Source organism: Nelumbo nucifera, chromosome 8, assembly GCF_055504915.1.
Source record: "Nelumbo nucifera cultivar China Antique chromosome 8, China Antique-T2T, whole genome shotgun sequence".
Lineage (NCBI taxonomy): Eukaryota > Viridiplantae > Streptophyta > Magnoliopsida > Proteales > Nelumbonaceae > Nelumbo > Nelumbo nucifera.
Window position 1 is genome coordinate 8096052 of NC_142656.1, and position 72089 is coordinate 8168140.

Below are 72089 nucleotides of genomic sequence, written 5' to 3' on the forward strand. Positions count from 1 at the left end.
AAGAGAAAGTAGAAATGAAAGTGATTCAGTGGAAATTAATCACGATATCCAAACCAGGATGAAATTAGAGAGGGAAATAAGTTTATGGAGCTAGCCAACCTCAAATATAATAATAATTGGTGATTATATATATATATATGTAGTGGAAAAAGAGAAATAGAGTTAGTTAAGCTGAAATCTGTTTTATATCCATAAATACATGGAACACATAATCTGTTCTAGTGGTAGTACTACTATTCAACCTTTGATGCTAACCCAAGCTTCAGTCCAGCATGTGACTTTGTCTGAACTCAGTAGTCTCCTCGTTGCCAGCCTTATCAGCCTGAATGTGACAATTAATCTATTTGTAAACCTGGGTCAATTAATTGATAATTCTCGATCCCCATCTTCCTTATCTAAACGCCAAACGGGGCCTAAAGTCAACAACGGTTGGTGTGGTAGTGCATTATGCCAACGCTCGACTGTGTTTGCTACCTTTCTTTTCTTTAAGTAGCACGAGCACCAGGTCAACAATGTTCGATAATTGAAAGTTTGAAACGTCTCAACTCAAGCTAGCTTGGCAAAAGCTTTCTCGTACCTTCAACCTGTATATATCTAACCTCTGAATCTGATGCCCATTAGAATGTTTCCTATCGTGATAGCACTACGGCCACCGTCTGATGTAATATTGTAGATCAGGCGACACATAGCCAATCATGTTTCACTTGCAAATTAAAGTTGTTCCACTGAATTAAATCTGAATGAGATATATAGTTCAAAGTCAATACAAGAAAAAAAAAATGAAGAATACGTCCGAGTCCAGATCACCTGTTAATAGAATACGTCCCAACACCCTCCCAACATTATCCGACATTGCACATCTCATGCATGGTGGGTCCGAGTCTCGTTATGTGTCAGATCATGTTGGGAGGATGTCACAACATGTTTTGTTGGCAGATGATCTGAATTCGGGTATAGTTTCTTTTCGCAGCTCTTCATTGTGAGTGGATGTTTGGATGAACTTCACATTGGGAGGGTGTTGGAACGTGTTTCGTTAGCAGGTAAGTCCAATTTGGGTCCGAGCTTCTTTTCACAGCTCTCCATTGTGAATGGCTGAGCTTCTTGCCTTGCAATCTCTCTCCTTTTTTTTTTTCTCTGTTAATAAATTTTGTCTTACCTTTCAAAAAAAAATTGGCAAAGAAAGCAATAGATATTAGGATATATAGGGTTCATCACTGCTTGCAGGATTAGAATGAAAAGAAAAAAAAATGATGTAGTTGTTAGGTTTTTGAAAGAAATTATGACAAGATACATTTGGCGTTTCAAAATTCACAGAGATGCAAGGATAAACTAGGGTGAAATAAGAGTTTCTTTTTATGTGAACTTCTGTGCTTTTGCTACCAAGGCACAATGACAGAACAAAACAGAAGTGCCTTTTAGATAAGTAGATTACTTTCTAGAAAAACAAGAATAACAAAGTAGTATGGAATTGCTTTTCTCAGAAGCAACCGCTGTTTGTTTTGCTCCTGGAAAAAAAAAAGAAATAAAAGATTTTATGTTGTGCTAAAGTATTTAAATGATGCCTACCTAGTCACCACAGCCGATGAAATTGTTTGTGTCTTTTGCTACATGCAATCCAAAGCACTTTCAAAGGCTTTTCAAACAAACAGAAGGAAACATGGAGTCACTGACTTGGGGTTATTATAATTCACCAGGGCACTGGTGTATACAAAAGAATCCTTGGATTGGATAAACCAACCTTGAAAAAAAGACATTAGTATATTTATGCTAACTGATAACTGATTTCTATTAGGAGCAAAGAGATTCAATTTGGATTAATGTGACCCGGAACCTATCTCCAACAATTAGAATCAACTTTGGAACCTAAGTAAACAGAATATTTAGACCATTTTGAATTCAAACAACTAGAAACAACAAAAAATTATAGGAGGTTTCCTATAATTTGAAACCATGGCGTACTCCCAGCCTTCCCAACCAGCCCCTACTATTGGGCACAAAAGGGCATGCTATTGGGTTAGTGGGGGCAATCAGGTTCGGATAGCACCAGAATAATCCTGATTTTTCTTGGTGCTTTTCTCTCTGATCCTCTAGAATCTGCAGTCCAGTTCCAAACCTGTTCACCTCTGCCCTGTATTCTGAAATCCAGTTCTTATCATATATCTACCTTTCTTCTGGGTCATTTTTGCATGTTTTATTAAAGCGTACTTGATCCATCAGATGGGTGATACCATGATATTGATTTAAACCATTTTTTAACTTCACATCTGATCTATAGGTCATAATTTGGGAAGAGTCTCCTGCCCTTGAGATTTCAGTGAAACATTTCTAGGAACATCTTTTTTATGCAGTGTTGCAGATGTTTGCTGCCTTGTTAAGAAATTCCTCAAGTTGGTTCAACTGACTAGTTTGGACAATTTTCAGTGTTCTAGTGTAAGGTCACTCAATCTCCAATTTGCAAAAGCTTGGTTTAGGTTGGTTTTGGACCCACCCGAGGTTCACTAGACATCGACATCTTTGGTGATGGTGAAGATTCAACTTCCCTTGGTTGGAACTGAACGAGCAACTACAAGTCTGCATCTTTACAAAGTGAGAAAACAGAATAACATTGATCCTTATTTCATGGAAGTTTATAGTTTACAACAATGTTCAAGCTGCAACCAGAGTCACAATACTACATCATGACCTTACCTTAACAAAGGGAAAGGTAGGGAAAAAAGAAGAAAAGATAACTCAGACACGCGAGAAAAGGAATTAGAAACGATCTGAGAACTCAAGTTTTAGAAACAAACTGTAAACTGACAAAATTTATAGGGGCATCCAACGATTCAGACTCGTGCTACTGTATAACTCAACGGTAGCTTCGGTACACAGGGCTGTACATGCAACTTTCTGCATACTTAACCAGGTTAGCCGGACGAGGTAGACGGGTAGCCAAACCTACAATAAGCAAATGATTGTACATAAATAAACCAGTAAGCATGTAAATAGATCTTTTAGTTTAAACACAGCAAACACTGTATGAAGTATATGAACTGGGCATTATAAAGGGACTCACCTAAGTCATATGCTTTGGCAGCTACATTAGCAGCAATTTCAGCCGATATCTTCCTGATATTAGAGAATGGTGGGTAAATGAGCCCCTTCTCAAAGTTCTCCTCTGCTACCTGACCAGCCAAAGCTTCCGCTGTTGCAAGAGAAAAGAACAAGAAAGATTAGGTGAGTGGTTATTTAAGTTTTCAGATGTATATGCAGAGATAACAAGTGCCTCTTTTTGATTGGTAAGCAACTGATCATTCCTCTTAGCATGGATTATAGGTACCAGAAGTAAATATAAAATCATATTGAATACTAGAATATCAAATTCAGGGTGTCAAACATGGACATTGGGTCCAATGCGACCCATCTGGCAGAAACGACTTCGGAACCTGTGCCATAGTTTTGCATGTCCACGTTTAATCCCAAAATCAAAAGTTTTATTCATAAGACGTGAGCAAAGCAGGTCTCTAAAATAGCTAGTTGTATCTTTTTGTGGACCTCCAACTTCTCTTCAATATTATGTGCACTTACAGGATGCCAGAAGCATATCGTCATGCACACGGATTGCACCGGATATTACCAAACCAAGACCAAATCCAGGGAAAATGTAAGCATTGTTTGACTGCATCAATACAAAGATGGGATGCAAGTCAGAAGGTTCATTTATCAGTTATCACTACTACATAAATCTCTGTCAAATGGATAATGGCCAAAAGAGAAAAGCATATAGATGACCTGGCCAGGCACAAAAACTTTTCCGTTGCATTCAACAGGGTCAAAAGGGCTCCCACTAGCAAAAATTGCACGACCCTGCAAATTTTAAAGGTAGAGAGTGAAAAACCATTTTTTATTTGTCTTCATAGATCATTCAAACATCACCACCATGACATGAATCATATTTTTTATGCCATGTTAAGTTGTTAACAATATCAATTATTCATGTAACATAGAAATGTATCATTTCAGACTAGAAGTCTAAATACACCTGTTGAGTCCCCAATCCTATTTTTCTCAGGCTGCTGGTGTCAGATCGTGATTCTCATACCAACATCAAGGCAACATGGGTTAAATGTATTAAAGCAGTGAGGGATTTCAAGAGCATTTTTGTGTCTTCCTACCTTGGTCCACGAGTAAGCTTCCTCAGCCGTACACTCAGACTGTGAAGTTGGGTTTGAAAGAGCAAAAATAACAGGTCTCTGCATGCATTCATTTGTAACAAATGTCAGCTTCTTCCATTTGAAACAGCGTTCTGCTTATGGAGACGTGCATTAGAGAGACAAAGGAGGTTAATGATACCTCGTTAAAGGAGGCCATAGCTTCAACTACCTCCTTTGTGAATGTTTGTCCTACCCCGGATGATCCAATCAACATTGTTGGCTTGATTGCCTAAGAGAAGCATTAATAGATTATTAAAATAAGCCACTTATCAATTTTTCCTATAACACAAAACCAACCATTCACATACATAAACAAGGACACAAGCTTCCAAATGTGCAAGTGTGAACATACACACGCGCACACACACACCCACTCACACACACACACACACACACACAGATCAACCTTGACAGCATCTAGCAGTGTCTTCACGGGTTCATGCTCATGAGCCCAATGCTTCTTGAAGTGTTGAAGTGACTCCTTGCGGGAGGAAACAATCAATCCCTGAAACAGAATTGCCATTAACATATTAGTAAGCCAAAGGAAAATTTGAGGTGCAAAGAACAGTTGGCTTGATAAGCAAGGAAAATAAGTGCTCAGGTTTCTACTACCTTTGAGTCAACGAGCCAAATCTTCTTGCGGGTCTCTTCAAGTGGAGCTTTTGTCTGTAAGGATAGAAAAACAGATATATGTATTAGGACTTGCATAAAATCAAAATATTACCTTAAAATGAGAGGAGAAGGCCAACATGCCTGTGGAAAGTATATACCTGTTTTGACATCTCAAGAGCTATAAGTTCTGCTATACCAGTTCCAGCCTACAATTATCAGAGAAGAGAAGTTAGATACCCATAGAGACATGGACCTGGATGTTTATGAAGACACCATTAGATCAAGAAACTCAATCTACTGTGTGGTGTATAATTAGTCAGTAATGTGACAATAAAGCAAGCACATATTTCTATAAAAGGATTACAAATTAAGTATAAAGAAGGTTGAAAATTTAATAAACACCAATGTACATTCATGCATTTATGTATGTATGGATACATGTAGAAAAGATTCCAACTTGTTGGCAAAAAGAAAGAGCATTCTTCACAGAATATTATCCATTTTACAAACAAGGCAGGTAAGCAGCAGACTCTGGTGGAACTGTTCTCAGACTTTCCTATTGCTGACCTGTTAAGAAACTGGAAAGAGATAGCAATCTCTACTCTGTGTAAGAGGACTCTTAGTCCCTTGTGGTCCCCTCCTCCCTCCGGATTTATAAAAGTGAATTTTGATGGCAGTAGCATAAGGAATCCAGGGCCCTCTAGGATTGGGGGAGTTTTCAGGAATGAGGAAGGGATTGTTATTGCTCTGTTCTCTGGCCCTATTGCAGAAGGAGACTCTATTAGGGCTGAGATCCTTGCAGCTTTGGAAGGGGTTCAAAGAGAAAGGGAACTAAATATCAGTCGGCTGATTTTGGAAGGTGATTCAAAGGTGGTGATTAGCTGGTTGAAGAAAGAGGACAGTGGCTTGTGGAGTTACAATAATGAAAAGAAAAAACTCTTATGGCTATGTAGAGGCATTGAGATACAGTACAGCTGGGTGAAAAGGACTGTTAATTCTTTTGCAGATGGGTTGGCCAAGCAAGGGGTGAATAGGGAGGCTATTTTTTGGGCTAATTTTTAATCTTCTTTCATTGTAATTTTCTGATGGGGAGATAATACTCTTTATCTCCCCCTTTTTTGTACCTAAAGCTTCATAATTCTTAATAAAGTTTCTGTTATTGATCAAAAAAATAAAAAAACCCAACATCAAGAAAAATGCTTCAAGATATACTAGCATATAAAAAATTCATCTATATTCATATCAGTTACAATTTCTCCATTCATTATTATATCTTTTAGTTTCCAATATGCAAATAGAGGGACAAGAGAGAAAAGAAGGGATAAGACTCACCTCTCCAGCACCAAGAAACAAGAATGTCTGCTCAGCTAAGGTTCCACCAACTAATTTCAGTGCTGCGACAACCCCTGCAAGAACCACAGATGCTGTCCCCTGCAATGAGAGAACAGAATCCACACATTAGGGACTTGTTTCCCAAAGAAACAATATCCTCCCAGAATGACAAAGGCTTTCTTTTTCAGGTTACCTGAATATCATCATTGAAGACGAGATGGGTTGTGCCATATTTTGCAAGCAGCTCAAAGGCATTGTGGTTTGCAAAATCTTCGAACTGCAGTTGTGGTTAAGAAATTCAGAGGGTATAAGAGTCATGAAGAAGTTGTGAATCAAGATTAGGTGAAATCACTTAAATTTTCAACCCAATAAGAAGCACCAATGGCGGTACCTGTATAAGGACTTTCTCTCCATAATTCTGCTTAACAGCACACATGAATTCATGTAGAAGTTCAGAATATTCCTAGAACCACAAAGTACAAAACCATCTTTTCTTTTAGATGTTGATAACTGCTGCGATAAATTAAGTATTATACAGGATTTTCAGTAGTGGAACCTGGCCAGTTGCCCTCCTTTGTCTAAGCCCAATGTAGAACTCATCCTTTAACAATTGCTCATTATTTGTCCCAACATCAATGGTTACAGGCAAGCACTGCAGATGATAAGAGAAAAATCTAATTACATTTCTGTAATTTATAGATAAAAGAAATACCATCATGATCAGTTCTTAGAATTTCATAGGAGCTTGTTGCTGATGATCCTGACATCTTAGTTTCAATGGGCTAATAATTTGCCAAAGCCATTGTGAACCCCATTAAAAAGCCATGTCAACTCAGTCAAGGCAGGACTAGTCATAAGGCCATTATCCAATATTGGTCCCAGCTATTTGGGGTCATGGGAGGGGTGGACTGGATACAGATATGACCTTTGAAATTTTTCTTTTTTTGGCACAAAGTGGCTGCTCTCAGACTCAAACCCGCATTTTTCACACTTGTCAGGCAAAGAGATTATACCATTATACCAAGAAATGGCCCCTAAGGCAGAACTAGTAATATGACATATAAAACACACACACACGCACACACACACACAAAGTTTCATTCATTAATCAAATTTCTTCATTCTGAGAAGTCAATCTATTTCCAATAATGATCCATGCTTGAGAAGACAATCAATTGAAAAGAACAAGAGTTGATGAAGGATATGCTTACAACAGAAGGACGAATACCCCCAAGCGCCGTATATAGAGCAAGTTTTCCTACAGGAATACCCATCCCCTGAGAACATACAAGACATTTTTCAATTCCCATATACCAATTAAAATATAAAGAATGAGACACCAAACTAATCCTATAAGTAAATGTTGACACTGATTTATATATGTTTATAGACATCATTGGAAGATGAACCACTCCAATCATTATACCTGGCAGCCAAGGTCTCCAAGTCCCAAGATCCGTTCACCATCAGTAACTACAATAACTTGGATACTCTTCTTGGGCCAGTTCTTCAGTACTTCAAGAATCTTTCCCCTGTGAAATCCAAATATTTATGAGTTCTACTTGGGTAACATTGCAAAATACATTAGATATCCAAGCACACACTATGGCAAGAAGCTGAAAAGAGAATGGGTTAAACAGCCATACTTCTCCTTCAAGCTGATGTAAAGACCCTGAGGACGCCTTAAGATGCTACCATATTTTTGGCAAGCTTCCCCCACAGTTGGAGTATATACAACTGGGAGCAATTCCTCAACATTATCAATGAGAAGCTTGTAGAACAGTCTCTCATTCCTCTCCTGTAAATCAAGACAAAGTAACCAAATGTAACTACAACCAGAATATTTCTATAACCCACAAATAGAATTGACCTGAGTCAACTACCTGAAGATCCATCATTGCCATGTATCTCTGCAATGGAACTTGATATTTACGGAGATTGTGCATCACTTTCTTCTCCTGATAAGACAGAATTGTAGAAAGGAAGGGTCAGCACCCAAGGATTGATTCTGCTAAAACATTAGGAAAAGGGTCTCAACTAGGAGGAATCATTATCAAGTATTTACCTGAAGAGCTTGACTGACAATTGCTGGGGGCAGAAGACCTCGCAAGTAGTGGGCATCTCTCTCTTTCTCGGTGAAGGAAAGTCCTTTATTATGGTGTGGATCCCTCAACAGAGTATACCCACTACACAAGAGAAAAAAAAAAAAAGTTCAGATAATTAACATGCATTAACATAATAAATAAACATTTTATTATGAAACTATAGCTTTGACATGCAATGAATTAGAAGTTGGAAGTTGGAAGTGTGAACATTTTGTTCCCTTTAGTGGCTTCTGTTACACAAAAGAAGTAGATGATCTTTTAACAGATTAAAATGCTACATAGGTTTGTTTTGAATAACCTGCCCATCCAGCAGCCTTGTAAAGCAAGGAAATGGCTTTAGAATTCATACTCTTTCTGTCAGATGTTCTTCAAATGCTGTGCAAGTTTGGAAGAAAATTCATAGGACCTCCAATTATGGGCTTCGCCTGTAACTCACATACTGATGTTACTTAAACTAAATCAAGAACCACTCACTCATTTCTCCCATCTTCTCATCAAGGACTCTAAGGTTATACTGCAGCAATTTTTTATAGTAATAAATAACCCATCGATAACCAAAAAAAAAAAAAAAAGGAAGGGAAGCAAACAGAAAATTAACATTCTCGGACTGCTGAAACAATTTAGAAAGGTGAAACTCCAGAAAGGGTTAAAAAGGAAGAAAAGAACCAGCTCTCTTCTAGATGAAAATAGAAAAATATTTGATTTGACGAAATCCATAACCTTTTCCGAATTCCATGGAAGCTTTGATGGTGTCATCATAATAAGCCCAAATCTTGTGAGACCAGAGAAAGAAAACCAAAAGTTCTAAGGTTATACACTTCTCTTAAATTGCGCCACTTTGTTTATTCAGCCTTGAGTTCAACAGCATATTAAATTAAGAAGAAAAACCAAACTCCTGAATAAGATTTCCATGAATCATTTAGATCCATATATAATTCAACAAGATAAAAGAACAAGAAAAGAGAAAGAATGTGAACAGAAACAAAGGGCGAAAAAATTCATTAAAAAAAAAAAAAAAACAGAGTTTCCTTCGGAAACACTTAATTAAAGATATACAGAACAAAAAGAAAACTTAACAAACAGGCAGTAGGAAAAGAACATCAAGTAAAACAGAAGGCATCATATTCAAAAGGATATATTAAACAAAATAAAAAATGAACACCAAAACAAAACAGCCATCAAAAAGCGAGAGAAAAATAGCAACAAAAGTAACTAAAAGAGGAAGAAAAACATTGTTTAATAGCATGCACTAATAACAGCAAAAATAGAGATCCCTCACTAGAACCATGGACTCACAAACTCAAAATGAGGACAGAATTAAGGGAAAAAATAAAATAAATACAAGAGGAGAAGCTCGATCATCATTGATCAGCTCACCTAGCAACTGAGAAAGTCCAGGGAGTAACGAGAATATCCTCCGTGGCGCGATCCTCACCGTACACGTCCTCAACGCCACCGCCAACAGTGGATTTGGGATCCATGTCCAGCACAGAAGCACCGTCTCTCATCTCTTTCAGGGTGCTCTCCATTGAAGCCTTGACCCTTCTCTCTCCTCCTCGACCGTTGGGGCTTAGAGTAACCACAACAACTGGAGTTGAAGCTTTTCTCTGCGAATGAGAGAAGCTAGAGATTCCAGAAAAACCGGTGGAGTTGTTGTTCTGCTTACGACCATGAAACCAAGAACACCGAAGAGCTCCTTTTATACCCAACGAAAAACTTTAATCACTCTGTTTTCCGTAAGTCTAAAAATGCATCAGATAAAAATCTCGCCTTTCGATGTCAAAAAAGCAAAACAACGACGACCCACGGAAATAAACAAATCATTCAACGAATAGTGAAGAACATTTTTTTTTATTTTCTTTATCTGATTTTTTGGGTTATAAACTTATAATTAAGAAAAGTTAAGATTTTTCAACGCGCGCTCAATAATCAATATTACCAGAATAGTGCCCCACTTCAATGAAATCATGGCGACAGAAATGTGGGTGGGAGACTGGAGAGTGGAGAGAGGGTCCTTTCGTTTTGTCTCTGTCCGGCGACTGAAATGTGTATATATATGAAGAGATGAGAAGGAACACGGAGTCGAGGTAAAGCTATTAAAAACTTGAAATGTTTGATCCAATCTGTTGCCAAACAAGAAGTGGAACGGATAAGCTTTACATGGATTCTGTTCCAACTTTTTACCATCTCTTGTTGGCTGTTTCTCCTAAATTTGAGGTTTGACTGCTGGAGGGCTTGACCCCTGCTTTACAGTATTGCTAATAATAACCCAAACCCGAGCTGACCTCCTTCCTGGTTCACACTTTCACACAGTCCACATTCATTCAAAGATCAATGGGAGGTGTACCTGAATGTCTTGGTCCAAAATTCCATATACCCCACATTTGCATTTTGTTGAATATGGATATGCTCTTTTATGACTGCGGAAGACCCAAATGCTTTGAGCACTTTTCTAATTTTCTTGAGTGAATCATGATAATAGAAGAAAAGGCCATAAATTCTGACGTTTAGATGAGAGAGATGTTTGGTGTACAAAGTTGGAGGCAGTCGATCAATATTTCTTTTTGTTAATATAGAACAACTGTAAAACCTGCCTTCCAAATCTCTAGTTAGTTGCTTCGGAAAGAAAATGCAGTTTTATAATTAGACGAGGGAGTCCGAGAAAGAAGTTGAATATAATTTGATATTGTAGTACACCCTTTTGAATTTTGATTAAAAAAATAAAAAATGATGGAACCCATCTACTCAAATTTCAAATTTCTCTCTCAGACCAGGTAGGTTGACATTTTTGCTTATTTAATGATGTTCATCCCATTACACCAGAAAAGAAAATAAAAATAATGTCGTTCTAGATCCAAGTATCCAACCCCGTTCTTTGATGGAAATGAAGACTTGGATATAAAAAACAAAAGGTAAATTCAACTTCAATACTCAAAAGGGGGTTGATTTGAATTGTTAGAGTTGGTGATGAAAGAAAGAATTCGACTTTGATACTAGAAACATTAAAACCTACCTCTTTTTGTATATAGATATACTTCGGCTACATGAATTATTCGTGTTCTCACTTCTCAAGATTTTAGGGTTTGTTTTAGGGGTTTGGAATCAAAATGAGAATCCATTCCACCTTGTTTAAATTCCTATTTTGATTTGCATTTGAACTAAACATACAGATAGAATAGATAATTCCAACTACAAAACAAACAAACCCTCAAAAATATTTACATTACATACTAGTGGCTTGAATTTACATATGTAATTCCTGATTTCCTCTCTTACACTATTATGCTAATTACTTTGAGCTTATGAAAAGAATGAAGAGTGCCTAAAAGAAAAGGGAACGCCCGCCACGACGCGTCTTCGATCGTTGGATGTCAAAAAGTCATAAAAAACGTTTTCTCAGTTCTACCGCACAAGAGTTTTGTCAAATCGCTGGGTCCACATGGGTCCCGCCATCCACAGCCATTTCTTTACACGTCACTATTCTCCGTGACTGATGTCACTTCATTGTTACCGTATGCCTGACACGTTTCCAGTCGGTTGAAAGTTAGTCGTAACTCGTAAATTGGTTCGAGAACCGCCGGATTGGAATTTATTTCTTTCTTGAAGATTTTAAGAATTTGACAAATGTGGAAGGGTAGTGCCGCTAATACGTATAGTTTTGATTCCTGCATTAAATAGTAGCCATTAGATATTTAGGCTCTAAATGGTCTACGTGGAAAATTTGACAAAATGTAACGGAAATAGCACCACCACCCTTTCCAGTTTCCACCTGGAGATGAAGGTAAGGTTAAAGTTGTCCTCCTCCAGGCTTCCAACTCTATGTGCTTACCTAGAAAAAGTTTATGATAGATGAATTTGAAACCCTAAAAAGGTTCAAAATCGGAATTCAGATAATGTTAGGTGGTGTTTTATTGTATTTTTTAGATGTCTAAATTTGAAAATATTGTTTTTCAGATGCCACCTTTGTTTGGTATTGCATCTGAAATAAGATTTAAAAAGTTTTTTTTCAGATCTGAAATTTTAAGACTCTAACCCATCTTTTAACGTGTTCAGATGTAGCTTAAAATCAAAACTTCCCTTACCCCATTCTAGATGTGGCTTAAAATTTCGTACATGTCAATGTATTTGATGTAACCGTTTTTGGTCACGTACCATTTTTTGGGATGTATAAATTTTTTTGGCTAAATACCTCGCGTTTGACCTGGCGGTGACGTGCCTTGGTGATGAGCTACTTGGTGGCGAACTTCCTGGGGGAGAACTGCCTGGTGGCGAACTGCCTGGTGATGCTCCCTGGTGGCGAACTGCCTAGGGGCGAATTGCCTGGTGGCGAACTGCCTAGGGGCGAACTGCCTGGTGGCGAACTACCCGGTGGCGAACTGTCTGGTAGTGCTCCCTAGTGGCGAACTGCCTGATGGCGAACTGCCTGGTGGCGAACTGCCCAGTAGTGCTCCCTGGTGGCGAACTGCCTGATGGCGAACTGCCTGGTAGTGCTCCCTGATGGCAAACTGCCAGGTGGCGAGCTACCTGGTGGCGAACTGCTAGGTGGCGAGCTACCTGGTGGCAAACTGCCTGGGGGCGAACTACCTGATGGCGAACTGCCCGACAGTGCTGCCTGGTGGCGAACTGCCTGATGGCGAACTGCCTGGTGGCGAACTGCCTGGTAGTGCTCCCTGATGGCGAACTGCCAGGTGGCGAGCTACCTGGTGGCGAACTGCCTGGGGGCGAAATGCCTGGGGGCGAACTTCCTGGCGGTGAACTTCCTGGCGGCGAACTGCCTGGTAGTGCTCCCTGGTGGCGAACTGCCTGGGGGCGAACTGCCTGGTAGTGCTCCCTGGTGGCGAACTCGTCACTTGACTTCCTCCTAGGCGGTCTGCAACTCAGAGGATGGTGGAGCTCCCTGGTGCAGCGCTACCTGACTACCCCCCGCGTGAGGTGATTTTCTCTCCTTTGTAGACGGCGGGAGCTGAGGGACCTGCGGGAACTGAATCAGAGGACCCAGGGGTATTTTCCCGGCGGGGACTCTCCGATGCCTAAGTTAGCATTCTGATTACAGAGAGCTTGGAGAGAAATGAGAGAGCTAGAGAGCGGGGGTTACCATACCCTTTCTCCCCCTGGCTTTGGGGGTCGGAGTCCTTATATAGTGGTGCCCTCGCGGGTTAGGTGGGTGAAAAGCCTTCAAATGGTAAGACGTCATATCTCGTCAGAACCGGGGTACGGTGATGAACTCCTCGAGGTTGTCAGGCTGGCGCTTGTGCCAGGCGGCCAGGTCGGCGCCTGGGCCAGGTTGTCAGGTCGGCGCCTGTCAGTCGATGGGTCGGTGTCCGGGCCAGGTTGCCAGGCCGGCGCCTGTGTCTGTCGGTGGGTCGGTGTCCGGGCCAGGTTGCCAGGTAGGCGCCTGTGTCAGTCGGCAGGTCGGTGTTCGGGCCAGGTTGCCAGGTCAGCGCCTGTGTCAGTCGGCGGGTCGGTGTCCGGGCCAGGTTGCCAGGCCGGCGCCTGTCAGTCGGTGGGTCGGTGTCCGGGCCAGGTTGCCAGATTGGCGCCTGTGTCCGGGCCAGGTTGCCAGGTCGGCGCCTGTGTCCGGGTGAGGTCGTCAGGTCGGCGCTTGTGGCAGGCTGATCCGGCCAGGTCGCGCAGGTCGCGCCAGGCCAGCCAGACCGGTGCCCGGGGGGGGACCAACTTGGTAAGTTGTTGCCTGGGAGCTTGCCTAGTTGTCACGAGGTGCCACGTGTCACAATTTCACTAGAGGGTCAAATCTGCCCTCATCAATTGCCCCCCACTCCCGAGCTAAGAGTAACTCAGCGAAGGGAGTAGATTTCTTTTGGCCTGTAAGTCGACGAGCTAGTAAGTTTTGATTCAATTCCTTAGGCTTTGGGAGCTGCCTGTATGTGGCGAGCTGCCAGTAAGACGAGGGGGTCTCCGCCGGTTTCAGTAGTGTAGCCCTTAGGCTCTGGGGCAACTTATAGTTCACTTTTGCTGATTTTGTTCCTGCTGAGAAAGCGATTGGATATTTAGCAATAGTGTGGCCCGCAGGCTTTGGGAGTGACTCATAGTCTACTCTTTTTTGGTTTTTGCCCGTGCCGGAGAGGCGACCGGGTCTTAAGCAGTAATGTGGCCCGTAGGCTTTTGGGAGTGACTCGTAGTCTACTCTTTTTTGACTTTTGCCCGTGCCGGAGAGGCGACCGGGTCTTAAGCAGTAATGTGGCCCGTAGGCTTTTGGGAGTGACTCGTGGTCTACTCTGTTCTGACTTTGCCCATGCCGGAGAGGCGACCGGGTCTTAAGCAGTAATGTGGCCCGTAGGCTTTTGGGAGTGACTCGTGGTCTACTCTTTTTTGACTTTGCCCGTGCCGGAGAGGCGACCGGGTCTTAAGCAGTAATGTGGCCCGTAGGCTTTTGGGAGTGACTCGTGGTCTACTCTTTTTTGACTTTGCCCGTGCCGGAGAGGCGACCGGGTCTTAAGCAGTAATGTGGCCCGTAGGCTTTTGGGAGTGACTCGTGGTCTACTCTTTTTTGACTTTGCCTGTGCCGGAGAGGCGACCGGGTCTTAAGCAGTAATGTGGCCCGTAGGCTTTGCCTATGAGGTGTCGAGCTATGATTGTGCTGCATCAGCTTCGTAATGCCGGTCACCCACTCCTACAAGAAGCTACTAGGGGCTCGACCTTCGGGGGCAGCACTACTAACTTTAGGTTGCCAGCTCACACGGGAGCCTTGGAAGGCTCGACCGGTAAAGGCGCCTATGTAGTCTGTTGGCCGTCAACTCCTGCGGAAGCCACGAAGAGCTCATCTTTGTAGGGGGACCTTGCGGAGAGGACTGATGAGGCATCATCTGAATCGAAAGTAAGGTTGGTAGAGCTACTTAGTCTGTTAGCCCCCTACATAGTTTTTGAGTTCATAAAAAATGTAAACTATAAAGTGATATCTTCAAAAAAGTGAGGACTTAGCTTTGGTAGGATGAGACTTAGCTTTTGTAGGATGAGAACTTAGCTTTTGTAGGATGAGAACTTAGCTTTTCGTAGCGTATTCCCACAGACGGCGCCAATTGATGTAACCGTTTTTGGTCACGTACCATTTTTTGGGATGTATAAATTTTTTTGGCTAAGTACTCGCGTTTGACCTGGCGGTGACGTGCCTTGGTGATGAGCTACTTGGTAGTGAACTTCCTGGGGGAGAACTGCCTGGTGGCGAATTGCCTGGTGATGCTCCCTGGTGGCGAACTGCCTAGGGGCGAACTGCTTGGTGGCGAACTGCCCGGTGGTGAACTGTCTGGTAGTGCTCCCCGGTGGCGAACTGCCTGATGGCGAACTGCCTGGTCGCGAACTACTTGATGGCGAACTGCCTGGTGGCGCTGCCTGATGGCGAACTGCCTGGTGACGAACTGCCTGATGGCGAACTGCCTGGTGACGAACTGCCTGATGGCGAACTGCTTGGTGGCGAACTGCCCGGCAGTGCTCCCTGGTGGCGAACTGCCTGGTGGCGAACTGCCTAGTAGTGCTCCCTGATGGCGAACTGCCAGGTGGCGAGCTACCTGGTGGCGAACTGCTAGGTGGCGAGCTACTTGGTGGCGAATTGCCTGATGGCGAACTGCCTGGTGGCGAACTGCCCGGCAGTGCTCCCTGGTGGCGAACTGGCTGATGGCGAACTGCCTAGTGGCGAACTGCCCGGTAGTGCTCCCTGATGGCGAACTGCCAGGTGGCGAGCTACCTGGTGGCGAACTGCCGGGTGGCGAGCTACCTGGGGGCGAACTGCCTGGGGGCGAACTTCCTGGCGGCGAACTGCTTGGTAGTGCTCCCTGGTGGCGAACTCGTCACTTGACTTGCTCCTAGGCGGTCTGCAACTCAGAGGATGGTGGAGCTCCCTGGTGCAGCGCTACCCGACTACCCCCGCGTGAGGTGATTTTCTCTCCTTTGTAGACGGCGGGAGCTGAGGGACCTGCGGGAACTGAATCAGAGGACCCGGGGGTATTTTCCCGGCGGGGACTCTCCGATGCCTAAGTTAGCATTCTGATTACAGAGAGCTTGGAGAGAAATGAGAGAGCTAGAGAGCGGGGGTTACCATACCCTTTCTCCCCCTGGCTTTGGGGGTCGGAGTCCTTATATAGTGGTGCCCTCGCGGGTTAGGTGGGTGAAAAGCCTTCAAATGGTAAGACGTCATATCCCGTCAGAACCGGGGTACGGTGATGAACTCCTCGAGGTTGTCAGGCTGGCGCTTGTGCCAGGCGGCCAGGTCGGCGCCTGGGCCAAGTTGTCAGGTCGGCGCCTGTCAGTCGACGGGTCGATGTCCGGGCCAGGTTGCCAGGTCGGTGCCTGTGTCTGTCGGCGGGTCGGTGTCCGGGCCAGGTTGCCAGGTTGGCGCCTGTGTCAGTCGGCGGGTCGGTCTTCGGGCCAGGTTGCCTGGTCGGCGCCTGTCAGTCGGCGGGTCGGTGTCCGGGCCAGGTTGCCAGGCCGGCGCCTGTCAGTCGGCGGGTCGGTGTCCGGGCCAGGTTGCCAGGTCGGTGCCTGTGTCTGGGTGAGGTCGTCAGGTCGGCGCCTGTGGCAGGCTGATTCGGCCAGGTCGCGCAGGTCGCGCTAGGTCGCGCCAGGCCAGCCAGACCGGTGCCCGGGGGGGGACCAACTTGGTAAGTTGTTGCCTGAGGGCTTGCCTAGTTGTCACGAGGTGCCACGTGTCGCAATTTCACTGGAGGGCCAAATCTGCCCTCATCAATATTCATATTAGGAATATTTTTCATAAATAATAATATATAGATAGATATAGGAGATGTTTTCTACACGGTGAGATATATTTGTGAGATCCGTGTGAGGTGCTATGCGTGTGGAGTAGATCTGGTGTCCTCACAATCCTAAAGACCATAAAGAGAAGAGAAAAAATGGAACAGGATTTGCTCCTCACATGGGCGCCTCACAGAAACATCCACCATGCATGGAGAACATCTCTCGTGAATAATAATTATATGTACGGGAATGTTCTCATGGTAAAATGTGCATATAAAGTCGGTATAAAACGCCTGAGTGAGAAACAGATCTGGTCTCAGAGAAAAGGGGCAGAAGGAGAGAATTGATTGGTTAGAAGGTGTGCCATAAATTAAAAGGTGTTGGGGTGGAAGGTGACAAATATGACTAAAACAACAAAATTCTCCCATCCGATCAGTCAGTGTCAGAAATGTCCAACGCACACTAGTCAAAGGGGCGCCTCAGAACGTCCCACAATACATCTCTGCCGTGTATTAAAGATATCTCTCGATGATAATACCAAAATTGATGATATCACCATCGAGAGATGTTTCCAATAGACGGCGCGAATGTGCTAAGGACATTGTAAGGCACCTCCTTGTGGGGCAAAGATGTGAATTCAAAACGACAACCTTGATGTTGTCGTCCTTCCTGGCGGCTACAAAGTACAAACTGTTTTGCATTTTTTTTTGTTCTAATCACTGAAAACTACCCTAAAACCACACCAAATCACTAATTTGCTACTGCAATTACCGCAATGCAAAATAGTATTCTTCTTTTATTTTCATCTTTTTCATTACTCTTCAGATTTTTATTTTTATTTTTTGTTTTCGTTGGATATTCTAGGATTCAGATTTTCTTACATTTTCTTTTTACCCTAACTTAAATCAGCCACAAATTTATAGTTTATTTCTCCTTATAAAAGAATTTATTGATTTTGTGAATATATTATCTCAAACCCTTATTTTTATATTAATTTTAGGTCTGTGATAGATTCCCTTGTCTATATTTAAACATTTTCATAAAAGATACTTGTTCTGGACTTAATAAAGTGCAGAAAAAAAATTAATTGCAAAGAAATCCAAGATATGGTTCGTGAAGGTTTTATAGCAGAAAAACGTAATGTTCAGTTTGGAAAGAGTACAAATACAAATATACATATAAAATAATACAAAATATAAGATTTTGCACTCTATATATTTGTATTTGCACTCCTTCTAAAGTGAGCCTACGTAATATTCGTATATAGCATTGTTTTATTTATTACGTATATCTCATTCTAAAATGCAGGCATGGCTTCCGCCAGTCCTCACCCATTTATTCATTTAGAAGTAGACATGTTTATGGGCCGGGTTGGGCCAGGCTTTTATTCTTCATAAACATGATTTTGTTAGGCCCAAGCTCGAGCCTGGCCCGACCAATGGGTCTACAACATGGGCCCGAATCTAGCCCTAATAAAAAGTCCGAAGCTCGACCTAACAGAAGAAAGAACTCATTGCCGGTGATTGTGTTCGTCGGTGCTGAATTCGTGGTGAGATGCAATTTTGACAGTGAAAAGTGGAGTCAGTTCGTATATGGGAGAGAGAGAGAGAGAGAGAGAGAGAGAGAGAGGACTCACCACCGCCGTTGGTGCCTTGTTTGCCACCTCGACGGTGTCTGAGATTTGAAAGAGAAGAAGTGAGAAGAGGAACAAGAGAGAGAAAGAAAAAGAGAGAGAGAGAGAAGACTCACCACCGCCGCTGGTGCCTGTGTTTGCCACCTCGACGGTGTCTTAAATTTGAAAGAGACGAAGTGAGAAGAGAAACAAGAGAGAGAAAGAAAGAGAGAGAGAGAGAGAGAGAGAGAGAGAGAGAAGACTCACAACCGGTCTATCGGAGTTATTGCGTTAGTTCTACGACTGCTTGAGAGTGTGAGGAAGATGTGAAGAGAAGAGAGGTTTGGCACTGGGCAGTTCGGCTAATTAGAAAAGTGGAAAGAGATGAATGAAAAAGATTACTTAGGATATTAGGGTTTTTAGGTTTAGTCTATAGGTTGGGCCAGGCCGGGCTCGGGTTGGATTATTTTGACAAATCACAAGTCTGGCTCGAATTTATTGCAGGTCAGGTTTTTTGACCTTGGACTCATTTACATGTTCAAGCTCGTCCGGGAACCGGGCCGGGCCGGCCCGTCAGACCACCCGGCCTATGAGCAGGCCTATTTAGAAGTAGAGGACTCCACATGATTGACCCGACGTTGAACCAACTGGGTCCATATATTCGCGTATGGCCCACCATTAAATCATATGAAGTTCCGCCCATGATCATTGATCAACCACACTAGGGCCGCCATCCATGAAAATCAACTCTGGTTCACACCCATGAGGCCATGACCACCGCGGTGTATTGTCAGTGCGACCCATGAACCGCTCTTTTGTGAATTGTCAGCTCTCGCCCCAACCTCCCCCTAAAAAATTAAAGACAAGTGTCAGAAAGGCAACTCAATTGGCCCACGTGTCAAATTTATACTATATTAATTAATTGCCCATAATGCCATCTCTATCTGGGATAATCTGAGATATTGACAGCACTCGGCCCATAATCCATGAAGCAGATGAAATGTACCCAAGAAAAAGAAGCAGATCAGCAAATGGATGGAAAGGCCGAAGAAGAGTCCTTCAATAATTTAAAGTCTTGAATCATGATAACAAACGGGCTTTTAGTAGGTGTGGAGACTGGATCGAGTGGCGTCCCCAAGCCCCCCTATGACCAATTTGGCCTTCAATCTTATTCTTACCAACCTCCTCTTTGGACATTTTAATGAGTGTCGATGGACCGGTTTTGGGTTCGATTTCGTTCAAATCAAAATCCATTTGGACGAATTATATGGATCAATAAGATATATTGAATTTGGACGAATTGGACCGACCAATATTATATATTGGATTGGATTTGATCTATTCATAATAAATTTATATTAGATTGAATCAATATCTGGTCTATTGATAAAAAGTAATAACATAGATATTAATGGACCAGGTGGACAGTCTTTGGATCAGTCCAAAATGGTCCAAAATATTCATTGGATTGGATTGGACTAAATCCAGTCCAATTAACAACCCTACATACTAAACACACGATACGAGGTTGGGACTTGGGATAACTTGGGTTGGTTGCGTAGGGCTAGGCTTATACGAGTATGCCTTAGCCTAAGCCTAAGCCAGTAAGCCCAACCAAAAATCTAAGCTTTGGTTGGTTTATAACCGTGGATTTATACAAATACATTAATCCAGCATAAGCTCTAATGAGGACGGATTTGGCCCTCCAATGACATTGTGACATATGGTATCTCAAAATAGTTAGATGACACCTAGACACCACCTAAGTGATGATTTGGAGTCCTAGATTGCGGCTTGTCTTTACCCCGACCTAGCGACCTACCTTTATGCCGACCTAGCGACCTCGATCACAACTTAGGTCGGCTTGTAGCACCTCGTCATTGGTCGAGTGACCTCGACATGAGGAGCGACCTCCCTCGAGGGCTTGCCGACCTAGCTAGGGACCAGGTGGTGATCTGCGAGATGTGCTCGCCGACAAATTCGGCATGCATATCCCGACACTCACAAGTTTCTCGAAAGTTGGCCCACGTATCGAATGTTCCAAAGGATGGTCAACGTGCATGGCGGTTACATCCGAGGATCTTGGACCGGTTAGGCACGACCTCTCGGAAATCTTAGATGTGGTGCGTTTGGCCCAAACAAAACAATGCCTATATAAAGGCACTAACCCCAATGACACAAGGGAGAGACGAGTAAGCACATTCTAGCTCTCATACTTTATGATTTTTTAGCTCGCGATCTACTACGAGAGTACTAACTTAATCATCGGAGTGAACTCGCCAGGTTAATTACCCCGGGCCCTCTAACATTGATTCCTTGCAAGTTTCTCTTAAGAGTTACTTAGCTCAGCAATCAACCCAACTTGACACCCAATCTACCCCCAACTCGGCCTAGTCAGCTTAACACCCAAGTCCTCATCCAGAAAAAATCCTCCACTTCTGTCTCTGAATCATCAGCCACCTAGAAGTAGCCAGAACAATAGGGTACTGCCAAAAAACCCTTCATCAAGCTCCAAATTGGCAAATTGGATTAAATGGATTCAGATCAATTATTCATTTAATTAAGGTTATTTGCATCAATTTAGTATTGGAATATTCTAGAATATCAATTAATAGGTAAAACAGGTAAAAATTTAAATACAAGAAATTTCTAGGCCCAAATACATAACAAATATTTTATCAAAAAAATATATATTACAACTAGGGATATCTATATCTAAATTAAAGCAGAAAGGGTGTTTGGTTTGGGCGCTGTGGCATCTTGTTTGTAAAATAAATGGTATCTCCAAGTGATTTTTGTTGTATCGTGTGAACTGTGAATAAATGACGAATGAGGGCCCGGGTTGATATTTACATGCTGCTTAATTTTTTTTATTTTTTTGTCTCTTTTGTTTTACCGTTTCAATAATGTATGATGGCATCGGGTCGTTCTTTGTCTTCTTCTGGTTAGATCTAGAAACCAAATAAGGAAGCAAGATAAACCTTATGATGAATGTTAATTTGAAGGAAGCGGATTCTTACCAAGAGGGAAGTCATGTTTATGGAGAGTTGAATGTTGAGCGTTCAGGAGAGCTTTGACAACATGGGCGAGATGGGTTGGTTCCAATATAGATCCCAATAAAACCATGGTTTTCTTCAGGGGCTACTCTGATTCCCATTTCAAGTAGATTTCAATTCAGTGAACTTTGGACTGAGATCCGCATACCCACATCTTTCCTCTGCTTCATAAGCTTTAATCTATCTCCATTAAAGTTGATACAGACACAGCTGTATCGTTTGTGCTGTTATGGTTTCAGTGGTGATCAGTGGATCTCCAATGGACAATGCGACCATGAGACGACTGAACCCATAAAGAATGAAACTTATCTGACCCTTTATCCCCCAAAAAATATGAGAGTGCTAGAGAATGTAATGAAAGGGATGACAACACCCGTTTTCTACTTGAATATTACAAGAATGACTGACTACAGGAAGGATGCACATCCATCAATCTATAGAAAGCAGAATTTGACAGAAGAAAGGAGGTCTCCATTAAGGTACCAGCAGGATTGCAGCCGTTGGTGCTTCCCTGAAGTGTCCGATTCATAAAATGAGCTCTTCATCAGACATAACCAGAAGTTGCAACAACAGCAAGACCAACAGCAGAAGAAATCACAAGGTAGACAAGAAGCACAGATTAGAAGCTCATGATTAATTAACTATCAAATTAATGGGCAAATGTATTATATTGTTTTTGGGAAAATCGGAATAACCCTTTAGAAGATCCAACAAAGACCCTTCTTTTATTATTATTATTGTGGAGCTGAGGGCAACAATGTAATTTTTAACATTCGAGGCTGATGGATCCAACCTGCTGAGAGAAAGAAAATATTAGAAACCCCAAGAATTATCTAGGGGCAGAGACTCTGATAGTCAAATCAATGAGTGCTGTGAGAGATTGGACCAAGCAAAAGAGGAAACTTTAAACTTAAATTTCAGTGTGTATTTATTTTAATGTGGGAGCCCCTTTTATAATAAAGGAGTAGTTGAGAGCATGTGGTGGCAGTTGGTAGGGGTTGGTGATCGGCTGAATACCACTATATCAATTATAAAGTAGGAAGGCACAGGAAATTGAGGGAGAAGAGGAGTACTGGGTTTTGTTGGAGAGAGTGAGGCCTGAGCTGTAACAAAGAAAAGGGTTAGATGATGATGTTGGGTCAGATGCCTATGATCTTTGAGTTGAGCTTACCTTCTCTTTCTCTCTCCACTCCTTATGGTATATTCTTTTTGAGCCCAAGGGCTTAGGTTGTAAATCTTTGTCTTGATCAGTTTGTTTAATGAAAGAATAACGTAGTGTTCTGTAAGGCTGTAATGGTTCATTTTATTTCATTTGTTTACTTGAATGTGCTTTTAATTAATCAGTGATTGGTGATGATTAATATGGTAAGATGCAATCAATTGGATAAGGAAGAATTTGATTGAGCATTTGTTGGGTGGATTAGATTTGAAATTAAAAAAAAAAAATGATTAGTTCTGGACGAATTGTTCTTTTACCTCGGTTGTTTATGATTTATTTCTTTGTATGACAACAAGGGAACTAAAACATTTGCCACTGGCAGGATGTTCCTCCGAATGTATGCAAAAGTAAGAGAAGAATAAAACAAAGAGGGCATAATTCTAAAGCACCATTCATTTATGATGCATTCAATGCTCATTCCATGATAATTGATGCAAAGGAAAGAATTGGTTGATTTGGTCTAATAATTGGACCAAATATTCAGATTCAAGGATTGTGGGGTTTGAATCTTTTCATCATCATGGGTTTCAAGGAAGTTGAGCAAATCAAATTCCTCTAAAACCTCCACAAACATAGCACAGGTTACTCCACTAGTTTATACTTAGGCCCCATTCACTTTTCGGTAAATTATTTATCCAGGTAAATTCAATTATTTGGGTAAGTTTGTTATGGGAAACACTTATCCGGGTAAGTGCATTTACGGATATTCTTTTATTTCTCATGTAAATAAGGTAATGACCATTTTAACCATAAAAATCAATTATTAAAAGGGGCATTTTTGTCTCATTCAAGTATTGGCAACTTCCCTCCTAAGTGGGAAAGCTATTTACCCACCTAGGAGATGAGTATCACATACCCGGATAAGTGATACTCAAGAAAATAAACTTTCCTTGATCTCCACATAAATCTGAAAAAAGAACATGTGATTCTTGGTCAATGGGAACCGAAATCCTTTTAACCAACTTTTTCCCCTTTCAAAATCTGAAAAAAGAACGCCCCCTTATAGGAAGACACGTGAGGAACAATACTATGGTTCTCTCTTTTTTCTCTTCCCTATCCCTCACTCCAATTATTTTTCCCTCCAAACCACTCTCTCTCATCTCATATTCTACCTCTCAGTGTTGAAATTTCAGAATTGGTGATCAATTATATCAGCTTAATTACCCCCTCGTTGAAAGGTATGGAAGTAGCCCTTCTCTGGTGTCCGTCTAGCTCTTCTCTCTCCTTTCTTGGGCTCACCCTACTATTTTCTTGACTTTCGGAATCAAACTGAGTGCTAAATCCATCGACTTACAATTGATCCATCCAAGTTATTGTAGCTAGCCTTACGCAAAATAACCCTAACTTATAAATTTTTAGTTTATAAAACAATAATCATTAGTATTACTCCAATTATTTATTATTCATTTATTAGACAAATAACTTGCATAAATCATGTGCCTTTTAATTATTATTAATTAGACATAACATTTTAAAAAAGCGATTCAAAATGGAACCGATCTGGCCACTGGTTTTCGGGTTGACAGTCTGATCGTCCGGTTCAAATGGATGGCCCGAATGGGTCAACATATCAATGGTTCGACCGCCTGGGTAAATGGGTTGTTGACTTTTCAACGGTTTTTGGACAAATACCAGATTTAGGGTAAAACGAAACCAGTTATTTAGACAATTATGTTTATTTAATATACTTATTTATTATTATTATTATTATTATTATTAACTTTTTGTATTCCATTTCTATCATAATAAAAATAATTTTTATTTTAACAATTATGTTCATTTAATATGATGAATATAGAAATTTAGAAATGTTTCTAAATGTTTTTGACAAAATTCTGCACTTTTTCATTTTTTGTGTTCTATCTTTTTTTTTAAATATTTATTATTCAATGGTGACATCATAAGTTTCTTTGAAAAGTCAGACCATTGACTCACCATCTAAATAAGAAAATAGCTTTACTTTCGGATTAGTTTTAAGTTATTTATTTCATCTACATTATATAAATAATTTCTACTTATCATGCATACTTAGATATAATTAATATATAATTTTTTATATATTCTTTTGATTACTTGTACCTTTTTTATTTTTTAAAGATTTACTATTTATATATCATATCATCGATTAATCCATTTGACCCAAACCACTAACCCACCACTCAAAAAGAAAAATAGTTTGATTTCTATGTTGGCATTAAATTTTGTATTACATTTTCATCATTGATAAAATTATTTCTTATGTGTAATACTTATTTTTGTTCAATATAATGAATGTATAATATTAGATATGTACCCAATATTTTATTTTTTATAGATATAAAACATTAGATATGTGCCCAAATGTTTTTCTATTTTTTTTTTATTTTTGTGATTCTTTGTATTTTTTATTTTTAAAAATTGTATTATTTGAATATGACATCATTTTATTTCTAGGTTGATTTTAAATTTGGCATTCTATTTTCAACATTAATAAGAATACTTCTTACATTTCATACTTTTTTTTTTGTTTAGTATAATGAATATACAACATTAGAGATATGCCCAATTTTTTTTATTTTTATTTGTATTATATATTTAATTATGACATTATTTATTAACCCATTTGACCCATATGGTAGAATTGCTTACCCACCACCTGTAGAAAAGAAAATGGTTTTGTTTTTAAAATTTTTTAAATATTTATTTTTATACTATTAAAATTAATTTTATGGATTTAATTAGTAGAATTTAATGGGGAGAAAAATATATCTTAAATATAGGATTTAATGAGAGAATATACCTTAGATATGATATTTAATGAGTGAAAATAGGAAAATAGTTTTATTTCCAATTAGTTTTAAATTTTACATTCCATTTTCATCATTAATAAAATCATTTCTTATTTATCATACTTTTTTTTGTTTAATATGCAGAATATCTGATGTTAAAATTGTTTCCATTTTTTAATTTCTATATTTTTTGCGTTTTATCTACTTTTGAATTTTATTATTTAATTGTGACAACATAGATTGTCCCATTTGAACTAAAATGATTTAATTTCTTATCACCACCTAGATGAAAATATTTTTTTCAAGGTATATTTTAAAAGTATAAGTTTTTGTATTATTGAATTTATCAATTTATTATATATGGATTCAATTAATAAAATTTAATAATGAAAAGAAACAAAAATGCCCTAAATATAGGATTCAATGAAGGTGAATGCAAGTTAATACCTTAAATTTTGGATTTAATAAGAGAGAATTGAATGCATTGAACATCTTAAAATTACCTAGTTTCAAGTTATTTAATATCATTAATCAATTACCCTATTTGCCCTCTTTTTTTATGAATAAATTTAAATATGGAGGGATAAATTTTATCCTCAAAAAATTCCAGAAATATTATTGAGGCTATTGGTACTTTTTAAAGTAATATAGATATAGATAATAGAGATAGATGTATATAGTAGTTGAAAAAGATTAAAGAATATGATGGATGGTCCCCTGTATTAATATTAATTCTGCTGATGATGATGATGAGAACATTTTAAACAAATATAGAAACAATAACTAGAAAGAGCTCCTGATCTTGAACGACCTTGGATTCATTGCCTGTTGAAACCAAATAGCAGATGCTTTTGGGATGCGTCGTAGATCATTGTTGGTGTAGTTGACGTAGTGAAGGCCAAGGCGGAAGGAGTAACCATTATTCCACTCGAAGTTATCAATGTATGACCACAACAGCAATCCACGTACGTCTGCTCCTTCCCTGCACATGTACATACATATATCCATCATCCATCATATGATCACAATACTAATTATTAAGAAGCTAGGTAGCTAGAACCCCAGCTGGACCCAAACAAGTTTTCTTCTTCTTCCATCACTCCCCTAAACCAGTGTGGTATCAAAGCCATCAGCAACATTGGCACAAGCTTCCAATTAACAAAATCACGGACTGGACAGTGGGCACAACTAAATAGACTGAGCAAATGTTCTTGTTTACCTAAAATAACCCCAGGTACTGTTGTAGCTATGGAACTACTAGGACTAAACAAAAGCAATTACAATACCCCTGCTCACAAACAGCTAAAAAAAAAGCAAAATTCATGGGTATAGTTAATTATCAGGTACAAGGGTCAAGGGTTACTCGAAGAAACAAAACAAAAAAGCTTGTTTATTTGTGTGTTCTCTCACATTGGTAGTTGGAAATAGTATTACTGCATTACCTCATGGCTTGAAGCGTATAACAAAGACAATTCTTGATGTATTGAATCCTCTCTGTGTCTTCAAGAATATCTTGGAGTGGTTGTCCATTGTCCAGAGTCACGTAACCTTATAGAAAGATACCAATTTTAGAATATTTATTCCAAAATATATGTTCAAAATTTATGGTACAGCTGGGTACCCGTGGCCTAATGGATAAGGCGTCTGACTTCTAATCAGGCGATTGTGGGTTCGAGTCCCACCGGGTGTGTGCCCTTTTTTTTTTAACCTTGAAATTCATTGTTTATGTAAATAATATGGATATATAGATTTGTATCCAATATACCTATCTCTGTAATGTAAACAGGAGGAGTGCCGTATTTAGTCTTGACATTATCTAAAAGTAACTTTATCCCACGAGGATAAGATATCCAGTACTCCACGCCTCCTTCCTGCATTGCTTCACAAAGCCTTAATTTAATATAACGCACCCCTGCTTCACAATGCTTTATCACTTGCTAGTTTTTCTTTACTTACACTGGGTCCAAGTGCAATACCATCCTTCTGGCCTACGTTTTAAAGCAAAATGTTTTTATCATTACTAGAATGGATTAAAATTAATCAAGAAGAAGAAGAAGAAGAATTACTTGTGGTGGTAGCAAAGGTGTCTGGAATATCTGGGTTCTCAGGCGCATCTTGCCCTGGATTTGAAGCAATGTCACTTTTCCGTGTAGGATCAGAAGAAGTTGAATTATCCATCACATACGATGACATATAGTAGTTCAATCCAATGAAGTCAAAAGAACCCCTGATTTCTTTTGATTCTTCCTCACTAAATACTGGAAGCCGATCTCTGATCAACTGCTTCACCGAGTATGGGTAGTCCCCAAACACAAGTGGATCCAAGTATCTGCAATATATTCATAGACCCATCGTTTCTAAGTTAGGCATATGTTGGAATGGAGTTGCAACACCAAAATTTTTATCCACAGAGTCCAAAAAAGATAAAAGTGTGACTCACAGGCCTAATTTGTTGTCCAAAACTCGCTGAGTTGCATCGACATCTAGTTTTGAAGATGAATAAGGAAGATACCAGTCTGCGTATAAGGAGATGCCAATCACCCCTTTTTGCTTTTGCTGCACAATGCACAGAATTTAAACATTATGTTCAGATTACTAATCAACCAAACAGAGGAATTTCTATGGTTAATTTACATGATAAAATCCTGTTTCCAGAGAATCCGATGATGAGTTTCAACTGCTCAATTAATGGTTTCACTATGCTAAAAGTTCAGAATGAACAAATGACCTTCATGTATGTGGAAGCTAAAACTACTCTATCTGCATGTAAATTGATGAAATTCTCAGTTTCAGTTTAGATAAATGAAACACAATCAATCCACAGATCATATATGTTTCTCTCTCTCTCTCTCTTTCTATATATATATATATATATTTCAGTAATATTATTACAAAATAAAAAAGTTCACCTGATACTTGGATCTGTAGATTTTGACTGCACGCATGTGTGCAAGGAGAAGATTGTGAGCAACAATGTAAGGCTCCCTTGAGGAGTCTCCTGCTGCACAATTTCCGCCATTAGTTGTACATCTCCCTGGCGCATTTTTTCCATTTCCATAACCATGTGTAGCAAAGATTGATGGTTCATTTACAGTCACCCATTTCCGCACCCTGTCACCGAATTCCTTGAAACAAAACTCTGCAAACTCACTGTAGTCATCTCTGAAACCAGAAACTGATATTAGAAGGACGTAGGTGTGGATGAACTACATCTATATTAGGTATGTTTCAGCGTGAAATATAAAAAGGGAATTACTGCAAACATACAACAGAGGGACTATTTTGGACAAGAAACCGTTGATCTTACATAATTCTCTTGCTTCTGAATCCCCCATATTCATTCTCAAGAACTTGTGGCACGTCCCAGTGAAAAATGGTCACAAAAGGCTCAATACCTGAAGAAAGGAGTCGCATGTAATCCAATAATAATACTCAAGATGAAATATATGGAAATTGGAAACCATTCGACTAATACCATTCTGTAATAACTCATTTATAAGATTGTTGTAGTATTGCACTCCTTTTGGGTTCACTTTACCATGTCTTGCTGATCCTCCTGTACATTGAATTGCACATTGTGAGATTAAACCACTAAATTACAACAGGAAAATAAGTACTGATGCAAAATTTTGGGGACTGATTTGTGTTTTATCCCATTTTTAAACAACTAGGCAAATACCAAGTGACCAACTGAACTACTGTGTTGTCTGCAATTCCTTGGTTATTTAGACAAGTTCCCTAAATGATGATCCGATGGGCAGACACTCCCATATTTGTTGGTTATACTATTGGTTGCCCTTACATTAAAATGAACTCAAAACTATTCTAATATGTAGTATCATTTGTTACTCTTACATGCCGCCATCTAACATGTTTGTTGTACCTGGAAATATCCTTGCCCAAGATATTGAGAACCTATACACATCGGTCCCCAAGCTCTTAAGAACTTGAACATCTTCCTGAAAAAATATAAAAGCCCATCATTGAAAATATAACCATTGCACCACGTCAAACATATATGTAACATTCATTCATAACTAAAGTTCAAAGTATCTATATCACAAAATATTTCATAAAAACAATTTTAAGAGATGTATCAAAATCTCCAAATATGATGGAATAATTAAAATATGCAATGGTTATATCAGGAGAACCCAAATAAATAATCTTACAAATACATCCTTCTTTTGGCTCCAAGGTGCTACCAAATGGGGGTTGTCCATGCCCCAAACCCACAACCCCCTCCCCCCAGTCCAGCTTCTATCAGGGCAGAGTTCTTCGCTCAGGAGATCGGATCTACTCCTCATACATGGTGCCTCACACCGACCTCACAGGCACATCTCACACATCTTCTGTTATTATTAATGGGAGATGTTCCCAATACACAGTGGGATGTGCCTGTGAGGCGCCCTGTGTGAGAAGCAGATCCCAATTCAGCATAAAAATGTACCACGTTTCCTTGAAACGTGAGAGTCAATTAAAAACATTCCTCCCATTCACTCTTTCGCCGCACTGAACCAAACCCACCTTTTTCACTTTCATTCTCTCCTCTCCAATCCGCAGCGACCAACAGCCATGGCCGGCGACCGGAGAAACCTAGTGGACGAGAAGAGGGGAAAATAAACAGATTTACGTAAAGCAATTTTTTGGGGGATAAATTTATGAAGTGACGTGTTGAACAGTCGCTGGTGTTCTCTTCTCTTCTCCTCCCTCCCCATCGTCTAAATCTCCACCGCCCAAACAACAACGCCGTCGGAACCGCTGCTACAACCTTCGCCGCTGCAACCGCCGCTCTCTCTCTCTCTCTGACAGGAGGGGGGAGACTGTTATCGTTGAATCTGTTCAAAGCTCTCGTATTCAAAATTATCAAATACTCACAAGTGTGTTAATGGAAGACAGAGATGATGAAGCTTAGTATGATCTAGTTGTTCTTCAAACGAAACTCTTCAACTTAACCAAATGCATCGCTCATTTGAGTATATATTAAATTTGGATTTCAGGATTTGTATATATATCGATAAACTCACTCACACAACCACTCATGTAGCTACATGGAAGCTCCCTTCGTCTCGTAATAAGAGTCCAGGTTGACACCCATCATCAATTCATCATCGATCACTTGCTTATATATATGGCCATGCATGATTCACACTCTTCGTCCCCTGATTGTTTGGCAGGAATTAGCAAATACACCGGATAATTGCTCAGTTGGAAATTCATGGAACAGAGCAACTGCAGTGTAGCAGAGAGTGGGGGGAATTACCGGGGAGTTTGGAGGGAAATGGGTGTCGGAGATACGTGAGCCGGGGAAGAAAGCGAGAATTTGGTTGGGTAGTTTCAAAACGCAGGAGATGGCAGCCACTGCCTATGACGTCGCGGCGTTACAGCTTAGAAGGCAGTCGATGAGCTCATGAGGTGGCTTCATTACTGATGATATGTGGTCGGCAGCTCATGAGGCAGCTTCATTGCTTACAGTTAGAGGGGGTCAACGGGAAGGTGTGTAGCAGCTCGTACTCTGTTCCAACAATCATCGGATTGTCGCAGAGTCAAATTGAGACTATCACTGAATCGCCTCCCGTAGAATTAGCAGAAGCTTGTTGGTGGAGCCACCTAATGTATTTTACAGGGCTCTCTCTCTCTCTCTCTCTCTCTCCCTCTCTCCTGGGATTTTTCTTGAGCTCTGCCAGAGATTTAATGGCAGATTCTTGAAAGAGGTCCAGTCTCTGTGGTTGAGGTCCATCTTTTCTCTGGTAGAGGTCCAGTCTCTCTGGTTGAGGTCCGACTGGCCTTTGTTTAACATGGTGGAGGACGTCCATAAAACGGTTAGAAGTAGTTAATAAAAGAAGTGGTTGGCCGGTTTGGACGATGAGGATTACCGTGGACCGGGTGCTCACGCTGCTACACTCGTCAATGAATACACTCGAACAAGAGAATCGGGGGCGAGCAAGTAAAGTTTTATGGAAAAGAAAGACAGCAACAACAATTCTTGAATGGAGTTACTGCCGGTAAGTCCCCCGTTTATTGAATGGGAGAGCAAACATAAATCTGTTTATTTCTCCCTCTTGTCATCCATCGGTTTTCTCCAGTCGCCGGTGATGACTGTTGGTCGCCGCCGGTTGGAGAGGGAGAGAGTGAGAGTGAAAAGGATTGGTTCAGTTGGGTGTGGTGAGAGAGTGAAAGTGAGAGAAAGGAGCGGGACGGAATAGATAGAAGGAATGAGGAGATAAATTCACCTTGCACGTTTCAAACCTGGTTCATGCGGGATTCAATACCAAGCCTCCATTACAACCAGCCGGAGATGTTACAAATACATGATCAAGGGTACTAATTCTACAGTACAATTGGCTATAAAGGAATAAAAACATAAGACACAATTCAACAATTTGTTTGAAGTAGTGTATAAGTGTATTGCAATTGAGTATGATATTGACCAATCAATTGGTATCATAAAACGTGGTAGCCGATCAGGTGTTATTTGTCACAACTCATGGATGGGTTTTGATGGATCAAGACTCTTCTGATACCATATCATAGATTTGCAATCACTTACCATATATGAGCCAATTGTAATTTACATTTATTTTATATGCAAAATGCACATGGGTCCATTATATATAATTCTAAGTTTATACGATTTTGTATAATCTACTTAAAATAATTTGGACAAAAAGCTTAGACATGAACCTACTATTATAAATTGATCAGACCTATCAGAATCAATCGTTGCATTGGCATAAGGCCAGGGTTCAATGGATGTACAAAGGACAATACGCAGGAAAGGATTCTCCTGATAGAAATTGGGCTTGCATATAAGGGTCCCTAGTCCCTACCATGGTCCAAGTTGAAAATTTTATTAAGTATTCTGTGTCAATTAGCGACTGGGCAACGCCTACAGGCTACAGGAGACGATAAGCTATAGTCGTCATTAGTCATCGTGTTCATCGTGATCGTGGTGTTACTGCAGTGCAGAATACCTTGTACCGATGATACACATCAGCTGCCACATCTCCATTTCCTCCGCCTAAGATATTACCTGTCAATCAAAACTCAAACAAACAGAACGGAATGACAAAACGGGATTCACGTAGCCGATGGACCCCATATAGTTTGGATATATAAGGCTACGATTTTGGTGATAAATGATTCGTAATTGTAAAAGAGTGGGGTTTTCGGCAATACCAGGAATACAACTGAAAGTATCCCAAATACTAAGTCCTCTCCCATCTTCATGAGCTGCTCCCTCAACCTGATGATGAGTAAGTACATTTGCAGAAAGTTAAAAAGAAGCAATTAAGATGGGCGATGGAGGAGCTCAGCTGCTCAGGGTGGGGTGGTGCTGATCATGAGCGAAAGGATTACGTACCTGATAGGCGGAGGTGCTGAAACCAAACTCAAATCCAGGTGGGAATGAACTTCTGTCCACTGCTACACAGTGGGTTCCCAGTTCTAAAAGGAGAAACAGTGGCAAAACCAAGTTTACCACCTCACTTGGCCAACCCATTCTCTCTCTCTCTCTAATTCAAGTTCTGCTCTGCTCTGGAATGGTGTGCGTCGAAATAGATGAAGTTTTAGTGCGAGATATATTTTGCAATGCTCCAAATTACCAAACCTGAGATGAAATTATATATAACTTACCCACTTATAATGATTTGGGCAAACCTTCTTGTGGGCAGTGGCGATTTAAAGTAATCAAAAGGGTTTGTTTGGACATTAAGGAAAAGTGTTGGCGTGATGGGAATGTATAAGTAATTCAATGCACGTGAAGATGGAGAGATGGCTATTTGTCAATTTTCGTCTTGTGCTGAAAATTTGACTGAATAACCAGCCCACGAGCTTTCCCACAAAAATCACGTGGGCTTCAAGGGGAGAAGAGAATAAGGGTAAGTGGGAGTTGGGCTTGGGCAGTTCCCATTTCCCAATTTTTGATAAATGAGACACACTCCATGTGAATCCACAAAAGATCGCCTACAGTCCTACAGTCATGGAAATTAAATGAATGCTTAGGACTAGGAGGAGCAATGTTTACTGTTTAGTTTAGAGAACCAGACCAGACTGCAGGTCCGATTGGTAAAACTGTGAATCTAAAAAATTAAAGCTCGAAATAAATAAATAAATATATTTTATATGCAGAGTGTAATTATATATTTTGAATATATGTATATATTATATAATATTAATCACATATCTAATTATCTATATGATGACATGCCACCGGTTGACCTGGTCGACTTGGGTGGTTGAACCAGACAGCCATGACCTAGAGGGAAAACAATTCAGCCTATGGGTTGTTTCTCAAAACATTGCTTAGGTGTGTTTGTCATCTTGAATTTTCAAACATCTTGGGAAAATCATGCAAACTACGCCTCTGTGTATCACCCCACTCCGGTTCTGCTGAAGGACTTTGAGATAATGTAACTATTTCTAAACCAACCTTGGTTGAATGGAAAACATCTTTTCATTTATCTTCTTGTATTTCATATACATATTTATAGGTGAATACAGAGGAGATATGTACAGAGTTGTGACAAGTTAGGGAAGCTCTGTTTAAAGAAGTGCCAGGAGCCATGGGAGTAGAGATAGGCTTGATCCATCAAGATGCTCTGTTTAAAGAAGATCAACTATGTACTGGCGTTGTGAAAAAAAGAGACCATGTTCAGTACGAGTGGCCTGAATGCCCAAGAAGAAGTGGAGAGGACCGAGATCCTTAATAGAAAAGGTGGAGCTCATAAAGGCAATAAGCAAATTTACATCCCTAGGATCAGAACCAGTGACGTTGATATCATCAACATAAATGAGAACAAATAAGACATCAACACCATAATGAAGAGTGATGAATCAGCAAGGGAGACTTGAAATGTGTATTGTAATAGAAAAGAGTGGGCTTGGTACCATGCTCTAGGGGCCTGTTTGAGCCCATATAGTGACTTCTTTAAATAGCAAACATGTGATGAAAAGTGCTTGTCAACAAAGCCAGGTGGCTGTGACATATATGTTGGATTTTAATCTCATAAGAGATTAAATCCAATGGGTTTGATTGGTCAATTACATGAGAAATTGTACCTGCACACTTGATTGAAAAATCAGTTTTCTCTTACAAAAACCCAGTTTTGAACTTGTCCCACATTGGAAAATTATAAGTTTTGTTTTCAGTATTTCAATAGGAGCTTATTTACACTCCTTATAATTAGTAGAGGAGAGTATGGGGATTCGATACTGTGCAACGCGCACGCACACGTGTGCACGCGTGTGTGTAGCGCAATGAAGCGCTTTAGAGGCACACTTGCTCGCAATTCGCATGGCTCGCGATGGGCAGCTTTGGTTTTGATGCGTTGCTTGCCGTTGATCACCGTTGATGAGATCAACGGTCACGATTCGATCGGGTGTGATCAAGAGGCACAATTCAAAGTTAACAGCCACCAACTGTTAACTACTTTTTAAACAATCACAATGTTTGAAATTGTGACTGTTCAAGGTGCCTTCTCTAAACCAGCACCCACCTTTTCCTCATACTTCTTCACAAATTATTTAAGGAGCATTTATCAGACACCAAATCACACAATTTCAAAAATTCACTTTCTCTCTCTCTCTCTCTCTAAGTCCGGCCTGCTACAGTCTCACAGAAGGTTTCTTTGGAGACTCTTCAACTTTGCTGGTTGCAGATTCTCGCCCAAGACTCTGTTGTATCCTGGGAACGAATTTGCCTGTAACCCAATAGCAAACTCAGTGAAATTGAGTGGGGGCAAATAACGTTCTAAAGACAGTATCATCAGACCCGCCTTAGAGCTTCTCCTCCAAAGTTACAGTGACCCCATTTTCTCCAATAATATACACATGTTCGTCAAGAGTACCATGCAAGAAAGCATTTTGATCATCAAGTTGACATAATGGCCGATTATGAGAGATGGCGAGAGAGAGTATGGTACACAGAGTTGCAGGTTTAATGACAGGGCTTAATGTTTCCTTCAGGTCCACTCCTCGTTGAGAATACCCTTTGGCAACAAGAAGAGATTCGTAGCGAGCAATAGAGACATCTGGATTTCGCTTGATACGGAAGACCCACTTACAACCGATGACATTAGAGTGGGGAGGTGCTTGCCAGTGTTCCCAAGTACCACTGGAGAGGAGAGCATTAAATTCCTCCTCCATAGCACACTGCTAATGAGCATGTTTGACAGCTTGTGAGAAGCAACTGGGTTCAAAATCACTCTCAGGTAAAGGAAGCCGTGAAGCTGATAAATTAAGGGGAATGCGAGGCTTACTGATCCCATGCTTAGGTCGAGAAACCATGGAATGAATATTAGTAGCTGGAAGTGGTATATCATGTTGTGGAAGCATAACTTCAGTAGAGGAGGTGTGATGAGTAGTAGGAGCATCAACAGCTATTACCACTCGTACAGATGAGCTGGCCTTCTCTAGTTTGCAAGCTAAGAGTCCATCTTCCTTCTTTTCAAGGAATTAAAAAAAAGAAGGAAAACAGAACAAGAAATCAGCAACTACCTTTTCACATATAAATATACCTTCTAAACTCCTTGTTACATAGTAAGAACTACACCTTTTTGATACTAGAAATTACACCAGCATCACTTCTTTTGATGTGTGAAGCATTTTAATTGAAGAACCTGTATAGAGGTGTTTGCAAGTAGTGTCAGCCCAAATATATATAGCTTCTGATTCATATATTTCTACCTCTGTTGGAAGTTCAATACTTTGATGGCATATGCATACATAAAAGCAAAGAACACTGTGAAACCAACCAAAATTCCAGCAACAGGCCCAATGAAACCAGTATCATACCCAAAGTGGTCTGTGACATAGGATTTAATGCTCTGAGTCCCACCTCCAGGCACCCTAATTTGGTCCTCCAAGTCTCCATATTGTGATATGATCAGCCCATAAACTGTCCATGCCACTGGACATATCCAATAATACCAAATCCACCATTTGGGAATTTTCTGCAAAAACCATCAGGGCACAAAACACCAAAAGCAGTTCAGAAAGCTCAAGCCATTGCACAAATAAAAATAAAAATAATAGGTCCTCCTCACGATAGAGATGAACTTACCGGTTTGGGAATGAAGAAGCCTGAGAAGAGATTGAAGAGTCCATAGAAAGCAGCTGCAAAGATGGATGCAATTTCGTGGTTTGGTGTGATGGACACAGTCATCATTCCATAGTATGTGAAGTAGAGAAATGAGAAGAAATTGATGAAGAAGAACCAGAAAAACTTTGTTGCTGTCCATTGGAAGCTGATCATGGCATATACAATAAGCGTATAATATGTGGTTTGGATGAAGACATATGGTAATTCAGTGATCACCTACAACACATAATTCATGGTATTAATTTTAACATGTGTTTTCACTGACAGAATACATTTGAGAAGAAACCATAAATCCATAATTAATATGAACAGGTATCAGTCCTACCAAAACTATTTTTAGACAGGTTATTATTGGTCAAAGTATTGAGTTTTTTATCCAGTTTCATAAAGAATTGGGTAAATGAAAGATTCATCTTTTAAGAATTGAAAAACTTCTTCTCACCTGTGCAATGGCATATGGTAGAGCATAGTACATCCCAGCAGCTCTTTCTCGATAAAATACTGTTCTTTCCATGGCAACAACTGGTTGTACAGTTGAACAATTGTTGACCCCAATGAACAAGACGGATACGTACATGGCACCAATAATGGTGGTCAGATCATGTGAACTTTCACTGAACCAGACAGACATTATTTTAGCCCATGCATTCAGGTGTCCTGATGAGGTTTAAAATTGTTCATTTTATAACTTCTGAGCATTTAAGTCCACCATTGCTTCCATAGGCAGGATTTGAATTGTCCCCACATTGATTGTGAGTATTGCGTGGGGAAATAGATATCTTTTGATCCTTGAGGTGGGGTGCTCAATTCCTTAACTAATGACTTGTCCCTCCTGGTGATAGTAATACGACATATATCAATTAAAATGCTTAAAGTTTACATAAAGTATTTGTTTATTCTTTTAATACTTTCTGTGGATGGAGTATGGGGATAAACTAAAGTCATTGAGGGAATTCACTCTATTTATCAACACAAAGGAAGTTAGTTTCACTTACTGATACAAATCTGATGATTTATAGTAATCAGCAAAATCAATTCCAAGATGAACTTCAGCTGCGATAGAGCTAGCCTCCAACATCCATGCTGCAGGATTTTGCTTATCTTTGATTCTCAGGACTCCAGGAATTGCCTGCAACAAGGGAACTAATGGTTGGTGGATCGGATGAGGGGATGAGGTAATTTATTCCTCCTAATGATTTTAATTCTAGTATTGGTAATAGGAAGAAATTTACGTTGGTAATTGATAATAGAAAGACCGGACATAATTAATACCTCAAAGTACTCAACAATCTTATGAGAATGTTGTCCCAAAGGTCCTGCATAGATAACTTGTCCTCCTCTTTTCATTAGCAGCAACTGGGGTAATAAATAATGTAACATATTAACTCTAATACCATGACTATATAACTATATGTAGAGAAAAAGAGTAGTTACCTCATCGAAAGCTTCAAAAATATCAATGCTAGGTTGGTGAATTGTGCACACAACTGTTCTTGAAGGGATGAGAGATCCATCCTATGGACGCCCAAAGATTGCGGAATAAGGGGCGAATTTCAAAAATTTTTCTCTCCCTTCAACTGGGAATCGTATTCCCTATTTAGAAAATCATATTTTCAAGGATCAATCTTGAACCATAAACTGAACCAGATCTGAACCAAAAGGAGTGGGAGAGGATTATACCTGATACGGAAAAATACTTTCTCCCAATGGAGGTGTTCACGCCCAAGGAAGGATCCAAAATCTGCTCCCACTGAAGATGGCGCAGTGAAGGATGGAGCAGATTCAGCAATGTTCTTCAAAAGAACTTGACCCTTCACAAGAATCAACTGGACGACTTGAGTACAGCTCCAACCAATCTTTTCCCTAAAAGATTGAAATCAAGATCCAATCTTGATTGCTCCCAAGAACTGGAGATCGAACTGAAGGAATGGCAAAAGCAGGAAGGTGGCGGCAGGAGAGAATTCGCAGTATGCAGGAAATCTCTCAATCTCTCTTTCTTCAAAGAGAAGAATGCTATGGATGTTGTTGTGTGGTAGGCTGCCGCCCCCTTCCCCTTTTATAATCTCAAAAGGGATAAGCTCCTAATCAGATTAGGAGCTGCTAATCCAAATCATATTTGGGTTAGAAGTCCCTTAGTGATAAGGGATAACCCTTATCTTATCTGCAGATAAGATCAGCTGTCTCCTAATCTAATTAGGAGGTTTCCAGATCTAAATCATATTTAGATCTTGGACTCTCTGAGTGGATAGGGTCTAAGCCCAATCCTTTTAGCTGACCCACTTCAGAATTCGCCCCCTTTAAATGACTGATCAAATCAGCCCAGTTCAAAATGGGCTTAAGGCCCATTTAAGGTTATGTACTCAAAAGGCTTCCAAATTGCTGCCCAGTTGGGCTTCCTTGTATGGCGTGGGACCCAAGCATTGATCTACACATCAGCCACATGGGTTCGGCCCAGCCTTTGCTACAAGGCCTGGCCGAATACACTGTTAATGACAGTGCACCCCCTGAAACCCATCAAATGGGCTCTATGGGCCCAACACTTACACTAAGTGGTCCCTGGGCCAAGCCACCTTGTAACACCCAGGGACTGTGGGCAGATGCAAGATTAGCCCATCAGGTGTTATCCTCAATGGTCTTACACTTAACCTCTCAGCCCATAATGATCATACACTGCCCGACAAGAGAGGACCTCTCCCTCGGCTGCAAGGAACAGTGTTGCACTCTCCACTTAAATGGATCCCGGGAATTAAAACCTTCTTGCAAACAATTTAGAAACCATATATATATACTTTTATATCTTATGTAAAATATATTTTGCAAAACAAATCTCAACGGTTGAAATCGGCTGCCGGCAGTCTTGGTTTCTATCAGTGAGAGTGCATCCCCGATCATTACCTTTGTCCGACAAAGGGGCTGATCCTGTCACTATGATCACCCACTCAGATGAATTCTCGGACTGTCCCAACATACCCAGGTTTTGACCCCCGCTAAGGATCTCACTGATTGGTACATCAAAGACAGCCCAATCCGACACCTAGTGTAGTATCATAATCGAGTCTAGGGGTCGGGTGTAACTTTCCAATTTTGCCCATCAATCTCCAAGGTCCAGGGCAATACTGGAAATCTGGTCCAGTTCAAAGATTCAATTAATCCTACACTGTATGTGCCTAGGGTCTCACCCTGGCAGCTGAGACAAGCCACCCCAACCGACTTGGTGGCACTACAGTGTCAGCCTTGTCAGGATAGGTCTCCACAGACCGACCCACTGGCTGTGAACATTCTAAACTAACACGAGTCTCATTAAGTGTCCAGTTTAAGGGTATTACACAGAAACATACCAAGGGAACATGAATCAAATATGTATCTTTATTCATTTACAATAAACTCATAAAGTACATCATTCTGATTGAAGCTAAGGGCATACAAAACTGTCTAAGCCTGTGTCCACCGTGTTTCTCACAGTCCTCATGACAATAGCAGCTGCTCTTGCGTCAAGACCTGACGTTGGTTCATCCATGAAGATGATTGAAGGATTAGCAACAAGATCCACAGCTATAGTCAACCTCTTCCTTTGTTCTGTTGACAGACCCGTAATGCCTGGAAGTCCCACAATGGCGTCTTTCAGATTCTCGAGCTCTACTAGCTCCATTACTCCATCCACAAAGCAGAGTAAACTAATGATTCTTTAATTGTGATTTGGGGGGAGTGGATATCATTCTGTTCACAGTAACCTGAGATTCTAGCAAATGTCTCTTGCTTTTTAAGGAAGCCAGAAATTCCGATGTCACCTTCAATGTATCCCCCTGTTTTTCTACCTGCAAGAACATCCATTAATGTTGTCTTTCCAGCCCCACTAACACCCATCAAAGCAGTCAGAGCACCAGGTCTAAACGCCCCTGTCACTTCCCTAAGTAATTGGAGCCTGTCTTCTGTCACTCCTTGTTCCTTTATTTCCTGTTAAAACAAGGTAACAAAGCTAATTCACTAGTTAGGCCAAGTTATAATTTGATACTCAATCCAAATTTAATTTGAAATATTTCAAGTACTCATAACAGAATATCTAGTACATCTGGTAGGGTTGAACTTTCAAGCTACAAAAGAACTCAAAACATTCAAGGAAAAGAGTCTTACAGGGGGCATGTCCACATAGTAACTTATGCTATCAAAGGACATTGCCAATGGTGTAAAAGGGAGAACCATTCCTCTCTTTGGGGCAACTCCACTCGCGGCCTCAAGCAGTGAATCGGCATTTCTGCCACCTTTATTGGTATTGGTTTTGCTGCTCATTAGTCGGATTGCCATTTCTCCTGAAAGGTGGTTACAAGTCCATGTCAGGAACTTACAATTTCTTTATGAGTTATTTGATTATCCAACATTTACAGCAGGTCTTACTTGAATTATTTCCATCTGCAGCAGATAATGATTTGGAGATTGATTCTCTCTTGGACCTTGTTGTAATGATTCTTGGTTCCTCCTTTGTTCCTTCCCGATTGGCTTCCATCTCATTGGCTGCTTGTTCAGATATAATTGCTTGTTTCTTTCCAATTGCTAATATAAAAGAGAAATGATTATGAAGAAATTATGATTAACACTCCAACTTAAACCAAAGACAAGAGAATTCAGAGAAGTAAGAGTAATTTGGCCATAACAGGTTATTTTCAGATTGTTTTTTAATTATATCCACTATGACTAGCTAAATTATTCATCCGGGGATGAAACAAGTATACAGGTTCTCCATGTAGAATAGGAAGGTGGCTAGTAACTTACGATTTAAATACATGAGTGAGAGGGTAAAAAGGACATTGAAGAGGATGGTGAAACCCAACAGAGAAATACATCCAAACCAAAACCAGTTTTTCTTTTGGAAGACCTGGAAGTTCTTTAGCACTTGGATACCCAATCTTGTGCTATTATCCGATGCCTACAATGTTCTTAAAAGAAAATGTTGTTAGATAGGGAGCAAACAGGGTGGTTTATGATCGATCAGGAATTTAAAGGTAAAAGAGAAGAAAGAAAAAAACAAGGCAGATTCTGGTATAGCACATGACTATTGAAGAAAAAAAGAGTAAGACAATATACCAATTTGTTCATCCATCTTGGAGCATACATCTCATTGACTGAAAAAGCATTGTAAGTGTATGAAAGAGGTGAAACCCAGTATCCCCAGATCCACCACTTTGGAATTATATCTGTCCCAAAGAAAAGAAAAGGGAAATGCACTCAACTTTGGTAATTAAGTGTAACGGAGAAGAAACAAACCTTAATCAGGAGATTACAGAAGTGACAATGTAGCAAAGATGAATGCTAACTTTTAGGGAGGATAAAACCGCCAAGCATGTACACGATGAGGAGAGTGAGATCTCCACCAGTGTTGGCAATTGTCATGGTCCTGCACACTCCGGCAATGACTCTAAAGAGCCCAGAAGCCATTTGCTGGAGAAAAAATATTAGCAGAAATTGCTGTGCTTATAAAATACAGGAAGCCTTGTGATGGTCATGGCTATCTCGGTAAATCCATTGAAGTTGTTGGTGATCAAGGTAAAGATAAGTGCACCAATGTAGACAGCCCCATCGTCTTCATTCCTGGTGTGTAGTCTTGTCCTAAAGAACACAGTTGCTCCAAATAGAGCTATCATGATGATTTGGACAGTCTTGAAGACATACACAAAGGAATTTCTCTTGAGTAGGAGCCACTCCCTGTCCATTGAAATCTTAAAGAGCTCCATTTTGGGAACTGAGTACTTGTCGAAAACCAGAGCAGCTCTATGACTTCTGCTCTTGTCGTAGGGGACTGAGAGCTCGTTGTCGAGGCGCAGCCCCACATGGAACCTCTTGAACCGGTTCACAAACTCGGTGACTGATACATATCGGAATGGCTTGTTCTTATCTGCCCAGTATTGCTCCTGATCCTTCCTTGAAGTCACCTGATCACATAACAATGCCAACAATTAATGGAACACTTTGGTTCATTGAATTCACAATTCATACCTTTAAAATAACTAAATGCGCACTTTAGCAAATACTTCTTTTAATCGGCTAAAGTGTTCTAGGCGGACGGATGGGATAGGATGTAAATTGCACACACTGAGACAGTGCATGTCATCCATGGATTCAATGGTTCTCAAGCTACCAATTTATTACTTCCATTTAGATATCATATATGTTATTGTTATTTACCTCTTGCAAGAAATCAGCGATGTCCTTCCTCTCAGGGCAGCGGAAATCGCAGCTCTCAAAGAATTCGACCACGTGTTCTCGTGGGCCATGGTAGACGATCTGGCCCTCAGAGAGGAGGATCACGTCATCAAAGAGATCAAACGTCTCTGGAGCAGGCTGGAGGAGGGACATCAAGATGGTTGCTTCGGTGAGGTGGACGACCTGCTGCAGGCACCTCACTATCTGAAAGGTAGTGGAGCTGTCTAGACCTGTCGATATCTCATCCATGAAGAGTGTCTTTGTGGGCCCAACAATCATCTCTCCTGCCAAAATGGAAAGTTGCAGGGTGAGCCTTGGCACAACGGTTTGCTTACTCTACTGCGACCTGGATCACTGGGTGGCCAGAGTTTAAATCTTTGAAAGTATCTCTCTATCACTGTACGTATAGGGGTAAGGCTGTGTACGATTAGAGATTTCAATTGGAATTTGGTCCAGTCCAATCCGATCCAATATGATTGCATTATAGATAGAACAACACCATTCCAATCCAATGAATACACTGGACCATTTTGAATCCATTACAGATGGACCAGCATCAATCCAATCCAATGAATATTCAGGACCATTTTGGGCCAGTCCTATTCAATATCTAGACCGTTCAATCTGTTCAAGTTGATTTTAATTTAGATTGGTTCCAACAGAAACTTGGTCCACTGACAGTGGCACTACTATTTTTATTTTTTTGTGCCAATGGACTAGATATTGATTCAATCTGATCCAATCTAATTTAAATTCATTACAGACGGACCAGATCCCATCCAATCCAATAAATACTTTGGACCATTAAATCTAGACTGGTCCAATTTAATATATCTTATTAGTCCATCCAATCTGTCCAAATTGATTTTGATTTGGACGAGATACCCAAAATTGGTCTGTTGACACCCCTATATACATCTGTTCCTCCCCAAACCGTGCATTGGCTGGAGCCTCATGCACTAAATTGTTCTTTATCCATACATCCGATAACCGATATGGAATAGCAGTAGGAAATTTGGACGGCCATGGATGATAATGGTGCAACTTGGATTGGAAATTTGTAAAATTTTAATGGGCTGGAACCCTAACCCAAGTCCAAATATAGTTGAAAGTAGGGGTGAACATGGGCCAGTTTGGTTTAGTTCCACCGTAGAACTTGGAACCTACCCTGTGAAGGTCAGTTCTAAGGTCTATTCATGGAACCTGTACTTTCTTTACTCTCCCCCTTCATAAAAAAGCATGTTCTTTAAAAACTTAATTTTTAATAAACATAATATATTATCTTTATTAATTAATTTGGATAACTTAATATGTAGATTATCATTATATGGTTAAAAACTTATAAATTAAATTTAAATTTTGTAGATATTACATTTTACACTACTTATTGTATACATTCAAATATTAAAATGAAAACAAATGATCAAATCACTTAAGTAACTCAATGGTCAAGTGAAACCATGGCCTTCGTAATTATGAATGTTTGGGTTCAAATCTTCACATCCCCATAAGTATTCTGGCATTTATTTCAAAGCAAGTTCGATTACAAGGCAGATTCTAACAAGTTCGGTTCTACCAAGACTAGTTCATTATGTCAGTTCGGATAGGGTAAATCTCTAGACCTTGGAAACGGCCTGAATAGAGATCGATTCTAAGAATTTGGAACTAAACCCTATCTTATAATAAATTGGATAAATTAAATTCAAAACCGATTTAAAATCGATTCCATTCGATTCCAGGTAAAATCTACCCATTTGCTCACCCCTAATTAAAAGTCTTCATGTCAGAAGTAATCAACTTAACATGTGACGGATATTTCCAACCGTAAATCAAATTAACAAAGCATAGTCGGATGAAAATTAGACCATCAAATTCATGCATTATTTTTTTTCCATCTTTAGCCGCTGTTGTGTTGGTCTGAAACGCAAACACAGCTGATGGTTAGAGGCGATGAAGTTCAATCAGAAAGGTTGGTATCTAGTTTTGTGGTTTTGCCTTTTTATGCAAAACTACTTGATGTGGTTAATTATTTCAGCACAACGAGCTGACCTAGCAAGAAGGGGACAAGTGGACACGACCTGACTAAGGGATGACAGGTCAACCTAGCAAGACTAGTTCACAACGTTTGAGCTCGGGTATTCAGCCACCTCGGCCCAAAACTCACCTCGACGTCGGGGCACCTCGGCATTCAATCCAGTTCGGAACTAAAGAACCGAAGTATCAGCTCGGAGCTAATAACCCGAATCGCCATGTAACGACTCCAGAAGTTTCTCCAACAAATCCCAAATCTCTCGAGATCATGATGAGCTAACAGATCCCGACTTTTCCGAGATCACAATGGGAACTCATCCCAGCTCTGCCAGAGTCGGAAGTGGAATGATAAGCCTTATCTACATACTACTCCTTCGGAAGCGGAACGAACTCTATCTCCACACTTCGGAGATCCCAGAGCTCTTTCGTGAGTTCCACGACTACTCTAGTATATATAAAGACCGAAACCTCAAGGCAAAAGGTACATGTGATTACTCAACTCTCTAGCTCTCAAGCTCTCAAATTCTCAAAGCATTCAGCTCGCATTACAGTATATTAACTTAAGCATCGGAACGACATCGTCGGATTAGCCACCTCGGGTTCTCTAATCCACTATCTTGCAGATTCATCTAACTCGCTGCTCGATTGGAAGCCAAATCGCTCTACAGCTGGGAGTAGTCAGATCGCGCAACAACATAAAATATAAAGTTTTACACTCAAAATATTTGCATTTGTATTCCTCCCAAATATACTTGGGACATTAAGTAGCATATTTGAAATATCTCCATGTATGTTAAATATAGTGGGAGATGTTTTTAATGTGCAGCACTGTGTGAATAGAGTTTTTGCTTTTAGGAAATCCTATCTCCCTAAAGCCACCTAATTGCCAATTAATCTCTAACTTCTTTTTAAGAAAAATTCATAGATTAAAAAAATAAAGAGGGATAGCCCAAGAGATGGTCTTTGGAGCATTACAACCCATGATTTTCAAAATTGAACTAGGCCGTATGGTTGGACCAAAAAATCGGGAATCAGTCGGGTGACCAGTTCTGTTTTACTTCAAAACTGTTATTTTGCCATGACTCAGGCAGTTGAATCGTTCAACGATTTTGACTGTTTTTTATTTTTTAATTTTTTTTCTTAAAATGGACCGTCCATTTGACCCAGGAACCAGACTCTTGATCGATTCATTGTCTGATTTGGTTACAACCAATCAAATAGTAAGTTAGGGTTGCAACTTGGGCGGGCTGACATTGGTCTCTTCCCCAAATTTAATGGACTTAGTACGAAGCCTGAGCCCAAAGCAGTGTAAAACGTTAATTGAGACCAATTCGAGTACAGTACACACTCAGGGAGACTTTGCTCACTTGAAATTCGATCATTTTGGTACCATACTGCAACCACAGAGTTCTTGAAATAACAGAAAATTTGGTTAAAATATTCATACGTGCAGTTTTAATACCTGGTTAAACATATAGTCAAATTAATCAGGATTTTTTTTTTTTGATCATGTCCTTATAACAGACCAATTAGGAAAAAGGATAAACTTTTTGTGGTTTCCGTAAAATAGTAAAAGACCACCCTAGGGTTTATCTATTAACTTCTACCCCCTTTGATCTGTTGAGGGGAGAGACAGAATCAAGAGAGAAACAAGTATTACCAAAATCGGCTTAATAATAAACTATCAATTTTGTCTCTGAAAAATGTATTTCACTATTTTGAAATTGATAAAAGTAAAACTTATCGATGAGTGCGAATCACAGATTTGCGATCTCAAAATTTTATTTTATTTTAGTTTTCATGAATTTATGTTGAACTTTTCATTCCCGTTTTAACATTAATTTGTCTGAGGTTTTTTTTTGAAGGCAAGACATGAATGACGTTTAGATGTATTGTTCTCAATGTGTTCACATGCTTTTTGCTTTCAATAGAATGGATTCTTAAAAGATCTTAAAAATTTAAAAATTTGTAGATAGGGTTATTATTAATAAAAAAATAAAGGGTAAATTTTCTAAGCTAACCCTATTATTCACCAAATTGATAAACTGTGCCTTTACTATTTATATTCTTTAAATTTTCTAACAATGTTAATTTTTCGTCACACTGTAAGGTAACATCACGTGAGTATTAATTATTTTAAAATTCTTAAAATAAGCTTATCTTGCAGCCATGGCGGTGCAAATAAGTCTTGGACAGTCCTCTCAACATTGAGAGTATTGCCACCACCTGTATCAGCATCAGCGATGATCGGTATAAGTGGAACAACGGCACAGACAAACCGAGCCGTTTCCGCCATTTTTGGAGGCATTAGCAAGCCGAAGTTGGGTTTGCCGAGTCCAAATGAGAGAGAGGCCAGAACGTGATAGTGCCGCTTTGAAAATGCCATCTCCGCCTCTGACGGCTCCATTTTCGAGCGGTGACCTCCGAATTTGCCCTGGGTATACCTCCTATAGTGCATACATACAACAGCTCGACAAGACGTTAAATCCTAGACCGAGAAAAATATGGACCACCAGAGATTGGGATCGCAAGATTGATGTGTTCAATAATTTTTTCGAAGATCTGAAACGCAAGAAGCTACTTGGGAACAACTCGAAAGCGTTGTGCATTGGTGCTCGGATGGGGCAGGAGGTGGCGGCATTGAAGCGAGTTGGGGTGTTGGATTCAGTGGGAATCGATTTAGTTCCAAGCCCACCGTTGGTGGTGAAGGGAGACTTTCACAGTTAGTGGTTTCCGTTGGTGCATGGTGAAGCGAGTTGGGGTGTTTGGATTCACTGAGAAAAACGTCGTTTCTGCCTCCGATGACTCCATCTTCGAGCGATGACCTCCAAATTCGCCCTGGGTATACCTCCTATAGTGCATACATACAACACTAGCTCAACAAGACATTAATGGGTTTGGTCTGGACATGGAGTTGGTTTTCAGAAAAAAGAAGAAATCAGAGGTCATGATAACGGCGATGGTTGTTCTGTTCTGGTGGGTGAGAATGGATCTCTGTTGTCTGCCACGAACTTGACTTCATCTCCCACGATCAAGTTAAATGATCACCTTGTTTCTTTAGGCAAAGGAGAATGGATCTCTTTCTCTGCCATCTCCTCAGCTATTTCCGTCGGTTGCAACACTGGCGACGATAGCTTCTTTGACATCCCACTATGTGCGATTGAGGTGGTAGAAAGGAGAGAATTGATTTCAAAGAGATTTAACGGGAGGGTTGTGTGTCCCCCTGCAAAACCCTTCTTTGCATTTGGAAAAAATTGGAAATTAAGGGTTTTTCGTCAGTTGGGTTTTATTTTGAAAATTTAATGAATAGTGAAGGGCAAATTCAATATTTCATTTTCTCTTAGTGTAAGGCCGTGTTAATTGTTAGAAAACCTAAGGGTAATTTACAATATGTAAACAGTATATGTACAATTTGTCAATTTTGTGGGGATAGTTTAAGAGATTTGCCCAAAAATAAAATATACGGACAGGCCCAATGCATATTTTTGAATTCTACCACAGAGCTATAAACATTTAAAATGTCAAAAACCTCTACTCTATACATCAATGTCCATGGTGAATTGGCATCGATTCCGAACTGGCACCCACCCCAACTGTACTTTGAGCCTAAAATTTCTGACCCTGGGCTGAACCGTCATTCTCGCTAAAATAAAAAAGAAAAGTAGACACTGCCACAATAGGCTAAGACCCACCTACAAATTCTGACCGTGGGCTGAACCGTCATTCTCGCTAAGTTAAAACCCCTTCGGCCCTTCCCTTACTCTTTATCTTTCTTTGTGTTTGGTAAACTGTCTAGAATGAAGATGAACTTAGAGGCTGTAAACTGTGATGATGAATAGCATTCAACGGTGGAACCAAAACTGCTTAACCTAATTATGCAGCTTTGGAAATCTCAAAGTTGCTACTCTCTTCTGTACCCAATAACAGATCAAATCGATTGAAGAAAAACTCGGATACAGGTTATCAAGGTAGATCTTTCCAAAGCAAAGACATTTAGAAAGGAGATTTGGTTTTCTTGTTCAGTGGATCTGCGATTATTGTTGTTAGAGTATTCCATCAGATTTAGTATTCTATCTTTATCTCTAGGAGAGAGAGTTCTATCAAAACTAGTATCATTATCCCCTTAATTCTAGGAGATATAGTTCCACTCCAATTAATTCTACATATCTTATTTCTTTCCTTTTTGTATTCCAATTTAGGTTGCCAACCTGTTCTCTGATTGTATCCCTACCTTTATTATAAATAGGTTGTAACCTATTGAATTAAGTATTAAGAGAAATATTATTTTCTCCATTTATTTTCTTTGTTTTTCGTGTCATGGTATCATAGCATTATTCTCATGGAATTCCCCGCTGCTTCGCCAGTAAATTGAATGGTTTCCTCGTCAGGCATTTCAATAGAAGCCGAGGCAACTTCCTCGGCAAATTGAGTTGTATCCCCATCGATCGATTCTTTAGCGGCATATTGCATGGTAGACCCATTTGTCTGAATGACGATTCCAACTGCTTTAGCAACAAACTGGAGCAGAAGAGTCGTCGGTCTGGTCGCAAACTTGGAGGACGGAGGATCCAATCTTCAGTTCGGCGCAAAGGATGAGAGGGAGCTCTTGTTCGGCAGGGGAGCAAATGAGCCAGGCATAGCCGTACGGATCCTTCACCTTCCCAACTCGTCCACCGCAGCAAGAGCCCTCGCCCTCTGTGATCTCACCCTCGAGCGTCGCACCAGCGCTGACGGCCTTCTTAACAGCTCCATCCACGTCGTCTGTCTCAAGGCAAAACATGCATGCGCTTCCACAACAAACTGTATTCCTTTTCTGCCAGGCGTTTGGGTGGAAGCTGATTGAACGATTTCTCCATTAGGCGTCTGGATAAAAGATATGGCAGCTTCTATAGTAATTAAATTGGGCTTCCGGGGTTTGGACAGCAGCTTCGGTAGCGAACTGGCTGTTGGTGAATCCATCAGGTGATTCAACGATGGTTCCAGCAATTTGCATCTAGTGAAGCCTTTTGACACCGGTGGTTGTCTCTTCAGAGATCTTGTGGTCTGCGAACTCGACAAAGGCCTGATTTTGATTGGCATCAACATTGCACTTGGTGTCGACTATCGTGCCAAAGGGCTTGCAGAGTTCAACAATCCCTGTTTTTTTTAAGGTCAGTATTGAGATTTTCCCATGACTTGTGTTGCTCCAAAGTTTTGCGTTTCTCCTCATGGATTCATCTAAGGCTGCTTAACATATCTCTCATCCCATCACTGTTACCTTCGATGGCTCAAATTATGATTTATGGTCCGAAGAGATATGCAGTTTTCTCAAGGGACACCTTCTATGGCGGTATGTGATTGACTGACTGGTGAGATTCTCAAACCTACTAAAATTGCTGATGAACCGGAGGATAAATTTGCTGAATGAATAGAAAAATGGGATGGAAAAAATCATCAAATATTGACTTGGTTTCACAATACTTGTATTGCAAGCATCAAGTTGGAATTTCGCAGATATGACTCTCCTAAAGAGGTATGGGATTTCTTACAAGCTCGTTATTCTATTTCTGATGATGTGCATCAGTTTCAGCTCTATAGGCGTCTTCACCGTATGAAGCAGCAACCTGAACAGACCATTCACAGTTATGTCTCTGAATTACAAGTTCTTTGGGATCAGTTAGCACAGTGTGAACCTGAATGGGATAGTACCTCTGCGGCCACTACTTATTCCAAGCTTCACGATCGCCAATGTGTTTGGCATCTTCTGATGACTCTCAGGGATAAGTATGAACCTATTAGTGGTACTCTACTTCATCGTAGCCCATTGCCCTCCCTTGAAGTTGTGATCAAAGATTTGCTCTCTGAAGAAACTTGACTAAAAACACTTCGAGATGAGCGATCCTTACTATCTACTGATGTTGTTCTTACTACTCCAGGTACGTCTACTACTTCTTCAACTTCCTCTAAATCCTCAAAACGGAGTTTCTGCAATTACTGCAAGAAGACTGATCATACTATTTCTGAGTGTTGCCGCTTGCAAGCCAAAAAGGCGTCTGGACAGAAGTCCTCATCCATGGGTTCTCAGGCTTCGAGTTCTACTATCGTTGCTGCCACAGAGGATTCTTCTGATAACACCTCTCCAAAATTTTCTCTTCGAGAACTCCTTTCTTCACCAGTTCCAACCTGCTTCTGGTATGCCTTCTAATTCAGTTTTGTCCGTCACTCCAGGTACTACCTCATCATGGTATTTTGATTCTGCCTGTTGCAATCATATGACATCCAATTCATCCCTGTTTACTTCCAAGTCACATCCTTCTATTGCACCAATTGTTCATATTGCCGATAGTTCAACCTTAATTGTCAAAAGTGTAGGAACTATTTCTACACCTCGTTTGTCACTACCTAATACTTTTTTGGTACCTCAATTATCTCTAAATCTTATATCTGTTGGACAATTATGTGAACTTGATTTTGAAATACATTTCTCAAGTCGTGGTTGTACTGTGCAGGATCCACGGGCAAGGAAGATCATTGGGATAGGCCGTAAGGTAGGGAGATTGTTTGAGCTATCATCTCTTCAATTACCATCTCTTGCTACTGTTGTCACCTCTAGCGTCTGGCATTCTCGTCTTGGTCACATTTCTACCTCTAGATTATGATCTTTAATTTCTAATGGATGTTTGGGTCCTGTTAAAACAACACCCTTTAATTGTGTTTCCTGTCATCTTTCAAAACATCATGCATTGCCTTTTAATATAAGTGATTATGTTTCTTCTGCACCTTTTGATCTTATTCATTCTGATATTTGGGGACCTTCGCCTCATAATACCATGGGTGGTTCGCGTTATTTTGTGATCTTTGTTGATGATTTTTCTTGATATACATGGATTTATCTCATGCGTAATAAATCTGAATTACCTGCAATTTATATTCAATTTGCCACCATGATCAAAACTCAGTTTTCCTCTATCATCAAAATTTTTTGCACTAATAATGCCATGGAATATAGAGATTCTATCATTACCTAATTTCTTTCACAAAATGGAACCATCATTCATATATCTTGTCCCAACACCTCTCAACAAAATGGGTGTGCAGAACGAAATCATAGGCATATTCTTGATACTGTTCGAGCTCTTTTAATCTCTTCCTCTTGTCTTGAACGTTTTTGGGGGGAGGCAACCCTCACTACTTTTTATACCATCAATCGCATTCCTTCTCTTGTTATTGGTAACATTTCTCCTTATGAATGACTGTATGGCCATTGTCCTGATTACCAGTCTCTTCGTGTATTTGGTTGTGCTTGTTTTGTTCTATTGCAACCTCATGAACATACCAAATTGGAACCAAAAGCACGTTTATGTTGTTTTCTCGGGTATGGGTATTGAACATAAAGGATATCGGTGTTGGGATCCTCTTTCCCAACGACTTCGCATATCTCGTCATGTTACCTTTTAGGAACAGAAAATGTTCTCAAGTCTCTCCCCATTTCGAGTTACCACAACATCTTCATATTTTTTTACTGATCCTACTGATAGACGCTCCACTACTGGTTATTGCTTCTTTCTTGGCAATTCTCTTATATCTTGGCGTAGTAAGAAGCAAACGGTTGTCTCTCGTTCCAGTACTGACGCTGAATATCGAGCTCTTGCTGACACTATCTCCGAGCTGTTATGGTTACGATGGTTACTCCATGACATGGGAATTACTCATTCATCTGCAACCTCTCTTTACTGTGACAATCGTAGCGCCATACAGATTACCCACAATGATGTATTTCATGAGCGCACTAAGCATATTGAGACTGATTGTCACTTTATTTGTCATCATGTGCTCGAGGGTACTGTTCGCCTTATTCCTATCCCTTCCCAGGATCAGTCTGCAGATATATTTACCAAAGCTCACTCTCCTCTTCGCTTTTGTACTCTAGTTGGCAAACTCCCGATGACTGATACATTACCATCTTGAGTTTGAGGGGGGATATTAGCGTATTCCATCAGATTTAGTATTCTATCTTTATCCCTAGGAGAGATAGTTCTATCAAAACTAGTATCATTATCCCCTTAGTTCTAGGAGATATAGTTCCACTCCAATTAGCTCTACATATCTTATTTCTTTCCTTTTGTATTCCAATTTAGGTTGCCAACCTGTTCTCTGATTGTATCCCTAGCTTTATTATAAATAGGTTGTAACCTATTGAATTAAGTATTAGGAGAAATATTATTTTCTCCATTTATTTTCTTTGTTTTTCGTGTCAATTGTCAAGAGATTTGGCACCGGGTTGGTTGCCAATCATCCATAGGTCCGATAATGGAGTAAACAATGATTCATCAAATGTTCAAAGACCTTGGCTTTACAAATAAGTGGGGTTATTGGAAGAGTTTCTTTGATTAACACTGCTCTCTCCCATTCTACTTCTTTCAAGAAATAACAAAGTTGATGGCAGCGATGAAGATAGAAGAAGGAGAAGAAGAAGGAAGTGAAGGTAAGACAAAGAGGAAAAGAGGTGGGGATCAGTGGTTTTACTACTCTGTTTCGGTTTGAGGGAGACGTGATTAAGATCTGTTTTGTTTTGATTTTCGCTGGGGTTTGGACCTGGTTTGGATTAGTTGAAAAGTGGAAAGATGGGAAGGACGGAGAGAGAGAGAGAGAGGAAACTTGCTCCTTGGCCCTGTTGTGGCGTTCCAAGGAAGGAGACAACAACAGTACCTTGGGGTTGATGTGCAACTTTTTTGTCATTACCACTGTTTTTGTAATATACTAGTAAAGATGGCCCTACATTTACACGTGATAGTATATCCAAGATAAAACTATTTACAATTCTCATTTTAAATAGTTATAAGTGGACAGTTTCTTAACTATTATAAGTTGATAGTTTTTGGAGTGAGAATAAAGGACATATATGCCCTCTTTATGTCTGTTCTATTCTACTTAAATAAGGGGTAAAAATTGTCCAATGAAAATTTCAGAAAAAATGGACATTTGCTCTTTTATAGGTAGTATAGATATAGATTTGTAAAGGTATCTCATTTTGTTAATTCATCAAACTTTTTTATTATTTTTTATCACTAAAACTAATAAGTCAATATAAATAAATAAAATATGGGATTAGATAAATGTAATAGCTATTCAGTAGGTTGTGCAACCAATAATAGTATTTCATACCATTGATAAAATACATGAGATCTACAATCATTCAACTTCTCACTATGGGTCCCATATATTTTATAACTGATGTAGAGCATTATCATTATAACTAAAGAAAAAAAGATCAATCCTAAATTACGAAGGATAAATAAATTTTAAATGCCATTTACCCAAGTAAGTTATTTGGGTAAGTATTTCTTAGAAAACATTTTTCTGAGTAAGTGCATTTACCCATGTTCTTTTATTTTCTAAGTAAATAAAATAATGACCATTTTAGCCATAAAAAATCTATTATCAAAAGAGGCATTTATGTCCCATCCAAGCATTGACAACTTTCTCCTATATGGGAAAGTTAATTTACCCACCTAAAAGATGGATACCGGGTAAGTGATACTAGGAAAATAAACTTTCCCTGGTCCCCACGTAAATTTGAAAAAAGAACATGGACTTCTTGGTACAATCCCATTGACCAACTTTCTCCTTCTCAAAATCCCAAAAAAAAAGCCAAAAAAAGCCCTCAAAGGGATTTTTTTTTCACTTGAAGGAAGGTCTCATCTCACCAACAGGTCCAAAACCCATTAATCTAACCAGCCAAAACAAAACTAAAATCAAAACGGCTTGAAAAAAAATGGCTAAACAACTGACCTGTGGTGACTCGCTTTTTCTGCCCACCCGAAATTCCTCTCAGCATATCACCTCCGACAATGGTATCCCTACATATATCGAGCCCCAATATCTGTTTCAAATTGGGTTCACGTTAGTATTTTTTTATCGAAATAGGTCCATTATGAAAAGTGTCACAGCATAACTAAAATACCCCTATAATTTCATAGATTTATTAAAATCTATCTTACAATCGATTTACTTAATCAACGTTCCCTTAGACTAAAGTGGTAAAAATGACAGTTTTGATCCTAATGTCTATTTTAAGGGTGGCCACGAGCTGAGCTCTTCATGAGCTACTCAAGCTCAACTCGACTCGGTTTCAACCGAGTTTTGAGCCAAGCTTGAGCCCAATTTACAGGCCTGTTTATTATTTGAGCTGAGCTTGAGCCTAATAAAGCTTGGCTCGTGATCCAAGCTCGAATATCTACATACATATATGCATACATATAATAATAATAATAATAATAATAATAATAATAATAATAATAATAATAATAATAATAATAATAATAATAATAATAATAATAATAACAATAATAACAATAATAATAACAACAACAACAACAACAACAACAACAATCATAATAATAATAAAATATAAAATTATAGAAAAATAATATATATAATAAAAATATTACAATATTTTTATTTTTATATATAATAATAACTAATTATTATAATTCTTATTTTTTTAAATATCAAACAAAAATATTTTTTTATATATAATTTTTTTAATTTTATAAAACATTTTTCTCAAGTCGAGCTTGAGCTATTCGAGATCGGCTTGGCTTGAATCCACCCCTAGTCTATTCCAATAAATTTAATCAAAAAATCGAAATATTATTCTTGTACTTGGTAAAATATAGACAATCGCTTCTTTTAGTCAATTTTGTTCTCAATCCAAAAGAAAAGGTTAGAGATACTTTGAAAATAAATAAGCATGGGCCCATGCCCTTAAACATTTTCCACTTAATTTAGGTGTTCACATAATTAATGAAAATTTTAGATATACTTGAAAATAAATATTTATTTGAATAAGTACTTATTTTGGGTTTGAACTACATCAATAGGCACTTATTTGTGTGTGGAAAATAAGACTAAAATTCTGAAAAGCCCAAATTTTGGACTTATTTTTAAATGCTTATTCAATAAGTGATTATTTCCTTTCTATCCTATCTTACCCTACCATGTCATTTTGAAAATGCCTATACTACCCATGTTTAAAATAAGTGTTTTCTCACTAAACACTTCCTAAATGTTTATTAGAAGAAGCACTTATTTTTCAAATAAGTACTCCCAAATTTAGCCTGGTTGCAACTATACAGCGTGTTTTAGTAAAATGTAAATTATATAATATGGTAGATTTTAATAAATCAATGAAATTATGTGTTTTTAGTAACTCATATAAAAATTAATGTAATAATGACATTAAGGGTCCCTTGGGCCTTGGTGACTAGTCTAACTCTAACAGTGCTTCAATTCAGTGGATAGGGACTGTTGAGCCCGGCCAAGTTGCACATTTCAGAGCCATAATTGTCTGGCCTCTGGTGGAGTATCTACTTCGTAAATGTGAATTCCTGGAAAAATCTGCCAATGGAGACTGCAGACCATGTTCTAATTAATGCATAATATGTGTGACCTGCGAAAAGTCTTTAAAGCTAGCAAGCCTTAAACAGAAGGCTCTAATCTTAGAGGGATCCCCAGTTAATGCCTCTGACTCTGACTCTGACTCTGAGAGATGAGGGTCTCTGTCATTACCTTCAGCGTATAGTCTGTAATCAAACTGCTCTCAATTCCTTCAATTGCGGTTGCCTAAGAAAAATATAAACTGTTGGGTAAGTAACCAAAATTTAATTGAATAGTATGAACTATTGTGCATTGCAGTTGCAGAGGTCAGTCGCATTCCAATGTGTTTCTCCTCATAACCAACGCCCTTTACCTTCATGAAGAGATCAACTTCCGCCTCGGGGAATATTCCGGCGTCCTTCTCCCTCCTCGCAAGCTCAGATAGGAGATCTGTGATACGACCCATTATTAATTGAAGGTCGAATAATTAAATAGAGATAAAATTAATAACGTCGGAGTTAACTTGATCAAATTACCATATCGTGATCCGACCCCTTGGAACCTCGCTTAGAAATCGAGTGTTTCTTTAACAGTTAGTTCTGGTACGTGAACGTCGTTCTGGCTGATGTATGCCGATGTCTTCTGCGGAACGAATTCATCAAGCCTATGCCCATTATACGTGATTTCTCCTTTAACCTGATTCATCAAAGACGAAAATATAATATATGATCATCTTTATCTGTTATAGCACCAAAGCTTTTGGAAAGCCAGGAACACAAACATGTCTAACTCGATCGGCATAAAAACTTCGTTGCTTTACCAACCTTTAAGCTGGGGTCTAGTTTTCCTGCCAATGCCAGCAACAATGTCGTTTTCCCAGAGGATGGAGTACCTAATAGAAGCACCATCCTGGAACAAACAGACAGATTAAATAAAGAAATTGGGTCTCGCTCTAAGCTTTTGGTTTTGATATCATAAGATTGTATGCACATCTCCATGAATTTACCTCGAAGGTTTGATAGTCCCAGAGGCATCTTTTAGTATGGAGAGTTTTGTTTGTTTTGCCATTCTGATTCCTAACAGGCCTAGAGATGATTCTGCAATGTTTCTAGCGGTGTTGAGGAGTGTAGGAAGGGCTCTGCTGCCAATTTTGCAATCGGCTTCAATAGTTAAATGTTCAAATCTCACTTCAACCGTTGGAAGTTGAATTCCCACCCTGCAATCAGAATAACTCGGTGAGAAATATGACAAACAGAAGCTCGATCGTTCTCAGTTGAACCAAGTAAACTAAACAAACTCATACGAGTTGGCCTGGTTTTGAAGTTTCAGCCAAATCAATTAGACCATTTACCAAAAACTTTGGCACGGAAAAATCAACTCTATAATGACTAGAGAGATTTTCAAAACAAACAAGATCGCAGAAACCAATCATCTTGAATAAACGTTTCTTTCTTTGTTTTGGCGACAAAATATTACAGAGATAAGTTGCCACATGGCATCTAGCAACCTGAAAGGCTGAAACTACCAAGTCAGACATTAAAACAGAAAGGCTCAACAAATGTAGCTATTCTTCAATGCGGACAAACAATTACACACCAAAAACAATTAATTTAATAATATCAGTAGTAAAACAAAACTGGGACAATCATCTTTCAACCATCACAAACTCCAACAGGTTTCTTTCATCCATCTCTGCTCCATTGGAAAAGAGATTCAATGCCTTGTTAGAAAAGAATCGATACTTTCACAAAGCCAGGAATGGTTTTGGATATGAAAAAAATATTAGAATTGATTAAAAAAAAAGTGAGCAACAAAAACAGCTTTGGTCGAAATTTTGATATTTTAGACAGGAGACCGTAAAAAGATGAAGAAAGATGAAACTGACTTGTCAATTCGGTTCCTGAGCTTTTGCAGGAACTTCTCATTATCTTCTTCCGCGACCTTAAAGACCCTCTCAATGAATTATTGGCGATCGTTTATGTCAAGCTTGCGAACGTCGACCTCCTTGTGGACGAACTTGTTCCCCTGGTTTTCATTTTCCACGAGAGATATAAAGATGGAGGTTCTCAGGCGATCATACGTCGGCAACTTCTCCAGAGCAGCCCATTTGAGAGCCTCTTCGTCTTCGTCGGCATGAGTGCTTCTCCTCGAACCCATGGACCTCGCGAAGACGTCTTCCACGCCCCTACTACCCCTGTTTATGCTCCTACTCATGCTCTGACTTTCTCGCCTTCCCGCACCCAACACTCTTTCTAATCCCTCCAGCTCCATGTTAACTGGAACTCCAACAAATGAATACTTGAACAAATAGTCTGTCGGTAAGCGTTTTGGTTAAATGAGAGAGAGAATCTTACGATTCACTCTTGAAATTGGATGAAAGATGAACAAATTGGGTTGCTGGAATTTGAGCCTTAGACTAATTTTATATCACAGAAGTTTTTTAACGACTCCCCTGTTTTTTCATTTTTCGTGATCTTCAACATGGTATGTCTTTCTCTCTCTCTACTCCTTGGAAATAGAGATGGACTTAGAAAAGAAAGATCAGAGACCTGCCACAGACTCCATTTGTGAAAGAAGTTTGAGGCGTATTTAAACACATCTGTCAGAATGGTTGGTTTGTTGAAAAACTAATGGAGATGGTAACGTTTACAGAGCTGTCAATGAATCGGGTCTACTGATAGACCCGAATTTATCGAACCGATTTGTCAGTTCTGTAATGTGATTTGAGTCAAAATTAATAATTAATAATTATTGAGTTAGCATCGTTTTTTTTTTTGTTTACTTCTTGTCTGCTTTGAACCAATTATATAATTAATAATATATAAAGGCCTGCTGTTTTTCCCTGTAACTCTTGATATATTTTATGTGTAAAATGGGTAAATTTCGAAGTTATTATTGGATCAGACCCGATTATCGTAATTAATGATTTGTTTGGTTCTGATGACTCTGTCTGTTTTATGGACCGATTGTCTACTAGGATGGGCTACCCGGGCCCCCTTTGTATAGCTAGCTGTTCATAAGAAAAAAAAATGTGGCAGATTAGTAAACATAATTTCACAGGCAGCAGCGCAATAGAAGTGGGCAGAGGCAGAGGCAGAGGGTGAAAGGGCAAAGGGAAATTGGCTATGACTTGGTGGTTGCAACTTACCATATGGCAGATATTGAGGAATCAATATCCATTGTTGGATGGCGTAGACAAGTAACAACACACAATTCAATTTATATATCAATTTAATTAAAAGGATATATTCACATTTAAATATGGAAAGTTTTATTCATTTTGGATTGATAATAAATACAAGATGCCTTTGGGAGTTGAGGATGGTCAGCTTCCTTTTCCTGCGCGATTTGGTCCTCTAATCTTTTCATTGGGAATATAAGAATAAGGAGATATTTTCATGACTGTCTGTAATAGGCTGTGAGAATTGTTGTAGTGGTAAACTGGTAATCAAACAGATGGGTTTTTATTAAAATTGATGGCATTTTTAATTGGTAAAAGCCTTTCCTATATCATAGATTTTTCCATCAATATTTTATCGTCTTCCTTTTGACATGTGTTATGTGTTTGCGTTTTTATTGTCTTCCTTTTGACATGTGTTACGTGCTTGCGTTTTTATTGTCTTCCTTTTGACAATGTGTTATGTGCTTGCGTTTAATATCAACCCTATACGATGCGTTAGACAGATCTAGTAGTAGGCACAACATTGTAACCTATATGCATTTAGCATTGTAACTCAACGAGAATTCAACTCTATCAAAAGTTGTTTTTATCTTTTTCAACAATAGGTTGAGGGTATTTTAAGGGACAGGTGTCAAAAAAAATTTTGAATGCTAGATTATTCAAGTGGAGTTTGATTGTACTTTTCAAACGTCTAAATCTGAAAATATTACTTTTCAAATGCCAATTTTGTTTGGTGTTGCATTTAAAATAGGGTTTGAAAAGTTTTTTCAGATCTGAAATTTTTAGATTCAAGCCCGTCATTTAATGTGTTCAGACGCGTTTCAAATAAGGCCTAAAGTCAAAAATACCCCTCCCCATTCGACATCTCTCTCTCTCTCTCTCCCTATCTTCCTTCCACCACCACCGCCACTGCAATTTGTAGCAGCGGCCGTTCGGTGAGTAATTATTATTAATAATTATAAATTATTTTTATTAAACATTAATTATTTTTTATTAATTTTACTTGTATTTTTATTAACTAGTAATTTTTAATTATTTCATTAATTTTTAAAATTTATTTTTATTTTTATTTGTGTAAATTATTAATTATTTTAATATTTTATAGTCATTAATTATTTTTTTAATTTTAATTGTTTCATTTATTAATTATTAATTATTATTTTTTTTGTATTTTTCAATATTATTTTGAGGTTGAAAATTATTTTTTATGAGATAATGCAAATTGAACTCAACATTTCTAAATAGTATGTTATAGGGGTAAAATAGTAAAATCAGTAAATTTCATATGATAATGAGCTGATCTAATACAAACAAACTTATGGATTCAAAGCCTCTAAAAAGTGAAAAAACATATATGCTTCTTTTCAGATTTCAAATACAAAATATCATTTTAACTTTTCAGATCTGAAATTTCAGATTTATCAAACGCCACCTCAGTGTGTTCACTATAGCAACCTGATTAAGACAGATACACATCCCATGCTTTTTGCAATTTTACTGGTGCAATGAATCCCTATAGACTAAGGGTCTGTTTGGTTCACAATCAGAATTGGAATTGTAATCAGAATCAAAATCCTTTAGAATCAGAATCGGAATGGTCTATTCCCATAATCTGTTTGGTTCAGACTAGAATGGGAATGAAATTTGGAATCAACAGGACTGGAATTCCATTCCCTCAAATGGGGGAATGCCATTCTAGAAGGAATGGGAATGGAATTCCAATTCCACCCAATCAAACAGTTGGAATTAGAATAGCTCATTCCAATTCAGATTCCATACCCCCATTCCTGCAAACCAACGGGGCCTAAAACTAACATCTCATGCATAAAGAGTTCTTTGGACAACACAGTTTATATTGAATGTTCATAGCAAAACTTTTATCATAGGAAAAATCTATGATACCGGAAAGGCATGGTAATGGATGTGTTTTCACCAATGAATTTTGATGGCGGTTGATTTTGATAAATTCCACCTGATTGCTTAACACGTTTTTAATGCCGGTTGATTTGTCATTTTCCTTTTTTTTTATTTTTGTTTTTAGGATATCATGTCTTTTGGGTATCATAGTCGAACTCTTTGGCTCAGTTTAGAAGGAGTACGAATACAAATATGTATAGTGCAAATCTATACAAAATAATACAAAATACAAGATTTTGGGCTCTACCTATTTGTATTTTTACTCCTTCCAAATGGAGCCTTTATGATATTATACTAGGTTCATCTTAATAAATACATTTCTTTTCTTTGCTTTTGTTTTTTTTTTAATTTTGTTTTTGCTTTTTTTTTCTTATGTGTGCGCTTTGCATGTGAAATAAAGATAATTGTGGAGTTATTAGCATAGAGACATCAGGATCTACTGCAAATAGAGTCATGCGTAACGGATTACCTAACCAATCACAATCCCTATGGAAGATGATCAACATTGACCATTTTGACCATTGGTTTTGATTCATTCCACATACGAATCTGATTTGAATCCAATATTTTGGATTTTAGATCAAGTTTAAATTTTATCCACCTCTTCTCTATTATTGGTAAAGTAAAAAAAATAAAGTAAAAATTAAGGGTACAACTTGAGCAGGCCCAACCCTAAATTTTATATGAACTGGGCTAAGATTTTTGGTCCTCAAATAAGCCCAAAAGATCGAAATTTTTATTTTTGGATCGGGCCTAAATCTAGCGCTTAAGTAGCCCGAACACGGCCCTTAGGTATCGAATTTTCATAATCCCTTGGCATCCCTTTGTTTTGGTCATTAATAACTCTCGATCATAGGTGATAATAGTGGGAATTGAATCCTCATATCCGCCGAGACTACCCATAACATACCAAATGGCCACCACTCAGTTGGTACCCCTTGACCTTCCGGGCCTTTAGATTTATATCCAATAAGCATACATACACAAATCAATAGATAGATATACACGTAGGGATCAAATGTGAGTAATTGACATTTGTCATCGCTCCCTTTTCCCTATTTGCTTTATATGACATCCAGATTTTGGTGTCCCTCAGTTTTTAAATAGAGATATATAAATAAGTGTAGAATAGGATATGAGAAGACCTTTCTCACCACTAAGATATTTCTCATCTTTTACCTTAATTATTTTTCCAAACTAACATCCAAATATTGGCACTTCTCTACCTTTTTAAGGTCTAAAAGGAGTCCACTCTACATTGAATGAATTCGTTTCAAGGTGGGTTAAATCCATAAGAAGGTAAGATTTTCATGTTGTGTGTTAATGAGCCGTGTGAGGATTCTCTTAATAAGGCTTAGCAATTTTCACTCCAATCTATTTGATTCACCCAATCCAAACGCATGAAAACTTGATTTTGTCAAGGTGAAATTTTAGGGTTTAAAACTTTTTTTTTCATTTCTTTTCCAAACTTCACCTTTTCCTTTCATGGCTTCGAAGCAAAGCTTCAGTGTTGGGACTTCTTCAACTATTGCAAGTACCATTGGAGCAAGCTTTGTATAGTAGCATTTCACAGAACATTTTCTATAATGTTCATTACATCTCTCTCTCATCTCTTCTTCATCCCTCTTGCTCTCTCTCTCTCTCTCTCTCTCTCATGATAGGGTGATCAACAATCCAGAGATTGATGGAATGATGGTATCGTCCTAGTATGAGGTCAAGAAGCTGCGGTAGACAGGGCTCCAATCAACAGGACAACCGAGTGGACTTCACGATGAGAGAGTAAGGCAATGTTCCCACCTGTTTCTTTTCTTGAGGGAATTCCTATTTTTGTTTCTTACTCTTCAATAATAATAGAGGTGTTTGGAAATTTGTTCTTTGGGAACAGATTTCTGTTCTATAGAAATAGAAACAGAAATAATGTTTGGATAGTACAAGTATTTCTTAATATTAATTCTGCAAATTTATCAGCATATTTTGTATTGTTGCAAGTCATTAAGCATAAACTGAACAAAAAAACAAGTGTCATTGTGAGTCTCAAGTCACATGAATCATAAGGGTTCATTTTCCAATTATATTTGACTTCAATAAGAACACCAAACTACAAGATCAATTCTAGGGGGAACCTAGGTTGGGAGTTGGGAAAAGGAGTAGACGGGGAGCTCAGATCATTGGGAATTTCAGGGTAGACAGAATTTTAGATCGTTTGGAATTAATTAGAATTACGAAAACCAACCTGATTTCATTTCACGCAACATAGGTTGGGAGTTGGGAAAAGGAGTAGATGGAAGCTCATATCATTAGGAATTTCAAGATAGATGGAAGCTCAGATATTTAGGAAGTTAGGAAAATAAACCATACCTGTGTAAATGATAATTGTCGGCAAGCAGACGTCAAAGAGTTGTTGCAGCGTTCACCTTGAAATAATACTGGTAGAGAGGAGAATCAAATGAGAGGCAAAACAGGGTATCCAATAACAAAGAAAGAACGATGATAAGGAAGACAAGGAAAGAAACATTTGCTGTTGACAATAAGCAAAAATGGTGCAAAACAAGAGTGTTTACCTTCGTCATTCACAGTCGACAATGAGCAAGACCGAGTGCTCACTGAAGTCCCTAATTGTTTGCAAAAAATCCAACACTCACTGCTCCTTAGTTGTGCAACGGTAGAGAGAAGTCAAAGGAAGAGGAAAGCCATTAGGGTGGAATTTATTAGGTTGGACAAAATGTCTAAAATGCCCTTGATTTCATGTGAGAAACAAGGCATATATATTTGTAAATTTGAAGGACGATATGAGAACGACATATTCTCTGGGAACATGTTCTTTGAGCCACTCCCGAGTGTTGTTCTCATGCGGGAATGACTCATTTCTTTCATTTTTATTTTATCAAATGCATTTCTATTCCGCGAGGAATAAAAGAAATACTCTCGTGAAACATTGCCAAAGAGGGTCTAAGGTTCCAACCTAAGCCCAACGTGTATAAAAGCTTAAGTTATATTAGGTCGAAGCATTGGTAACCATGGATTTATAAGTACGTTAATTCAATAGATCTAGCATGAGCCCAAATTAGATTAAACGGGTCCAGATCCATTATTCACTTTATTAAACTTATTTGCATCAATTTAGTATTAGAACATTCTGGAGTATTAATTAATAGATAAAACAAGTAAAATTTTAAATACAAGAAAATTCTAGAATTAACAAGGCCCAAATACATTATAAATAGGAGTTCCACACCTATAGGAGGACCCATGAGGAACAATACACGATAGACCCATTTTATGGGGGATAATCCATGTTCTTTTTCTCCTTTCTCTCCTCCCTCTCCCCAACTCTCTCTTACTTTTCCCTCCAAACCTGTCTGTCTCACTACCATCTTCTATCTCTCATTGTCGAAATTCTAGAACTGGTGAATTACAACGGCTTGATCCCTCTCTGTAGGGTAGGGTATGTAGGCAGTCTCTTCGGAGAGGGGTTACCTAGTTCTTCTCTCTTCTCCTCCCTCTTCCTGGGCTCATCTTACCATTCCCCTTGGAGTCTTGGACCTTTAAAATCAGATTATGAGTGCCTTACAATTGGATCCATCCAGGTCTTATAAAAAATAATCCTAACTTATAAATTTCTAGTTTATAGCATTATTTGACGAGGGTCAAACTAATCGCCAATAGGATAGTGACACATGGCCACATTGAAAGATTTAGCAACACCTCGATACCACCAACAACAATTTGCATGGTTTTTAAAATCGAACCGGTCAGGGGTCTGGTTACCGGTTTGAACGGGTCGAATGGTCGGCCCATTTTGACAAAAAAAATAAAAAAAAAATTGAAAACAGTCAAAACCGTTTGAACGGTTGAAACAGTTAATCGGCCGGTTCAGCGGTTTGTTGACCAAAATCAACGATTTTGAGGAAAAAAAACGGTTTTGTGGGAAAACGGAATTGGTCAGGTGAACGGTTCCTAGTTTTTCCAATCCAACCGTCCATTCCAATCCGATTTTGAAACCATGACAATTTGTTTTGAGGTCCCTCAATGATAGACCTGTTCATGGGCCCGGGTAGCCCGACGGGCTGGCCTGATCTAAGTCAGGCTTGGACAAGATTTCAAACCTACGGGCTCAGTCTCAGGCCTAAAATATCGGGTCCAATTTTTTTTGGGCCGGGCTAGGGCTTTCTCAAAAAAGACTGACCCAAGCCCGAGACCGACTTGATAATATATTATAATTATAAAAATATACTTTATATAATAAAAACATATATGTAATATAATATATGTTTCTTCTCTTTTTTCAAGTAATAATGAGACTTTTCATTATTTATTTTAGGTTTTAAGGTCTTTTAGTATAAATAAAACAGCTTCTAATTGAAATAAAAAGGAAATTTTTTTTTCTAAATTTCTAACTGGGCTCGGGTTCGGGCCCAAGCTTTGGGTTTTATACGAGGGCCGGGCTTGGGCTCGGACTCGGGCCTGAACATGTTCTATTAATGTAGAGGCAAAGCCTGACCCAAACCCGCCCGACCCAGCCTGTGAACAGGTCTACTACTCTACTTGCCTAACAAAGCTCAGCTCATTAGAAGCACATTCCTGTTGACTTGAGGGTTGTAGACAAAAGAAACAAATCTTGTCGAGATGAGCTTACATCAGAAGAAACACAACCGAGTAAATCCACATAATAAACAACAAGCACCTGGCGATCCACTTTACCGAGTACACATCTCCACCCCACAACGCCCCCTACCCTAACACATCCTGCCGTGTATTGGGATGATCTGCCAATGATGACATTATCAATTCTGATACTATTATCGTGATACACGATGGACGATGAAGACGTACTATAGGACATTGTGGGGGCGGAGATGTGAACTCCACTTTACCTACTATAGTAGAGCCTGGGGCCCAGACATTCTGCATGTACACTTACATGTCTCTCCAATTTACAAGTCTATATATCGGCAAATCCTAGAACTTGAAAGTTAAGTTACATATACTAGCCTTAAATTATCCTAGACAGCTCGTTTAATCTACTAACTTGCCTTTCCTTTTGTAGGTACTCACCTCGTCCCCAATCTTTAAGTCCCTATCGAAGCAGCCATGTAATCCCTTTATCTCTTATTTGGTGATTTTCTAGGCCATCACTAATCATTAATAATTTATTATTAGTTTATTAGGAAAATACCTTGCATGAACCATTGTGCTTTTAAATTATTATTGATTATTAGACATGAATGAGCGTCAAACGGCTCATATTTTGTATTTCAATCCTACCATTTTTTATTCATACATCTCATCGCTGATCCAAAATGAAAAGGCTCAGAAGTTGACCGCTTTACATTAAACTAGAAGTGGAATATAAAGTTCTATGCTTCTATTATATATCCTATGAAATTTTATCTTCAAGTTTTTTTTTTTTAATTTAATTCGAAGCAAATTCATGAAGAGGGTTGTAACAAAGCATTCCATACACAACCATAACATATATAATACTTCCGAGAAAGATTGAATATGATGGTCCCCTATATCATTAAATTCTCCATAAACATTTTTAACATATATAGAAACAATTAGAAAGAGCTCTTCTTCAACGACCGACCGTGGGTTCATTGCTTGCCAAACCAAATAGGAGGTGCTTTTGGGATGCGTCCAAGATCATTGTTGGTGTAGTTGACGTAGTAAAGGCCAAGGCGGAAGGAGTAACCATCATCCCACTCCAAGTAATCAATGTATGACCACAACAGTATTCCACGTACGTCTGCTCGTTCCCTGCACGTGAATCCATCATCCATTACAATATTGGCTCGAGTGACAATTTGGTCCCTAAATTTTAAAATACAATAACACAGTACCCAAATTTTTAAAATTAACAATCCACTACCTGCTATTAACTAGTCTGTTAATCAACCGATAAGTAACATTTGAAAAGTCAAAAATGCCCTAAGAATGTTATCTAATGCTCTTTATCAACCATCTAAACATTGACAATAAAATGAACAGTACCAAATTCTAGATTCTTCTAAACAGTCACCAATGTTTTTGAATAAAAAAGGCTAGGATTTGGGACTGTTCAGTTTTTTGTCAACGCTTGGATGATTGATAAAGAGAATTAGATGGCATTTGAAAGGCATTTTTGACTTTTCAAATATCACTGAACCGCTGATTAACGGACTGGTTAACGATACGTACTAGATTGCCACATTTTAAAAGTATGAGTATTGGATTGTTGCATTTTAAAATTTGTCACTCAAGCCAAAATAATCAGGGGTTTGAGTCCCTCATTTTTATTTACATAATAAGGATATATAGATTTGTATCCAATTTCCCTATCTCAGTAATGTAAACAGGAGGAGTGCCGTATTTAGTAAACGCAAGTAGAGATTCTAGAGACTTCACGAGCCCTGGTCCATGTCATTGGTTTAATAAAATAAATAAGAGAAACAAAAAGTTGAGGGCGAACTTACACCAGTAATCTACTCTACAAAGGGTTTTGCACATTACCAATCCATTTCAATGATTCTCCTACTCAATCATCCAAACACTCAATTATTATATTATTATCAAGTCATATCGGGTATCGTATTAGATAAGTTGGATATGAATACGTTTTGGAAATGGATGGATATGAACAAAAGATATAGAAACACTTGAATACCCTAATAAAATGCATATAAATCATATAAATACATTAATCATATTAAACCAAAAACTGAATTATCTATGAATAAAATATAAAGACATGAGAAATACATACTTCAATAGGTTATATGAAGAAAAATATTACAATAAACAATAACAGGACTCTAGAACAGTCAAACATTGTACAATAATTATCGATCTTTCAATTTTATAATTATAATTTTCAATTTTTGAGAATTTTTATTAATTTAGTATTTTATTTAAATAACAACTACTTTTTAAATAATAAATATGTTTTCATTTTTAACAAATAATGTTTTTATTTTACACATAATTGTAAAATAAAACAAATAAATCATTTAAGGTAGATAAAATAAAATATATTTAATTTTCAGTTTTTATTTTTTTGGGAAAATTAAATCTTAAATTATTCGTTTCAGTTTTTATAATTATAATTTTCTGTTTTCCATTAATTTTGTTGGGAAAATTTATTTATTTAGTATTTTTATATAATAACTCTATTTTTTCAAATAATAACTGTATTTTCATTTTTAACATATAATTATGTGTAATAAAATATATAAATCATCTAAGGTAGATGAAATATATTATTTTTATAACTTTCAGTTTTTATTAATTTTTTGGAAAAGTTAAGGCTTAAATTATTTGTTTCAGTTTTCATAATACTATTTTTTAACTTGTATTAAAGATGAAAAACAATCCAAAAGTACTCAATGTACAATTTTGTCAAACTAGACACGGATACACCTCTATATCGGTGTATATTGGACCATCCACCAATATGGTGCGATACGACCCAATATGGAGGCGTATCATACCGTTACGCATGACTCGTAGAATACATATACAGTCATAGCGTATCCTGTACCCATGATCATGGATACAGATATGATACACCCTATATCAAGAGTATTGTATCGATACCTTAATCCTTGGTCTTGACATAATCTAAGGCTATGTTTGGTTTGAAGGAAAAAGGTAAGGAAACTTTGCAAACCTTGTATAGGTTTCCTTGCCTTTCCCTTCCTTTCCTTACTTTTTCCTTCAGACCAAACACAGCCTAAAAGTAACTTCATGATTTATCCCACGAGGATAAGATATCCAGTATTCCACGCCTCCTTCCTGCATTGTTGCTTCACAATGGTTTATCACTTACTAGTTTTTCTTTACTTACGCTGGGTCCAAGCCTTCTGGCCTGCGTTTTAAAGCAAAATGTTTTTTATCATTACTATAATGGATTAAAATTAATCAAGAAGAAGAAGAAGAATTACTTGTGATGGTAGCAAAGGTGTCTGGAATATCTGGGCTGTCAGGCGCATTTTACCCTGGATCTAGAACAATGCCACTTTTCTGTGGAGGAGCAGAAGAAGTTGAATTATCCATAAAGTAGTTCAATCCAATGAAGTCAAAAGAGCCCCTGATTTCTTTTGGTTCTTCCTCACTAAATACTGGAAGCCGATCTCTGACCAACTGCTTCACTGGGTATGGGTAGTCCCCAAACACAAGTGGATCCAAGTATCTGCAATATATTCATAGACCCATCGATAACAGGATTATTTCTAAGTTAGGCATATGTTGGAGTGGAGTTGCAACAGCTTAATTTTCATTGACAGAGTTCAAAACAGATGAAAGGGTGACTCACAGGCCTAATTTGTTGTCCAGAACTCAGCTGAGTTGCATCATCAACATCTAGTTTTGAAGATGAACAAGGAACATATATACCAGTCTGCGTATAAGGAGATGCCAATCATCCCTTGCTGCTTTTGATGCACAATACACAGAATTTAAACATTATGTTCAGATTACTAATCAACCAAACAGAGGAATTTCTATGGTTAATTTACATGATAAAATCCTGTATGCAGAGAATCCGATGATGAGTTTCAACTGCTCAATTAATGGCTTCACTATGTATGGGATGTAGCTAAAAGTTCAGAGTGAACAAATGACCTTCATGTAACAAGCATTATGCCTACCAAGTGGAGTCTAAAACTACTCCATCTGCATTTAAATTGATGAAATTCTCAGTTTCGGTAAATGAAACAGTCAATTCACAGATCATATATGTTTCTCTCTCTATATCAGTAGTATTATTACAATATAAAAGTTCACCTGATACTTGGATCTGTAGATTTTGACTGCAGGCATGTGTGCAAGGAGAAGATTGTGAGCAACAATGTAAGGCTCCCTTGAGGAGTCTCCTGCTGCACAATCTCCGCCATGAGGTGTACATCTCCCTGGTTCATTTTTTCCATTTCCATAACCATGTGTAGCATAGATCGATGGTTCATTTACAGTCACCCATTTCTGCACCCTGTCGCCGAATTCCTTGAAACAAAACTCTGCAAACTCGCTGTAGTCATCCCTGAAACCAGAAACTGAAAACTCAGTAAGAGGGAACATTAGAAGGAAGTAGATGTAGATGAACTACATCTATATTACATATGTTTCAGCATGAAAGATAAAAGGGAACTACTGCAAACATAAAACAAAGGGACTATTTTGGACAAGAAACTGTTGATCTTTCAAAATTCTCTTGCTTCTGAATCTCCCATATTCATTCTCAAGAACTTGTGGCACGTCCCAGTGAAAATGGTCACAAGAGGCTCAATACCTGAAATATATATATATATATATAATCCAATAATAATACTCAAGATGGAATATATGGAGAATGGAAACCATTCAACTAGTACCATTCTGTAATAACTCATTTATAAGATTGTTGTATTATTGCACTCCTTTTGGGTTCACTTTACCATGTTTTGGGAATGATTTGTGTTTTATCCTATTTTTAAACAACTAGGCAAATACCTAGTGAAAAGCCAAGGAACCATTGGTTACAATGACAAAAGTAAAAAAAGGAGGGTTTTATTTTTGGGCTTTTTATAATCTAACTGTTTTGCTTGGTTAGATTAGGTGCTCCCTTTGTCAAAGATGGTATCTGCCCAAGTGTAGGGTGTCAATTGGATCAGATATAGTTCAGTCCGATCCGGTCCAATATGAATCCATTGCAAGTGGATCAGATCCAATCCAATCTGATGAATAGTTTAGACTATTTTGGACTGGTCCAATTTAATGTTTGGACCGCCAATTTGATTTTAATTTACATTGATTCCAATCCAAAACTGATCCATTGACACCTCTACCCAAGTGAATCCCCAAAATTAAATCTGGTAGTATTTCCTCTTTTATTATATATGGGGAAAATATTTACTACCTGGGTCAAGTAAAGAGTTTCCCTACACAAACCATCGTATTTCTACAACATGGAGAGGTGTTGTGGCCAATCTAGACGGTCTACTTAGACAGGGGACACATAGCAATGCCACACCAGCCTGATATTCCCATTTTGAAATTGAAATGATTTTTTTAAATGACGAGGCAGATTGCTAAGGATGTAATTGTACAGTAGATAGGGCACTTGTTCAATTGCACAGCAAATATCAGTCATATGCCCTACCTTGTATTGTTGTTTTTCACAACTATGGTACCGGAAAAACCTAAAACCGATCAACCGATATCATAAATGTGACAGCTAATCAGGTGGTATTCATCCAGTATCATATACATCATCTGGCATCATAGATTTATCCTTCTTAATATAGTACTTATTCAAGTTGTACACATAACACATGGCAAGAGGTTTTGAACCCAAAAATTTTCCATGAAAACAAGATACTAAAGACCGAAAAGATTCTTTTCAGTTCTAAACTAATTTTCTACTTGTAAGATTATTTTGAAATAGTATATTGTAATCACCTTACTAGATATGAACCCATTGTAATTAATTTACATTTTTTTTCATGCAAAAGTGCACATGGGTCCATTATAATTCTAAAATTATACGAATTTTTATACTCAAAATAATTTGTATAAAAAGCTTAGACATGAACCTACTATTATAAATTGACATATATAAATATTAAATAACATACTATAAACTTGAAGTTTACACATGGTTTTCAAAACCGGATTGGACCGGATGGTCGACTGGAAAAACCGGGAACCGGTCACCTGACCGGTTTTGTTTTCCCCTAAAACCGGATTTC

General features: G+C 38.9%; 2 protein-coding genes, 1 long non-coding RNA gene, 1 other non-coding gene and 2 pseudogenes across 8 annotated transcripts; 2 read left to right on the forward strand and 4 right to left on the reverse strand.

The window, feature by feature from the left end:
• Positions 1-2587: 2587 nt before the first annotated feature.
• LOC104592062 (NADP-dependent malic enzyme) lies at positions 2588-10078 on the reverse strand. The gene is made up of 19 exons (XM_010251212.3): positions 9620-10078; positions 8203-8323; positions 8021-8095; positions 7784-7935; positions 7564-7669; positions 7349-7414; positions 6694-6789; positions 6529-6600; positions 6331-6414; positions 6138-6236; positions 4964-5011; positions 4806-4859; positions 4600-4698; positions 4333-4422; positions 4155-4232; positions 3772-3846; positions 3568-3658; positions 3056-3184; positions 2588-2937 (listed from the first exon to the last, which is right to left on the reverse strand). The coding sequence occupies exons 1-19, from the start codon at positions 9769-9771 to the stop codon at positions 2849-2851; spliced, it is 1776 nt and encodes a 591-aa protein (XP_010249514.1). The 5' UTR covers positions 9772-10078; the 3' UTR covers positions 2588-2848.
• A 16218-nt stretch (positions 10079-26296) lies between these two features.
• Positions 26297-33241, reverse strand: LOC104592063 (beta-glucosidase 13-like). Of its 3 annotated transcripts, XM_010251213.3 has the most exons (13): positions 32967-33241; positions 32783-32849; positions 32578-32636; positions 29487-29562; positions 29079-29159; positions 28911-28998; positions 28513-28765; positions 28044-28159; positions 27670-27932; positions 27560-27591; positions 27369-27474; positions 27046-27151; positions 26297-26585 (listed from the first exon to the last, which is right to left on the reverse strand). In XM_010251213.3, the coding sequence occupies exons 1-13, from the start codon at positions 33102-33104 to the stop codon at positions 26387-26389; spliced, it is 1584 nt and encodes a 527-aa protein (XP_010249515.1). In that variant the 5' UTR covers positions 33105-33241; the 3' UTR covers positions 26297-26386. The 3 variants fall into 3 exon arrangements, with proteins under 3 accessions (XP_010249515.1, XP_088748870.1, XP_010249517.1); XM_088892744.1 differs by lacking the exons at positions 32578-32636; positions 32783-32849; positions 32967-33241 and adding an exon at positions 30131-30284; XM_010251215.3 differs by lacking the exons at positions 27046-27151; positions 27369-27474; positions 27560-27591.
• On the forward strand, positions 27221-27293 carry TRNAR-UCU (transfer RNA arginine (anticodon UCU)). Its single transcript has one exon. It is a non-coding gene; the product is annotated as a tRNA-Arg (tRNA).
• On the forward strand, positions 30645-32211 carry LOC148789598 (uncharacterized; annotated as a pseudogene). Its single transcript, XR_016079315.1, has one exon. The product of XR_016079315.1 is annotated as an uncharacterized LOC148789598 (transcript).
• A 2916-nt stretch (positions 33242-36157) lies between the features above and the next one.
• LOC104592064 (ABC transporter G family member 36-like) lies at positions 36158-58710 on the reverse strand (annotated as a pseudogene). Its single transcript, XR_016079316.1, has 20 exons — positions 58174-58710; positions 57295-57504; positions 57113-57197; positions 56825-56984; positions 56662-56738; positions 56481-56534; positions 54702-54792; positions 42882-43183; positions 42014-42628; positions 41784-41893; positions 41472-41625; positions 41097-41252; positions 40836-41011; positions 40134-40658; positions 38139-38191; positions 37977-38060; positions 37700-37833; positions 37147-37536; positions 36666-36920; positions 36158-36555 (listed from the first exon to the last, which is right to left on the reverse strand). The product of XR_016079316.1 is annotated as an ABC transporter G family member 36-like (transcript).
• A 9972-nt stretch (positions 58711-68682) lies between these two features.
• On the reverse strand, positions 68683-70618 carry LOC148789599 (uncharacterized). The gene is made up of 3 exons (XR_016079159.1): positions 70150-70618; positions 69680-69794; positions 68683-69556 (listed from the first exon to the last, which is right to left on the reverse strand). It is a non-coding gene; the product is annotated as an uncharacterized LOC148789599 (long non-coding RNA).
• Positions 70619-72089: the final 1471 nt, after the last annotated feature.

Coding starts and splice junctions, on each gene's coding strand:
- LOC104592062 (XM_010251212.3), bottom strand. CDS start 9,771: ATGGAGAGCACCCTGAAAGAGATGAGAGACGGTGCTTCTGTGCTGGAC. Junction 6,601..6,693: donor AAAGGAGGGCAACTGGCCAG/GTTCCACTACTG, acceptor TTGTGGTTCTAG/GAATATTCTGAACTTCTACA. Junction 2,938..3,055: donor TGCCAAAGCATATGACTTAG/GTGAGTCCCTTT, acceptor TGCTTATTGTAG/GTTTGGCTACCCGTCTACCT.
- LOC104592063 (XM_010251213.3), bottom strand. CDS start 33,104: ATGGGTTGGCCAAGTGAGGTGGTAAACTTGGTTTTGCCACTGTTTCTC. Junction 27,592..27,669: donor CACCTTTGCTACCACCACAA/GTAATTCTTCTT, acceptor TTTAAAACGTAG/GCCAGAAGGATGGTATTGCA. Junction 27,475..27,559: donor GTATTGCACTTGGACCCAGT/GTAAGTAAAGAA, acceptor GAAGCAATGCAG/GAAGGAGGCGTGGAGTACTG.